Genomic DNA, 72089 nt, shown 5'->3' on the forward strand with positions numbered 1-72089 from the left:
GGGCTTATATAGTATCTTAACAAAGAACAACAAATTTGTAGAGAAGTGACAAGACAAACAGAAATAAGGTTAAGACTTTAAGGGGTGGCAAACTGTGGTAAAGCAAATATATGGGGGAAAACTAATGGAAGATAATGGTTATTTAGTAAAGTTTGTTATGTAGATTCCTCTCAGTACTGTCTTTGGACTGAGAAGAGTCTAGAGTTGACTCCGTGAATAAGAGTCTAAGAGTTGTCCTCCTCTTCCTGATATGAGAAAGGGAGGCACTTTATAAGTGGAATTTTATGTCTTACTTTTAGGCAAATGGAGGGGAGGGAAGAGAGTTTTTGTTTTTGTTTGGTTTGGTTTTTCCTCCTTTTTCTTCTTTTGTTTTGATCTGCTGATTCTCGATTTTCTTCAGCTCAAAATAATCCTTTTGCCAAAGTAGCATATTTTGAGATGGTATATTTGGTCACCTACAGTATAGCTCAAAACAAAAACAAAAATAAAAACTCATTCGAAAAACCTTTGGAAAATTAAAAAATTCCGGCAAAAGGCTCTCCTGGTTGCCATTTTTACCTACATAAAACCAGTCATCATATGTTTAATGAATTCATTTTCTATGATTTTATTGACTAGTCTGGCATAAGTCAGTGTATAGCTGGATCTATACCATGAGTCACAACAGGAGGTCATAAGGCAGTAAGAAGGACCAGACAAGGAGAAGCAAAGCCTTAGAAACTAGACTTTCAGACTGGGAGAGAACAGAAGTTTGGACCAGACCATGTTTAACTGTCTGAGGTGAAGTTCAGAGGGCTGGACCATGTCCAAGGAGCTATAGAACGTCTGGGAGACGCCAGACATTTAGCATCAGAAAGTGGAGAAAATAGCATGAAATGGGAGTGGATTGGGAATGGTGGGCCAGCAGACAAACTGGCAGTGAGTGCTAGAAAAGATTGGGTGATATTAAGAAGCCAGCAGGTGATAAGGAAGAGGTTTGCTAAAAAGAGCAGTTAAGACATCAGCTTAAGCTCACACTGCTTATGAATTAGGGGCAGAATTCTCTCGGAGCTTAGGTTCTGAGTCGGTAGCTCCGGCGGGGTTTATACAAGCAGGAACTACCCAGGAGCAAGATACCTGGGATCCAAAGTGTGGGATACCTGGGGTACCAAGGTAGAGAGTTGAGTGTAGGAACTGTAGCTATTAGAATCAGGGCCAGGTAAAAGCAAGATCAGAACGCAGGTTAGCCTGAGGTTGAATTAAATTCCCAACCAAATAACAGATGCTAAATTCCTTCCAAATAGGAAAAGAAATAATCACTGATCTTAACTCAGAATTTTTGAAGCTTGGCAACAGTGAGATTTAGAGCTGAATAGCTCTTTAATGTGTGGGGCTGCCTTGTGACATTATAGAATGTTTAGCAGTGTCCCTAGCCTTGACCCACTAGATGCCAATAATACCCTCTACCTTGCTCCCTGTCAAGTTATGACAGCCAAAAATGTCTCCAAATATTACCAAATGTCCCCTGGGCACAGAATCACCCCTGTTGAGAACCACTGCTCTAAAATGCAGCAAACCCCATGGAAGGCATTAAATGACTTCAGTTTTAGTAGAAAAATGTCTTGGGGAAGGAAACTGAGCTGGTTATTACATCCCAGAGAGGAAATCAAGGGAAATGATGTGCATAGGAAGGCAACATGGACACAGAGCTTCCTTTGTAAAGAGCCACTGAAAAGGCAGGTGTTAGAAAATTTTGGTCTTCAGTGGAGAGAGTCTGGGACCATAAGTTTCCTTGTTCCGTATAAATATATATGGTGGAAGTGGGTGTGTATTCACTGGTGTGTATTTACTGTTTTAATAGGTCAAATGAAATTGAATGATGCTTTAAACAATGTTTAGTGTATAAAGCCAAAAGGAATTAAAATTTTCTTTGTGTTTTCACACCCTGAAAGCCTTCCTAGCCTTAAAATGTCTTTGCCCAATGTGGGACATGATGATATTTTATTGAATAATGCCCTTTTTCACTCTGAATTTTTTTCAATAGAGTCTTATGAAGGCACTTTGTAAAGCTATTTTTATCCCAGAAAATAGTCATTTTAGGCATTTTGGTGGATTTGTTACCTCTTACATACAGTTCTATCCTAAATTTCTCTGATTTTCAGAGTGGTTTCGATGTTTGGGAATAAAATGGCAAAGAACAGTAACTTCCAAACTCTGCTACCAAAATCCATAGGAATTTCATAATTTCAAGCCATGTTGCACTATTACGTGGTGGTTGGCAGCTTCCAAAATGCCCTCATAATCCCTGCTTTCTGGTGGTCACACTCTATGTAGTCCTCTCCCCTTGAGTGAGGGAAAAACCTAGCGATTTGCTGTTGGCAAATAGAATTTGGTAGAAGTGATAGAATATCATTCTCCACTTAGATCAGTGGCATAATATTGTGTCGTCAAATGTGGCAACACATAGTTATGAAGACAAAACAGTTAAGCTTGAATTCCAGCTCTTGATGGGTAGAGAGGAGCCCTGAGGTAGGGGAACAGCAACTGACCATAAAGTACTGAATTTAATGCCGCTGAGAAACGAAAGGGAATCTACTTGTGGCACAGGCACAGAAAGTTCATCATTTCTAGCCACAAAACAAAAAGTCCCAAAATGTTCATCACCTGCCCAACAGGGATAAGCAGTGGAAACAGAAAACCAGAGTGGCGATCTGAGTATTAGGCGAAGTCTCCATTGCGCAGTGGGAAAGGCACACAGGAAAGAGAGACCCAGGCTTTAAGGAGCATCAAGGAGTCATAGAATACAATGGTGGTTGTGGTTTCAGGGAAAATGTGAAGCCTGTTAGAAATAGATTTCCCAAATATGATGTGTGATAAAAAGTTTAACATCCCTAACAACCACCACGACCATAGCACCCGCAAAAGAAGAAGCCACGGCTCCCAGCCCTATAGGGGAGTAAGCTATGGCTGGGTTTTCTGAACAATTTTATAGGCCCAACAGAGAAGAAAGAGTCTGAGCTGATGGATTAAGGGAGAGTCGGGGACGAGAGAGTCCATTATTTGGAAATGGGCAAAAAACTTAAAAACAATAATACCATTGATTGATCATGGTGCAAAACACTTTGTAAACAGTTTCTCTACACTTCGTATTTTGCAGGTGAGGAAACTAAGACCTCGTGACAAGATGTATAAATGATGGAGTCAGATAAAACCCAGGTCACTTTCAACTTTACACAGGGATAATATTCCGATGATTTAAATGTGCCATCCTGCAGACCCCTGCTGGGCCACGGGTGGCTGGCACAGTGACCCCGGGGAAGGGGAACACCGGTGTCCCTCAGGTCAGTGTTTCTTTCCTAATTGGCACTGAAGTTCCGCACCTCAATATTTAACCATCCAGTCAGATGCACGTGGGCTGAGTGACAACTTTGTTTCTGACTGTCTTCTCCCAGGCCTCCTTTCTGCGGGGTCCTGTCTCCACTTGTCAGATAAAACATGGAAATGTATTTCCAGTACAAACTAAAAGTGAAGGTGAAACCAGATTGTCTGCTCCCTCGAGCATTTGTAGACTGACAACTTTTAAATAGAAGCGCACACATGGGATTCTGAAAGCTGCGCCACAGGAACAGTGAGTTCTGGTCAGAGAGCCTTCTAGAAAGAGAAACTGAAGCTCCTTGTCTTGCCTCTTGAAAAGCGGGTGGCAGATGGGAGTGGGATTCGGCTGTTCAGGGAAAAGCTGGTCTCTTTGTTTCTGACGTAAACTTTAAACAGCTGTAGAGTGACCTTTGTCCAGCCTGGCTGCTTAATTTATGTTGAGTGCAGTTTTGAGGCAGAAAGCTGTATCTGTGGCCTTAGTTTGGGGGGTGGGAGGGGTGGGCGGGATGAGACTGGCCCCTAGCCATAGAAAATAAAACAGTGCTTCTCTACTCTAGAATTCTTCTCCCTGAGATCCTGATTCCTGGGCTGGGGTGTGGCCTGGCAATGAATGGGTCGGACGCTCCCCCAAGATACAACGTGCAGCCCAGGTGGGCATTACTGATCTACAGGGATGCACAGGCAGGGTGGAGTTCCGGTTCCGGTTTTGCCATTTACTGGTGGTGGTGTGTAAATGACCAGATTAACCCCATTCGTCTTCCCAGTAAGCTGCTAATGCACAGAGAGAATTGCAGTGTTTTCTTTGAGACTTGCTTCTCCGTATGGTTTCCCACTTGCATTTGAAGGCAGAGTTAACGATTAAACCTCTCTGGGCTTCAGTTTTATCACCCTGGAAATGAGAAGAGCGGCAGGCAGGCAGTCGGTGGTCAGCAGATATTATTTTCATTGCGGTTTCACAGGGCACATCGCTGATGAGCTCGCTGCGATGCTGCTGAAGCAGCAGTCAGTGGAGAAAACTTAAAGAAACCGGAAGTGTAGCAAGTGTGGGAACTGCTGTTGACTGTCTCATTCTCTCATGGCTGTGCTGGGCCCTGGACAGGAACCCACAGCCTTGGGCTAAGGAGCAGGGTTAGAGAGGCCCCGACCCTGTATGAACATAATTGTACTGTGACGGAGTAGAACCCTCCTGGTTATAATTGAGCTGGTATGTGTAAAAACACTTCAACCACTAAAGCATTATTCAAAGCAAGATGTAATTCCTTTAACAGTCTCCTGCGTTTTCACACATACCGTATTCCTACCCGTCTTTAACGTTGCTCGTTGCTTGACATTGGAATTTCCTGGGGCCATTTTCTAGGTAGTATAATACACCCTTTCTCACACTTTGATGTGTGTGCCAATCACCCCAGGACTCCTATGCAGATTCAGACTCAGTGGATCTGGGTGGGGCCTGAAATTCTGCTTTTTTACATTTTCAGCATCCTAGAAGATTCTGAAGCTTCTTCTATAAAGAAGACATTGTTCCATTTGCTCTGTCTTAAGGCACACATTATGGCCATCAAACATCGCCACCTTTCTGTGGTGTGTTGGCCTCCATTTCGGGTTGTCAGACGAAATATGTATGTGCCAAACATACTTAAGTAAAAATTATTCCATGTTTACCTGAAATTCAAATGTAACTGGGCTTCTGGCTCAATCAGGCCATTCTAGGGACCTCTTCCCACTTCTAATTTGCTGCCTCTAGTCTGTTGAGGAAGGAGCTGAAAACAGTTTGAAATTACAGAGCTGCCAAAAGTAAGAAGTCCTCAATTCTTTTCCACCTACACTTGCTTCCCCAAAGCTTTAAATACTATCTCCATTCTGACCAAATTCATTTCCCCAACTCCTCTCTCCTGAGTCTAAGACTCTGAGACCCTGTTGCCTCCTTGCCACCTCTGGGGGACTGTCTATCAGACCTCAAACTTAACATGCTCAAAGCAGGTCTCTTGATCCACGCCCCTCCCCTGACTCCCCTCTCTGTTCCATCAGTTTTCATTCTAATATCCTGGGTACCAGTACACAGCACTGAAGGCCAATAACCTAAGAGCCATTTGGGGTGCTGACCCTTTCCACACACCTCCTTTCTAGTTCATCAGCTCGTCTTGGTGGCTCTCTCCAAACACTTCTCCAATCCATCCTTCTCTCTCACTCCTACCACTAGAATCTCCGTCTAGACCCTATCCCCTCTTGCCTGGACTAGTGCCATGGATTTGACTGGTGTAGAATCTCTACTGTCTTCTTCCCCACTCCACACAGAGCTGCCGAGGGACCTACTCAGATCGTATCACTCTCCTCCCTCGTTGGTTCACAAATGCAAAGCCCTCCAGAGGTTTCTGAGCAGAACTATTGGCTAGCCGCTGGTAAGTCTGCACCAGAGGTTCTGAACTGAGGGTGAATTTTGCCCCCATGGGACATTGGTAATGTTTGCAGAATTTTTGGTTGTCGCCACTGGGGAGCATTACTGGCATCTAGTGGGTCGAGATCAGGGAGGCTGCTAAATATCTTGCAATGCACAGGACAGCCCATCTATACCAAAGACCATCCAGCCCCAATCGTCAATGATGCATAGGTTGAAAAACTGTGGGCTAAAGTAGGTGGTATTTCAGAGTTGAAGGTGATAGAGTCAGGGACGGTGCCCAACCCAAGCTGGAAAGTTCTTGTGCTGACCAGCCACCCCTCCACATTGAGGAATGCCTTCATTCAGCTGCCCCAAGGGATGCCCAACTGTTGCACTAGACAGATTGATATAGCATAGAAGAGCGTCCTGAGAGTCTTGCAAGCTGCTACCAAGCAAGCATGCATAACTAGGGTGCTTAGAGTTTACACGACCTCTGGCAAATCATACCCCTGGTAAAGAATAAGACAACTAAAAACCAAAGCCTTGCGCGCCAAAGGCTTGTCTTTCCCAAGGTTTCAGGGGACCATCGATGAAAGCCTTGAACCTCTGGACTGTACTTGGCCACACAGAGAATCTGCAGAGAACAGAGGCCTCTGATTTAAGCCCCCAAGCTGTTAGCTTTAAGTGAAACCAGAGTGAGAAAGTTCCCTTTGGTGTCTTGACAATTAAAGGATAATGTAGGCAATATGTTTTGATCGCTTACGAAAACTATAGAAATTTTTTTTTCTGTTGAAATATCTTTTCCAATGACATTTCAACAAATTAGCAAGGGCAACTTCAGAATGTGTGTTTTTTCCACCTTAAAAAAATGCAAAAACAAGTGTTCTTTTCCACTTCATTAAACTAAATAGATTTGATATAAGGCCGGCCTTTCCTGCTACTGAGGAATGCCATGTAATATGAACACAGCTGCCAAAGAACTAATAGTTGTTAATTATCTCCCTCAACTAGCTTTCCTGTTAACCATTTTTAACTCAGGTTTCCCCTGATGGGTGAGAAATACTGCGTGGGGCGGTTTACCAGTGAAGCCATCTCTAATCCTGTCACTTGATAGGCAAAGCCCAAACCTATCTTTGTCCGACAGGTTTCAGGAGCACCCCCGCCCCCCAACCCTCAGTGGGAAATTGACTAAGTAAAAAGGCAGGGTGCAGGAAGAAGATGGGGATGCAGTTTTGCCAGAAGACTTCATGAGAGATACAAAATGTACGCTTACAGGAGTCAGATGTTTGGGGGTGTGGGATGTCAGAGACAGCCTTCTCTTGCTACACTAGTACTTAGTTCTCAACTCTGGCTGCATATTAGAATCACTTCAACAACTCTTCAGAAGCACCCATGCCTGGCTGGGCCCCACTCTGAGGGTTTCTGATGGAGTAGGCCTGGGGAAGGCCGAGGACACTAGGATTTTTTAAGTTTCCCAAATGACTCTAATGGACATTGAACCTTGAGAACCAGTGCTCTGGACCAGAATTTCTTCCCCTCAGTGCTGGGGACATTTTAGGCTGAGTCATTCTTTGCTGGGGAGGGTTTTGGGGGGGGGGCGCTCTCTCTTATGCATTTTAGGATGTTGAGTGGGATCCCTGGGCTTTACCTACTAGATACCAGTAGCACTTTTCCCCAAGCTGTGACAACTAAAAGTGTCTCCAGATATTGCCCCCCCATACACACTCCACTGAGAGTCACTGTCATGGCCGCCATGTGCAGAATGCGGTTCACTGGTGAATACGAGATAGTGTGGTGGGTGGGTGAGTGGGGGTTGCGACGTTCAGCTCTCTGGAATACAAATTAAGAAATGGAAGAGCTGTTCGATGTCCTAGCCTCGGAAAAGAGGTGGGATCAGTCCTCTTCCACAGCTCTCCGCTGAAATACCTTGCCTCTCCATTACAGACATCCAGACTAAATCGGCCCTATGTTATCTATAGCCTGTATTTGAATATACACAAATCCAAGGTCAAAATTATGTATATGATGTTAAAAATCTATCTCCGAAAGAGAAGGGAGGTGAATTATTCCTATAGAGTCATTTTCCCCCCCCTCTGGGCAGCCTCCTCCCCTCCTGTCTGTATTCCTACCAGGATAGCGTTCTAGCTTTAGGCATTCCAACATAAACAAGTTAATTTAAATGAAATAAAAGTAAAAAATTCAGCTCCTCCTTCACACTACACACATTACTTGCTCAATAGTCATGTGTGCTCATGGCTACCATATTTTAATGAAGATGTACATTTTCACCATTGCAAAGTTCTATAGGACAGCATTGTTGAACCATAGAATTTATGGCGACACTAATGCTTAGAAACCTCTATTAGCACCCACTGACGCTAGGATCAGTTTCAACCACGTTAGTTTGGCATTTAAGATACTTTACCATCTAACTTCAGCCGTCTCTTCCAAACCCCTCTTTGTTCCTCAGTCTCCTTTATACAGTTCATTACTTTACTGGAGAGACCAACGTACGTCTTGACTTCCAAGCCTTTGCCTGTGTGGTTTTTTTGTTTTTCCTTTTGTTTTTCCCTTTCTCTAACTTCTTTACTCGGAAAACTCATACTTGACCTTCAGGTTCAGTTCAAACAGTCATCCAAATCCCCTTCCCACTCAAGCCCTCTGGGTCCCAAACAATCGCTCCATTCACTGTTGCCCTACGCAACTTGAATACTTGTCTATCACATATTTGTCACCTTTTCTCATAAGTAGTTGTTTCCATGTGTCTCCTGTGCCAACTCAGAGCTCCCCAAGACCAAGGAGTGGCTTTATTCCTCTTTGCATCACCAAAGACTAGCTAACACAATGTAGGCACTCACAATTTCAAGTGAAATAATCAACTGACTAATGAATGAAATGGCATGATTAGACAGACACATTCAGCACCACAGAATTCCAACAACCCACACCTCCGAGAAACTGATAGCATCTCTTTTGGGTAAGAACACCTGCCTTTTATTTCCTGAGCAGAATGAGCATATCTGGTGACTAGAGGGCTCTTTACAGGGATAGGAGATTAATTCTTTTAAAGGTTATATGTGATGCATTGATCAACACAGAGTAAGAAAGAAAATAAAGAGGAAATTTATTGTTCTCTTATATGGATTTCATCTCTTATATCAGTTAAATAGAAATGTCTCAAGAGAAAGAACATTTAAATGGAGAAAAAAACAGAAAGGACCAGCTTAGCGTTACAGCTACACAGTATTTCTTTCCTGAAATATTCTTGACCCTTTCTAAAAAGTACTTTCTCTGTGTTGTCAAACCCACAGTTGTAGCTTACATTTCTTTTCTCTTCCCCTTGACATGTAACACTCTGTCCCGCACATGGCTGGTGCTCCATTCAGTCACCCCCTTCAGGAAGCCTTCCTGGACTTTCCCCCTCCTTTGTGATGCTGGGATAACATAGTGTACTGTTTCATCATGTACTTACCACATCGTATCACATACTATCTCCTCAATATAACCGTGTTTTTCCCAAGGTCAAAAACTATATCTTGTTTTTCTTTATAGCCTATTAGAGTGTCTGGCGCCACAATAAAAATATAAAACTTGGGCAGCAAGCATTCTAGGTTTTAATGGAGAACAGCAGTATTTCTTTGCAACGGTTAACAGTATTAGTAGCAACTTTTAGAATTTGGAATGAAAAGTCAGGAAAAGTTTATGAGTATGAATTTCTTTGATGAAAAAAACCATTGGTGTTCTTGGCCTGAATAAAGACACAATAATCATTATAGAATTCTAGAAAGTAGAGACAATTTTAGAAAAAGAATTCTTACAAGATTCCTTTTAAACCTGTTGATTTCAGTCCAATTAATAAATATTGAAGACTTAATATAAGCAAATAACTGTGCCAAGAGAGAAAAGAAAATAATTCCACCAGTTAACATGTCATAATTCTATGACTTTATGATTTTAGACACCTACTTAAGGTATTTTTAAACCATGGCCATCACATTGAGTAGATTTATATGAAGAACCAGGCAGTAAGGCATCAGAACTGGAGTGGATTTCTTGCATCAGAGTTTCACTACAAGCCAATGCCGTTGGGTCATTTTCAGATTCAAGTCTTTGGGCTTCTCCCCAGAGTGCACTGGACAATCATGTGCCACTTGGCAGTTTTCAAGGTGCAGGTTCATCCTGTTTTATGCTCTATCCATTTGCTTGGCAGCCAGATGGTTAATTGCTCCTTTCTTAAGCACATGTAAGCTCACAGAAAAGGTGTAAGGAAGGACCCTGGAAAGAGGAGCCTCTCATAGCAGGCTGAGTCTCTGGATAGAAGTTGGGATTGTTGAAAGCCTTTTCAGCCACACAAAACCCTGGGGTTCTTCATTAGCATATCAGAGGTGGCTCAGTGGTGGGAAATGCTGCAGGCAACAAAGGACACAGCTCGGTGCCCTTGTCTCATTGGTGCTCACAGAAGCAGAAGAAATGGTAATCAGGCAAGAGCTGCTGTGATGGACAGATGTTGACATGTTTTCTTGGGTGACCAAAGTCTTCCTCCCAACCACTTGATCTGGACTCAAGACTGCACCCCCCCCCAAAGGCACAGTTCCTGGATACAGTATAAAAGCAGGGTACATCTCTCTAGCTAAGATGAAGACATAGTTTTAGCTTTCACTTCAATCGTCAATGGAAGGGTTTCCCTTTTTTTTTTTTTTTTTTTAGACTTGAAAGCCTTATTGGAAACATAATTTGGTGATAAATAGGAGAGTCAGTTGGCAGTTACTAATACCATCATAGAGACCGAATCACTGTTGATCTCACAGCACCTCTTCTCAAGAGTCGGCCATCTTATTATTTTACACCGAAAGGGAGAAAAGATATTTAATGAGAAAGTAACTTCACATTCTTATTGTCCTAAACCATTTCCCTTCTCTGAAGTTTGAGGCCGGTGTTATATACTGTACACCAGTGGTTCTCAACTGTGGGTGATTCTGCCCCCAGTGGACACTGGGCAGTGTCCAGATACATTTTTAGTTGTCACAACTGAAGGGCATGTGTGCTACTGGCATCTAGTGGGTTGAGGCCAGGGATGCTGCTAAACATTCTACAACACACAGGACAGTTGACACCACAGAGACTTAGTTGGCTCAAGGTGTCAATAGTGCTGAAGCTGAGGAACTCTGCTCTGTAACCTTCTTTGTGATTATAATTTACAAATTCTTATTGAGACAAATTGCTATTGATAAATGAGTACCACGGGGGACTTCGATCCCCATGCTTGCTATATTTAAAATATTGAACAGTTTTTGACAAAGAAACAGGACCTAAGTTATAATTTCTCATCTTTGGCTGTATCTTTGAAAGATTTGATCTATGCAGTGGGTGTAAAATTTTAGATAATTTTAAATTGAGCACAGAGGGGTGAAAATTTTCCTACATGCAATAATTTGACTTCCTTACAGCCAACAACATGTCTTTTACTTCACACTCAGCTGAGTCTTAAATATACTCCAAATGGTATAAAATTTGATTGAAGAATTCTTTCTCCTCACTTGGAAATATTTATAACCTCTTAGAAAGTGTTGCATTAGGATACAATATGCATTGTTCGAACACATACACACACACATATGTTTATACATAATCAAATTTATATTTAAAATCATATGTCATAGTAGGTTTGTTATTTAATATGTTTTAATCAAATTTTTTCAGTACAATATTTACAAATCAGAACATTTGTAATCCTATACATGCGCATACACATATGCATATTAAATATAGATGTATAGAAAAACATATTGTTTTCCTTAGATGCCTGTTGTTCTATCCTAGTAGCTATATGTTGAGCAAACTACTCCAAATCCCAAACACTAGGGCCTAGCATCACTGGTTATTACGGCCATCAGTATACAGTTTAAATAACTGTCTTCTTCATAGGGTGAAGTAGATTTTAGATGCCAGAAAAGAAAGTGCAGATGATCATACCAGATTTTATAAAGAGGAACATAAAATAGAAACCAAATCGAATTGCCTTAATTCATCTTCAATTATCTTATGATATAGTCTGTATAATATAGAGCTTTTTCCTTTTAAGTTCCCAATTGAAATTATTTTATTGTTTAGGAACCAACCAGACCTGAGACACTTACAAAATAAGAGTGATGCTCTCTGGTGAAGCTATTTCACTATTTGTAAAAATAGTTTCACTTCTTATAAAACACAGTATCATATATTCTAACACAGTGGTTCATATCACAATCAATTGTACCCTAAACACATACTCATTTCTTAGGCTCCAATCAGACTGGCCGAATCAGAATATCTGAGGATGGTATTAAAACAAAACCACATACACACACCCGGCAATTCTAATGTGCCTCCATGTTGGGAAGGCTCGCCCGAAAACCAGGTCTGAAGCACAGACTATCACAGGCAACTGAATTGGCAGGTAAATTGGGGGAATATTGTCCCATAGAGATAGTAAGGACATCTCTTTCTTAGCCTCGTGGGGGCCGGGAGTGTGAGTTGTCCAGGAGAATACATTGGGATGCAACAATTTAACAGTGATTCATTTTTTCAATCGCCATCCCGAATGACAACAGCATTCAGTATAATGCAGGTGATGTTCTAGTTCTGGCTCTTTCATCCACTAGCTGTGAGTGAGCTCTGTCAAGATACTTTGCTCTCCCTAGCCCTGGTTTACCCACCTATAAAATGAGAGAGGTTAGTTATACAATTTCTACTGTTTTGTTTAAGTTAGAGAGAAAAATAACTATAAGTGATCATTGTGAATTTAGAAAAAAATTGAGCAATTTAACATCTTCTGTTTCTCATAAACATATAAAGCACTGTATGGCAAAACAATATAGAATTTACAAAGGAATTTTTGGCAATTTGTGATTAAGACATACGTCTTATCATATCAGGAAAAGGGGCCCAGTGCTTTAGCTATAAGATACTTTTATAGCTAAATATATCTTAGACTGGTGGTCAGCAATTTTTTTCTGTAAAGGAGCAGATAGTAAATATTTTAGGCTTTGAGGAATAGGGTAGAGAAAAATCTGTGTTGTATAACCTTTTTTGAAAAACTGATTTAAAAACGTGAAAGCCTAAAAAATACAAATAAAATTAAAAATGTGAAAAACTGGTTATGGGCAGGATTCGCTGATCCCTGTCTTAAACAATTAAAATATATATTTGCATAACAACAAAAATGCCTACTTTTACATAACAAAAACAACAAAAAGCCTGCTAAAAGCTATTGCTACAAGTTGTTACATAGAGAGATTGACTCTGGGCAACAAAGAAGCCCCCTGAAGAATTTTTTAGTCAAGGCCTGCCAGGGGCAACCATCCATCTGCAGGGTGACCAGCTCGTCCTGGTTTGCCTGGAACTCGCCTGGTTTTAGCATTGAAGTCCTGGGTTCGAGGAACCCAGGATGGTTGGTCAGCATCTAAGACTCTTGGACAGGTTTCTTTCATGGGAACTCTAGGGTCAAATTAAAGGGTAAAAAGCTCAAAATGAAAATGCTTTCAGGAGCTTTAACACATCAACAATAGGTGAAGGCCCCAGCTGGAAAACTTAAAGGCAAATATTGCAAGAGAATATTTCGTATGCTCTTTTTGGATTAAACTTGATTGAGCCTAATTCTGCCTTCCCGATAACACCTCCAATCCAGCAGGCTGCGGATGAGGAAGACGCTTATTCACAGGTATGACAATTGTTTTGTAGTACACGTTTATACATCCTCTGGATATGATAAATGCTGGAGGTTATGATGAAACACAGCCCAACCTTATTACTCAGAAGTGACAGAGTTTATGATTACTTCCTGGATTTGTCTGATAAGGACACATGATGAGCCTAGCTGTGAATAAAAAAAATTACTAGTAGGGCTTGCTTCAGAAAATGGCCAGGAATAAAAGAGGGAATAATTTTCTCAACATGTTTTTCTTATGTACATTATTACCATTAATTTGGATCTTTCCAACAGCAAGTTCAAAGCTTACAATGCCATTTGCTCTTAAGAACTTGCCTTGAGATCAGGTACACCACCACCAGCACAGCTTTGTTATGACCACATGGTTTTCCATTAGTACTTCATAAAAATAGGAACCTTTGTTAAAACATAATTATTAAAAAGCAGATCTGATAGCTTGAAAGAGGACACCATTGAGTAAAACAAAACCAAGGATATATTTTAGAAGCTTTTGCAATATTCTTTCACTGTTATCAGTTTATTCCAACTCTAATCTTCGATTTGGAACTGAGGTTGTGCCTTTAATGATGCATCCTATTTGGGTCGTAACAGCATCTTTTCCGAGCTTCGAGTCAGCTTGACATCAGAGGCTCTCGCTTTCTCTGAGGCTGTGGCTCTGGGTAGTTCTCTTCAGAATCTATTTCAGCAGAATCAGTAATGCTGAAAAATAATCATACATTTCTCTAAATGAGTCTTCCTTCCATGGTGTCAAATCAAGAGGAAAGAGAGAAGACCCATTTACAGAGAGTGGCTTGATATCTTGATTCTACATGAAGGCCAGTAATGAGCATCTTCCCTAAGTGGAAACGAGCTTTCCTTTGCTGTAAGGGGAGTGGGGCAGGGCATTGGAACCTCATACGAGGGAGGTCCAGAATGGTTCAAGTGATCATAGATGAGGAAAAAAGGACCAGGAGCCACTCGGGTGCATTGGGCATGGCCACGGAGGATCCAAGCAGAGGAATTTTAAGGAAGTATTAAAGTATTGCTTCGCCAACTCTGTCCCAATGTATGTAAATGTATGTTACAATACAAATACAAGTGTAGTATTTGTGTCTATTAGTTCCTACTCACTGACCTCCATTTGCTCAAACTCAGAAGACAAGTGGTCATCAACTTCCTATTTCACCTAGTGATATATCAGGAAACTCCTAATCATTTTTCATTGTATTTTATTAACTAAATTCCAACACCATTGGATGTATGCAAGTTAAATTTTTCTAAATTATTTTCTGGGCTAAACCTAAATGCAGGAGCTTCTTTTTCTTAATGGCCGATGTAAATAGATGAGGACTTCCCCTGCAACCTTGCAAAATTTTCCACTGAACAATGGCTGAAATTGAGCCCCATCCAAACCCTACCTTGATGCCTGAGCCAAATGACTATACTGTCCCTGACCCCCTGTGCCTTCCCCTGCCCCCATGGGTCCAATTTCTGGCTTAAATATTTTTCACACGAGGGTATATTCCATGGCTTGCCGCCGCTCTGTGTTAGCAATGTCAATCCTGCTGCCTTTCTTCCTATGTTCACTCAGGACTACAGCCCCCTCTTTTGTGCATTGTCACATTAGCCTACTTGCTAAACCATAGCCGCTCAGCTCGGGCCCTGTTTTCTGCACTGTGCCCTCTGATGCCGGGACTGGAACTCTGCAAACCCCATCGCCCCTTTGCCACCTGTCTGCCTGTCAGGCTCTGCCAGTAAGGGGTGCTAGATGAGGACGGAGGCATGAAGGACACAGGACGGAATTTCTTCCCATTTGCTTGCTGGTCCTGTCAGTATCATCTCAGCCATGCTTCCTTGCCCTGGCAGCAGTTGTTTCCAGAAACAGCTTGTTCCAATTTCCAGTATTATTCTCCATCCCCTTAAGGGTACCAGCTCCAGCCAGCTAGTATCTGCCTCCTCAGAGGTGTGGGCGCCAGCTCTGCAGGCCTCATGCTCACAGATTTTAGGTTCTGATAACCCTAACTTCTTCCATTTGTTCCTACAGGCCTAGGAGTGGCCATTGCTTCCAGTAGCAGTGACTACCTCTGTGTTACGTCGTCTCCCCTTGTCTTCTCAGTCCTCTAATACCTATTTAACTGAGTCTATGAGAGTCTCTGTTAAAATAACTGGTATGTTTCCTCCTTTTTCAATTGCATCTTGACAGAACCTCTTCTCTGTAAGCTTCTAAGGTTCTGTCTGATTCCTGAAATATGCCACATATCAATAGAAGGGAACCCGGAAATACCCCTTCTGACTTACCCAGCATTCACTGTCCCCTAAAGATCTATGTGCTTATATAAAGGGGTCCCAAAAGTGGGCTCCATATTTTGGGACCCACCCATCCCCTGCACACACACATTCCTTTGGTAGCTTTGTGACCCCTTCACAGATTAGCCACACATTTCCATTTCCTTCCTTTACCAAGGGTTCTGCCCAATTGTTCCCTTTGCTCTTTGTACCCAATTATTCCCTTGATCTTTGATAAGAAGAACCAACTTACCTGCTATGGAACCACAACCAATAGCCTAGACTCCAGGATAGCCTTATCATTGATTCCATCCTAGCAAGATGACCTACCTGCTTTCCATTCTGACTATTTCAGAGAAAGTTGGCCCCTCCCCAGAGGCTGCATACTCGGTGACCGGAGGGCTTCTAGACAAGCCCTAAGATTCCTCATTGTAGCCCCATGGGCCACTTATTAGATACATTTACATCCTTAAAGATTATTATCTATTCCAACCTTTCCTTTTAAGGAGAATCTATACATTCTATATATTTTTAATAACAATTTGGACAAATAAAACAAAAAAAATTGGTCGAAAAGATAATTTACAGGATACTAGTATTCCTTCTCTCTGATACTGTAAAGCAGCCAAGGTAGTCAAAGAAATTTCTATAAAATACCTTTAGATTTTATTTTGATCTTTAACATGGATCTACATATCTTCGAGCCATAATAGGGATACAATCTCAAGAAATGCTAGATTTGGGAACATGTAAATTTTATGAAAGAGCACTGAAGCAATTTTTCTATAATAATCAGCAGCTGTCACTCCTGAAAACTGTAATTGCAGTAAAGTAGAATGTTCCAAAACCATGATGAGGGAAGACAATGTTCTGTGATCTGGAGCATGCAGTGCCAGCAAGGAATGTGGCATATAATCTGAATATCTCAGATATAAAATGAAAATACTGCCAGGGCATATGAGGCCACTTTTTTAATTATTGAAAATAGTTTACAATATTTTGGTCCCTTGAACATCAATGGTCATATCCTGATGTGATCCCTTTTAAGCCCCTTCATGTTCTAGTTTTGATATTTGATTGTTAATATTGATATTTGATTATTGTTTGTAGTGGTGACATTCTTAACACTATAAAAACAACCATGCTTGTGAACATTTAAAGAGCACTTTAAACAAGGAGCTCTTTCTTATTCCCATAAATGTAAAACAGCAGCCAGAATTTAAAAACAGGGATGGATCTCTATAGTCATGGTTAAGTGTCATCATTCCATCCAGCCCAGGAGATTGCAATTAAGCTCTTGACCAAGGCTGAAGTCATTTGAAAATTTGACAGTGGCTGGAGCATCAGCATGCAGACTCACCTATGTGCTTATTGGCATCTCTTACTTCCTAGTGGGCTGTTGGCCAGAGGCTTTGGGTCTTCCACAGGCCTACTCAGAACACAGCAGTTTGCTTCCCTTAGACCCTGCTTTCAATTCCTTTGGCTGTATACCCAGAAGAGGGATTACTGGATCATGTGATAATTCCATATTTAATTGTTTGAGGAATCATCATACTACTTTTCATAATGGTTGTACCATTTTATTATCTCATCAACCGTGTACAAGAGTTCCAATTATTCCATATCCTCACCAATACTTATCTCCTGGTTTTGTTTTTGTTTTTATATTAACCATCATAATGGGTATGAGGTAGTATCTCATTGTGGCTTTGCATTTCCCTAATGGTTAGTGACGCTGAGCATCTTTTCATATGCTCATTAGCTATTTGTATGTCTTCTTTGGAGAAATGTCTATTCAAGTCCTTTGGCTATTTTTCAATCATGTTATTTGTTTTGTATGTTGATTGTGCATCCTCCAATTTTGTTGAATCATTTATTTAGTTCTAACATTTTTAGGTGTAAAGTCTTTAGAGTTTTTTCATATAAGATTATGTCATCTGTAAACAGAGATAACTTTACTTCTTCCTTTACAATTTAGATTCCTTTTATTTCTTTTTCTTACCCAATTTCTTTGGCTGGGACTTCTAATACTATGTTGAATTAAAGAGGTAATGGTGGGTATACTTATCTTGTTCATGATCTTAGAGAAAAAGTTTTCAGTCTTTCACTGTGAGTATGATGTTACCTGTAGGATTTTCATACTTAGCCTTTATTATGTGGAGGTAGTTTCCTTCTATTCCTAAACGTGTTGACAGTTTTTATCATGAGAGTGTGCTGGATCTCATCAAATGTTTTTCTGAATCAATTGAGTTGATCATGTGGTTTTTGTCCTTCATTCTATTAATGTGTTACATTATACTGATGAAATTTCATATGTTGAGCCACTCATATTCTAGGAATAAGTCCCTCTGGGTCATGGTATATAATCCTTTCCATGTGCTATTGAATTGGGTTTGCTAGTATTTGTTGAAGATTTTTGGGTATGACCTCATCTTTACTAATTACATCTGCAATGACCCTATTTTTAAATAAGGTCACATTCTGAAGTACTACGCCGAGGACTTCAACATCTCACACTCCTGTCATTTCCACCCAAAGCGCCCACAAACTTTCCTTATGTTGAGTTGTGCAGTTCCAGAGAATTGCTTCTCAGTGTTTACAGAGTCTTTTGAATGCAAATCATTTGTACCATTCCCTTGGTTTCCCACCCGCGATGATGCTCGTGTGCATTTTACCTCACTCCTTCCTTGTGACCTAGAGATAATAAACCTTCAAATATCTGGCTTGAGGCTCAGTAAAAAGTTCGAATGTATTACATTCTCGATTAAATCTAATGTGAGTCTTTTGAGAATCTTTTTTTGACCTCACTAAACTACTTTGCTTTTTCTACACAGACATGAATTGTTTAAAAATGAACTTCAAATGGTTATTTAAGAGAATGTATTTTTTCTGCCAGCCAGATGATTACTGTTTTTTAGCATATTATTGAGACGTTCATATATAATCTCTCAAACATTCAAGGAATATATAGGGTCTTTGGTTGCTTTGTGGTACCCGTGCTTTTAGGAAGTCTTCCTGGTGCCCTGACCTCCCTCCCATAACACCCTAGAGCTCCGATCAGTTTCCTACAGTTTCAAGATCATTCTCATGTGGCTCACCAATTGAGAGCCTTCTTACTCAAAGCTTCAACAGGTTGAGAATACAATTTCCACTGTGGGAACACTTCCATACTTAAAATTAAAAATTGCAGCACAGCTCTGTGATTAGAAGAGTAGCATTTTAAATTAAGGTGACACCAAGTCACACACGGTACAGATGAATCACTTCGCGGTGTTTGCCATACTTGACAGACAGATCAAGATGCTGCTGAAAAATTAAGCATTGGCTTCTAGCATCTGTCCATGTAAATCTATTTCTTAAAAAATGTTCACATCCAACCTTCTTTTGGGAGATTAGGAAGTAACAGAATGACTTTTACCTAATCAAATACCAGATTTTCTTATGACTCAGGAAGAACGTTATAATGTTTATTTAAAAATAACTTATTTCTAGCATTTCGTCTAGTGGGGTATTGGAACCAACTCACAATCAGCCCATAAAAGCTGACTGTTAAAAACTCAGGAATTTTGTGAGCTGATTGATATCATGTGGGTAGCTTGCAGCCAGCCATGGTGGAAGTATTTACACCATGGGAATCATCAGCATATGCTATGGATCAGGGCTTTTCCCAGCATACCACCAATTTCATCCCTTCTTTATAAAACTCACAAGCAATCAACTTTATGCCTGAAATGCCTACCATGCCCTTTTTAAGTTGGTGGACCCTCCATGGGGGAAAAATGTCTTTACATTTTTATAACCTATTGGAGAAAAGAAAACGAACAGGAAACTTCAAGCAGAGGAGTATAACATTAACCATGAGGACAATAGGAATCCAAAGGAGCGAGAAAGGAGTGAGCAAACATGAGAGAAACTTCTTGAACATGTTGGACTTTGGGCTAGGCCTTGAAGGATAGGTAGGAAAGGAAAACGGGCAATCGAGTGGACACAAAGTCACAGAAACAGAGTTAGAGTATCTTCAACCCAAGCCTGAGAGATGAGGGCAATGGAGGCTCAGAGAATTTGTGTGACACAGCTGTAGGAGCCTGTGCTCAGGACAAAAAGAAAATTCTTTTATCTCTTGTTCAGCTTTCTTCTCACTGTACCACATTGACTCTGTTCAATTCCATTTTAAAGCATGTAACACAGAAAAGCAGCAATGAAAAAACTGTAAACAACTAATATATTTAACACATCCTGGTTTACTTTAAATGTGCAGATATGATGTTCTGGTAACTTGACATGACAGTAAAGTCTAACTTTTAAGCATAATCGCTTTCCAGAATTCAGATACATTTTCTCTGCAAGGCATCCAGCATTCCCAAGCCCACAGCTTTATTGTATTCAATCCAGCTCTTGACAGGAAACAGAATTATAACCAGAGTATTATTTCTAAGGAAAAGAAAACAGAACAAGTAAAAAATAGTGCTATCTAAACTACGAGGGCTGGATTCTTAGGTTTCCTGACAGTTAACTTTTCTAAAAGAAATATTTTTGTCCTCTCTATACCATACACTAACCCTCAAAAGAGACAAATGAGAATTACACTTTCGAGTTTAAAATTTTCCAGTAACCTGAATCTCAAAAACAGAGTGTTGAGCGAGAGAAGCCAGAAACAAATGCAGTACTTGATGATGTCTATAAAATATGAAAAACCAGGCAAAACGAATCTGTGTGTTTAGAAGTCAGTATCATGGTCACCCTTGTTAGGGTAGGGGACACAGTGACAGGCAGGGGTCACACGAAAGTTTCTGGGGTGTAGGTAATATTCGGTGTATCTGGGTGCCATTTACACAGGTATGTTTACTTTATAAAAATTCATCGAGCTTCCACATATAATTTGTACATTTTTCCTTATCTCTGTTACATGTTATACTTTAATAAAAAGATACTTAAATATTTCCTGCATCCTTATCAGGATAGAGCCAGGATTATAATACGTTAAGAGACAAAGAATGTTTGATGCTGGGAAAATGCTTGATGATAAGAGGGTGAAGTATGAGAAGTCTGGCTCCAGCAGATGCTGGGAGAGTAGTCTCAGGTGGTTTGATGGGAAGAGGGCCATGTAAACAGGAGCACTGGTACATTCCAGCCTTCTTGATGGGTGCCAGAGTGTAGCTGAAGGATACTCGAGAGGATTAGAGAAACAGTAAGAGGCCCGAGATGGCATATACTATTATAATAGGTAACATCAGGTTCTGGCCCATTCTGGGGCCATTTTTTCCATAATTCAGCTGATCGGTTACCCCATGAGATCTTAATTTAGAAGGAAATGATTTCAGATAAAGATGGTAAAGACCGTGCTCATATAGACACAGCAAAATGTTCAATTTTTAGACACTCAGTGAATAAATAGGACACAATTTAAAAAGCAGAGCAGAGGGCCCCTTGAATTTTGCTCACCGATTACTCTTCGTAACTTTAGTAGATATTCAGGATCCTGGGATTTTTGAGCTGAAAGAGGTTTGTAATTTAAGAGATGCTATCTTATCTCCCTTATAGCTTTTCTAAGCCTATACTTCCATCAAGTTAGATCATCAGAAATTTACGTACCATGTTAGTTAGGTTAGTCTCTTACATTCTTGGAGTAGGTGTCTGGCTTTTTTCTAAGCTATGAAGTGCTCTGGTGGTCTGGTAAAGCCCACAGGACCCTTCCCAGAGTAACTATTTAAATTCATAAAGAAAATGCATGAGTCTACAAAGAAAACCACTTATATTAAAATTCAGTTATATGCTTCTTAATTAAAGTGTTACAAATAAGAGCTGCCTGAGGTCTAAGAGTAATTGTACTTTCAGAGTAGCAATGAGAAGAAATGAAATTTTGAGCTATCTGCAACAACTCTACCATGATAAGAAAATATCTGTGGTTTCTATTGGCAGCAAAATTACAGAGATTGCTAAAACTCTGTGCAGGATCCATGCACAGTGAAAGAAAATGCTGACCAATTGTCAGTTAGAGGTTGATGAACATAAGAGTGTAATTCTCTTCCATCTGGGCCCATGGAGCCCATAAATTTCCATTTTATAGAGTCTGTTCTTGCCCTATATTCGGGTTTAATAGCTATTTGACTATAACGGTCTTGATTTTTTTGTAAAAATGGTTTAAATTATTGGTCTCCAGCACACTGGAATAGCCTTTGAAAAATATTCAGATAGCGACTAACATTTGGTATGCTGGAGTAACGCACATCTGCGTCTTGTCACTGAGGGCTCATCTCCAAACAATGGAGGCAGAATTTTCTCTCATGTTCTAATCTAACCCCACTCCTCCCACCCCCCGCGCCCCCCACCCATTTAAATATGATTTATTTTCTTGTGTTGATTTCAGTCTTAAAATTCTAGGCTTAGTGAGAAAAATTAGAAAAGTAAAATATTCATTATTTTTAAAGATGTTGAAGTGACAGAAAAAGTCTTATCATTCTGATTACTTTCATTGTCCTGCCTGCGTGATATATAACAAACCTGTTTGCTGGGCTGGGAGGGGCCTCACGTGGCAGCCAAACAGGAGAAATAGGTGAATTGCATGCTGTGGGTATGATTTCTTCACTATTCAGCTTGAGAGTGACTGTGCCAATGGATGTCTCCAATTTACATGCAAGGCCATCCTTAATTCTTCTCTCCGCTTTAAAGAGGAGCTGTATGCATCATTTATAATGTTTTTTGGGGGGAGAAGTAATCATCAAAGGCAGGTCCTAAAATCTTTCGGATCTGAATGTCCACCCTGGCCGGTCAGCAAAGGCACGGGCACTTTAAAATGGTCCTCCTTTGGGGCCAACGATTAAGAAACGTGTTAGTCTCCTGGAAAAGGTCATGACTCCGAGGTAAACATTTTAACAGTTTTGTCAAAGAATAGACCAGAAGTTTTCTCACTGCCACTTCCTGGACCTATTGTTATATTTAAGGCTTACTGGGTTAATGTCCTCTATTTTAGCCTACACTCTATGAGTCCCACAAATATCTGGGATCTCACGAAATTCCTATCCATATAATTGTCACATTTTCAACCAAGAGAATTTCACACAGATACAAACTCACTGTCCTGTCTTTTGTTTCTGTATGAGTGCTTGTAAAGGAGTTTCTCTCCTTGATCTGAGAGAGAAGCATGGTATAAAAGCACGCAGGGAATTTGATTAGCCAAATGATTTCCCCATATTCTCAGATCTCAACTTGCTCAAAATTCCTCACTAGCTCTCTACCGCCTATGAAGTCAACCTTAACCTTATTGGCCTGGACTAAACAGCATCTGTGATCTAGCTTCTGACTCATCTCCCCCACCCCCTTTCCCACTGCCTGTCACACCCCAACGATATTAATTAAGGGTAGCAGTCCCCCCCACCCCCGCCACTCCCCAGATGCCATGCTCTCTCCTGTCTTTAGTCCTTCACACATACCATTTCTCAAAAGTGACTTCCCCGATTTCTGTGCCTGGGAAAGTCCTATTCATCCTTCGAATCTTAGCTCAAACCCTTCACACCCCATTGCCCCCTGGTCAAAATAATCCTCCCCTCTCCTGTGCTCCAGCCACTTCTTGCATGTCCATTTGCAAAAGGTCTCAACCTGGGCTACACATCCTGGGCTCATTACAACAGAATCTCTGGTGGTGAGACCCAGGCATCAGCAGTTTTTAAGGCTCAATGAATGATTCCACTGCTTAAGGACCACCGTTTTTCCTCTCCAAACTGAAGACTTCAGACAAGCAATGACCATGCTTATACTCTCTTAGAGACTTAGTGCCTTATCCAAAATAAAGAAATATGTAGTCTACGGTCATGCCACCCGTAACAAGCTTGATCTCACTTGATCTTGGAAGCTAAACAGGATTGGACTTGGTTAGTACTTGGATGGGAGACCACCTAGGAAGACTGGGCACTGTGGGCATTAAAAAAAGAAGAAGTAATATGTAGAGCTTGGGCAATAACTTTCTTCAAAATGTTTTCCAGTCACTAACGAATTCTTTAGAAAGTATCTCCAGGAAGTAGCAAAAACTGCTCAATCAAAATCAATCTACTTTAATATTTTTATAGCAAGTTTATTTTTTCTGTTTTGACTATATCTGTCTTTTGCAAACTACCTGCTGTCACTTTTAGAGAAGAGGGTAGGCTATCCCTCCAAAATTGCTATTGTTTACTGTGGTTTAACATATCTTATTCGTTTAGCACCATCAGAAAAAAAAGGTTTTAAAAAGAAATACAATTAGCAAGTTAGTTTCTTTCAAAAACATTCCTCTGCAATGGGGATAACATGGGTAAGTGCCTAGCAGCGGACCTGGTCCAGGCTCTATGCTCCGTAATGGTGGTTCTTATCATTGCATGCTTCCTCTTTCAGGAAAGGCTCCCTTGTGAACTCACCTCACACAAAGGCATCTATCTGGAGATGACACTACAGGAAGAAATAAGACAACTTTCCAAATGCTTCCTTTCATTTACATACAGCCCATGAGATTCCCTGACCTCATTCATCATAAACAGAGAGCTGTTCGCAGCTTTACAAATTCAGTGGATATGCTACCCATGATACAGACAGAAAAGAAAACAGTTCCACTTTTCTCACTCCATTTGGCTACAGATATATAAGGCTTGTTTTTCTAGACTCTTCTTTTCTCACAAAACTCTGGCTCTACATTTACCTGAAATGCCTTCACGTCGACTGTTCTGGAACTAGCCAGCTACTTCTTAGGTTTCATCACACAACTCCACTCCTACACTGTCCCTTCTCTCCTCAGTCTTGTGACTCCCTACCCATCCCCTCTCCCGAGTCATTCAATCACAATCACATCTCATTGCCTCCACCTCAGTGACTTTTGAGAGGCAGGCTGCCTTTGTCAAGCATTAAGTGGCAACATTCATTTAATTATGCCATAGCATTTCTTAGTATCCACGGTACAAATCAACTCTTCTGATTTTTCAGCCATGAATTAAATTGCCAGCTCTCTCTGTTATGATGACAGCAGATTTGAATTGGCAGCAAATCTCAATAAACGAGTGTATTTTTATTTCATTTAATTATTGTCCAACTCAGTATGAACTTAAAACCTCAGTTTTTCAACCCTTGGTTTCATACTTTAGTAAGCACCACACGTTAGTTCCATAAGGTTTTCCTTTTGACAGTCTTTTGTAGTGCAGGTTTATGATTATAACCATAACATCTCACTTACGAGGCCTGTAGGAATTGATAAAGGAGACACAGAAAATCAAATCTTCTTGGCACAGACTGGCCAGCTGTTGATCAAATCCCTCTCCTCTTCCTCTTGAGCACCCACATTTTCCAGCTACCCTTGCAGTTAGGTGTGGTCATGTGACTGCATTCTGGTCATAAAATGCAGACAGAAGTAGATGAATTCCAGGCCTGGCCTGTTCAAGTCCTCCAAGCTACATCTTCCATACTCTTTCTTAATGCCCCATGACCCTAGATGCTATACGTTGAAAATGGCAGAGCCTGGGTGGAAGAGGGAAGAAGCCTGGGTGCCAGAATCATCACTTGGAAGAGTGCCACTGCCTATCAGAAATCCCCCTTTGGACCTTACATGAAAAAGAAATAAATTTTTATTTGTTTAAAGCCACCGAGATTTTGGATTTAATTGTTATAGCATAGTTTTACCTTAACTGGTAAGGATTTATATGGTAAGTCCTCACTTAACATCGTTGACAGGCTCTTCAAAACTGCAACTTTAAGTGAAATAAAGTAAAACGAAACCAGTTTGACCCTACGCTAATTGATATCAACAAGAGCTAAGTTTCTATAGCATAGTTCTGGTCACAAAAACATCACCAAACTTATAAATAAAGACATAAAGCACTTCTAGTATGAAACACTGAAATAAATGTGAGCTATACATACATTTATGGAAGTTGAATAAAGTAAGAGAATGATTTTCCATGCCCCTTATTCCACTTCAGGGACTCAGGTGACTGGAGCCCTTCTCAATAGCTCAGAGTCAGGGCGAACCCCGCCTGGATAGCGTGCCCTTCCATCGCAGGCACCCACATCCACACGCACTCAGACTGCGACAATATAGACACTGCAACTCACCTAACACACACATCTTTGGGACATGGCAGGAAACTGAAGTCCCCAGGAAAAACCCTCACAGACATGGGGAGAAGGCACGAACTCCATACAGACAGTGGCTCTGGCCAAGAATCAAGTTTTTTTTTTTCTCATCAATGTTAAACAAAATGACATTGAACAAAACATTATTTGAGGACCTACTATACTGTACTTTTAAAACTAAAGTGTTATTTGTCCCCCTAATAACGGTAATATATTTTCATTATTTAATATTCTGAAAATACTCTACGCTGGCATGTTAACGTCATTTGGAAAATGCTTTTAGAAATAAATCTCTGATACGAACTTTGTTAGTCATAACAACCTTTCTTTTTCCTGAACATGGAAGGTTAAAAAAAAAAAACCCTCCTCAATTAAGATCCATTTTTCTAATTAATGTTTTAGCAGTGACAGATTATTCTGATAATTAAATTAACTCAGACAGAGAATGAATCCATTTCGGTGCGAAGAGCAGCTGCAACAGTCGGGGAACAGCTCAGCGGCTCTGGAAACGACAACCTTGGGTCAGTTCCTTGCGCCTCTTCCCGCACATGCGCACACGTGGACTACACGCACGTCCTCTGGGCACCGCGAGACTGGCGTTTGCGGCCCACGTGACCTTCTTCCTGTGCGCCTGCGCAGATTGCTGGTTTGCCCGGATGTGATTGGAGGTAAACTGGCCGGGGTAACGGTTGTCAGAAGCAACGAAGAGTTCCATATCCAAGGAAACATGGTTAGTACTCCCGGCCCCGACTCAGTTCCACCTGGAGCCCCCAAAACTTTACCCCTCTCTCTGACTTGCACGCATTTTATTTGGTGAGCATTAGAAGCGGGGAAATAGCGGCTGATGGCATTAACTGCTCACTGGTGCTTTAGCTTTCACCAGAAGGTGAATCGTACTTTGAATTTGGAATATTCAAATTCAAAGTACAAACACGTTTACCCTGAGGCCTATGTAGTAGTAGTTTAAGAAAAACAGATAAGAGAGAAACTAAAGCTCCAAAATCTGAAAGAAAATTCCAGAATAAATGGAAGAGAAGCAATATTTGGAGAAGAGAATACAGTTTTCTTGAGTCGAAGAAAAGCGTTTCTTCAGATAAGAAGACCCTGGCAAAACTGACAAAAACAAAATTGACAAAAATTGTTCAATAAGTGCGTGTAAACAGCTAATGTTTTAAATTTCAAAGATAAAAAAATGCCATAGAGTTTCAGAAAAAAAAAGATTATCCACAAAGTACAAAAATAGGCTTCTCCTGCGTGTCACAGAGTAACAGGATACACAAGACAGTATATATAATATTTTGAAAGGAGAGGCTGTGTATGACTCAATACTTCTATATTGAGTCATGTGTGAAATTCACAGAAATAATTCTCATTTATATACAGGCTCTGAAGATCCCACCCTGTCTGAGAAAACTTGCTTACAGATGTACTCTAAATGACTGAAAGATTAATCAGAATGAAGACTTTTGAAGTAGAAGTATATGGCAGATGTCCTGATGGTGAGTGTAAAAATCAGTTAAATTGGAAACTAAGTATGAATAACTTGTAGATATGGTTTAAAAGCACTGTAGATGTTTTTAAAATTCAAATTTTAACCCATATTGTTTCTTTAAAAAATGTTTTAATGAAAATAATTTGGTTCAATTAAAAAATTATCGAGACTTGGGAAAATTTGAATTAGAACTACACACTAGGTAATAGTACTGTGTGTGTGTGTGTGTGTGTGTGTGTGTACATATTACTATTAAGTTTTCTAAATTTGAAAACCGCACTGTGATTACATTAGATAATGGCATTGTTTTTAGAAAATACTGACAAGTCCCTGGGAAAAGGGATGCATACACACGTGAGGGAAAGAGAGAGAAAAAGAAAGCAAATGGGGTTAAACATTAACTGGTCAGGCTGGGTAAAGGGTTTATGGGACTTCTTTGTGTTATTCTTGCACATTTTCTATAAATTGTTTAAAATAGTTTTTTTTTTTAAACATAGAATCAAGATATTTTTAATATTCTGGCTAGAGCTATTTCCATGCAGTGCTTGGAGAACAAAACAATTTGAATGGATTTATAGAGTGAGAGATGAAAAAGTGGAGAAAATGAGAGGAGACTCTTAGCCACGAAATGCATATGTTTTACCTGTTTGAGCATTGGGTTTTCGTATTTGGAGTTTTCATAGGCAGATCACATATGTAAACTCAGTGATTGATGTTCCCATATTTATTTATTCCATGGTATAATGTAAGAACACATAAATTCATCAAGGCTCTCATTGTTTTAAATAGGAAATTCCAATTAATTGCTAGACTAAAATTAGAATTCTAGCAGAGGTGTACAACCAGGTGAAGAAATTGAAGTAACAGCACCCTAAAGATGCTGAGGTTTGTTACCAGTGACCAGGATTCTGCATTATCAACAGCCCTTCCCTCCTTGCAAGTCAGAGCAGGTTTCTTGGGTAGAGACGAGATGATTGCTTTATTGGCTCTAGCCCTCAATGGCTACATAATTATAGTCTTTACTCATGAAATAGAACGGAAATGATTGTGTTAATACATTCCAAATCATTACTAAAACTCGCAACATGGCTACTTCTCAACTGGCAAAATATCTAAATTGCCCACTCTGCCAAGGAAGGTAGAAAACTGGACCCAAGAAAAAACATGGAAGAGATTAGCTACCAAGATAGGCATGTTTGTGGGAACTTTTATTTGTGATTAAAGTGCTTTTAAAATATATGAGAAACATTTAAAAATGCACACATAATTCCATATCTCAACAACATAATGATTTTCATTTGTTTGGAGTCCTTTCAAACTTTTCTCCATATGGACATATGGTTTCTAAGTTCATCAAACTATATATATTTCATACACATATAAACTTCATATATTATGCCACATTATTTTAGAAACATTTTCCCTTGATTTTCCATTTTTATCATAGATTTTTAATAACTGTTATATCCCATTGTATTTATACATAATATATATTTATTTAATCATTTCTTTATTTTTAGATGCAAACGATAGTTTTTTTTTAAATTATGAATAACTCTGCTATAAATGTCTTCATACATATGTATTTTTTTCCTTGTGAATTTTCAAATTGCCTCAATTCCAAGATACAGATTTTTCTTCTTCTAATATTGTCAAATGAGCCCCCAGCAATCGAGCTTGGCCTGTGGAGGAGGGTGGCATGTGGCTCTGCTTCCTGGGCTCTCAGAGCATGCCATTGCCCCAACCATGGGTTCTGTGTAGACCATGGGCTATGACATGTACAACACCTGTGATTACACCTCACACCTATAGAGAAAACCTTTGTGAAACCAAAATTGAGATAGCTCTTCTTTCTGGATACTGTAGAAGTGTAGCTCTATTTTCTGGTCTGGCTGCAAAACTCTTCATAGATGTAGGAGCTGGTGTCATAGTTGAAGATTATAGAGGAAATATTGGTGATGTACTGTTTAATTTTGGAAAAGAAAAGTTTGAAATCGAAAAGGGTTACCGACTTGTACAGCTCATTTATGAATGGATCTTTATCTAGAAATAGAGGAAATTCAAGCTTTAGATGACACAATGGAGTCCAGGAGGTTTTCTTTTCACTAGAATTAAAATTTATGCAAGAATAGAAAATGAGAAGATGTATTGTTTTTATTAAAAATAAAGAGTTTTTTCTTTTAAAAAGTATTGTCAAATGAATTCAAAGAGAGTCTGGAGGCTTTGCTAGAAATAAATGATATTTATTCAAAGATCTTGGAGTTTGCAGACTGGGAACACAGCTAGGCAAAAACCCAGAAGTGTTCCAAAGAAGAAAGAAAGTTAAAAGTTCTTATAAAAGTACATTCTTGACAACATCCAGTCCTGCATTCTCAGCCCTAGGATTGGCCCAGGACAGTGATCAGTCAGATGTCACATAGTCAAGGCTGATGGGTGCCAGGTGGTCCGGAAGATGAGTGCCAGGAGGTGTAGTCAGGTTGGTGGTCTGCATAATGGATGTCAGGTGGATGTACACATGAGTCCTTCAGAGCGTAATCAGAAAGTTACTAGAGCTCCAGATGTATATCCAGGCATTGACACAGGATTGAAGAGTTTAAAAAAGTTTAAGTTCCCAGGCTGTTAGAACATGAATGGAAGCTTTCTTCATGCCTTAACCTTCAAAACATTAATAATTTTAGCAGCTTGGTTAAAGTGACTCCATTTATATAGTCCCTATCTTCACTCTTTTCTCACTGGATTAGAGTAGTATCGATATGTTCTAGCAGAGTAACTTTTACTAAGTCATTTAACTTTTCCAAGGCTTATTTCTTTATAAAACTTGAGTCGTCAGAAACACCGTAGAAGGGTACTGATGGCTAAATGAATACAAAATGGAGGGGTTCTGTGTCATCTCTTTCTCCAATATATATCAGGGTACATTTTAGTACCAAGATGGATGTCAGTATTTGTTTGTTTTTTTCCTTTTAAAAAGTTATTATTAAATTAACGTTACATCTTAAAATCGATACTGCATCAGAATTGGAGAAATATGATAATTTTATAATATAAATTTAGAACGGGAGATTTACTATGTCAAAGCAGGTTTACGATACTTGATATGTGTATTAAAATTCCTTCTAAAAGGATTTTGCCGGTAACATCAGGAACATATGTGTGTTACTGTTTTCCTACAGCTTCGCCAGTATATGAGATTTGACTTTCGATCTTAAATAGTCTTAATAGTGCAGATTGTTTCTTCATTCTTATGTTAATTTCAACATATTTAGCTGTTTTACTCTTTATATATAAAGGAGCTATGGGTATAAAGAGAACAAAAGGCAAAATTTGAAGACATCTCAGAAGCCATTCAAAAGAAAAGGCCTTGATGCTTAGTAATTTAGAAGGATGAAACTAAGAGGTACCAGCTTGCATTTTGGCTCTTTCCTTTCTGTGTTGTTACAGCTGTTCTGCAGCCATATGTAATATTGGAAGAAGGCAGCAATTTATTTACAGAATCGTAGAATTTTGAAGCTAAATGGATCCTTAGGGATCATCTGGCGAGACCTCTGATTTTACGTATAATTAAATAAAAACCCAATGAAATTCGAATTGTTCAAGATTTTGCAGCTAGGAAACGGCAGGGCTGTAACTCCAGACCAAGGTTCTGGACTTTTCTGCCAGGCACACTGCCTCTGTGATGCAAATTCCATTTGCAGGCTAGTGACATAACTACTTCCCCTGGACATCAAGCTGGGCAGGACAAAATCTAGGCTAAGGATATTCCTAGTTCTTACTAAACAAATTAGTCAAGAAAGTGAATTCGTAACATCTCGGCTTTAAGATTATAGAATCAAACATGAAAAAAATCACCTATATCCGAATATGTTGCACAAAACTGGAAGCGCATATGATGCACTCCCTGTACTTGGCTTATGTAATGAATTTTGAGTAAGATGTCTTAGGTCTAGTCATTCAGATTTCTAGGTGATTAAGCCCTCTAGAGAACTGAATCACCGGGCTCGTGGATTTTTCCCCCTGTAGATTCGGTCTCATTGCTATTAAATATTGATGCTGTTTTCCTTTTCCAAACCAAATTAACACTCAAATTTTATATCTAAAGAATGGCATATTTTCATCCCATTATCTTTATCTGTGTTATTTCAAAACTTTCATGATTTTATAAAACATTCCAACAACGGCTCTCAGGCTTCATCACCCTATGACAACAATATTAAATCACACCTCTCTCTCAAACCCAAACGGCCATGTCATGAGCTCAAATCAGCAAAACTACTGGAACCTGACCCTCCTCAAATTGTTTCCCCAACTGTTTGTGAGGTCCTTGGGGTAATGCCTTATAAATGCCCAGGACTCATTACATCTTTTATCCCTGCATCTTTGTCTTTCTTCTGGACAATACTGTTGCTGGGCACCACCGTTCTCGCTTGGTGACCACTATTGATCCATCTCAGTTGTGGTCTCAAAGAAAGGTTAGTCCTTCTCCAGATTCCCCTACATAGACTGTGATGAAACTGTACTTTTAAAAAAACATGTCTTGAAGCCTCTGGGAAAAGGAAACTGAAAACATCCATGAAAAGTAGATATCTTTAGAGATGACAAGTCCAAACCCAAACCCTGAAATCCTGTCTAATTTCCAGCAGTCCCTCATGTGGCAAGGAGGCAGCTCAAAAGGAAACAAGCCATTCCAGGTTTTACCTTACCTTGGATTTCAGGTCCCGTTGGGCTCCGATTTAGAGAAAGAAGAAATCTAGATTCTCTTAAGCCCCAGCCTAGCTTATTTTCCTGCCCTGGAATTTTCTTCTCGTCAGAATAGCTGACTTGGGGAGTACCCATTCATTGGTAGGAAGAGGAGGCGGTAGAAATCCTATATTTGCTCTAAGGATTGAAATGGACTGCATTGTTTAAGCAAAATAATCATAATAATAGGCAGTCTGTTTCCCCAAATCTGACTTATACAGCCTTGAATTTACCACATTTTGGGGGTAAATTTGTGCTTCAGTGGACAACTGCATTTTCTAAAGTATAGAGTACCTCTGTTGATTATCCAGTTCTATGGGAGCTATTTTACAACTCTGTAAATTGTTAATAACTGATAGCAATGCAAAATGCCTGTTGTTTAGAGACATGAAATTGCGTCCTGTCTGGTAGAAGGGTAGTGGTTCAATCAACTTCTCTCTCCTAATGTGGAAGAAGCCAGTTTTGTCTCAATTTGTATATTCATTTCACCATTCCTCATCTATAACTGATATTCTGCACTGATTCTACTGCCGATCACAAACTAACAGTTCTGATTCTAATTCTGATATGTGCATGGTGGAGGGGTCCCTACACCACCAAGCAAATCTCTAACACCAGCTAGGTGGGTGTCTTACAATCCAACTCAATTCCGATACTCTCTACCCAGAGATAGCATCAGGTCCCACAGGTTAAGGGCTCAGTCCTGCAAGACTGCTCCTCCCCTTTCTGAGGCCAGCCACAAGTTCAGGTTTTCACCTGGGCTTTTGACCAACCAGCTATAGATCAAAGAACCCCCTCCTTGGGTTCAATTAATTTGCTAGAGTGGCTCACAGAACTCAGAAAAACATTTTACTTACTACATTACTGGTTTATTATAAAAGGATGTACTCAGAAACAGTCAGATGGAAGAGAAGCAGAGGGCAGGGTATGGGGAAAGACATAGGGCAGCCATGCTCTCTCCGGGCTCACCAGTCTCCCCAAATCTCCACTAACCCAGAAGCTCACTAAACCCCATCCTTTAGAGTTTTTATGGAGCTTTCATTACATAGACATGGCTGATTAAATCATTGGCCATTGGTGATTGATTCAACCTCCAACCTCTCTCCCCAACCTGGAAGCCAGGGGGTGGGGCTGAAAGTTCCAGCCCTGCAACACAATGGCCGGTTCCCCTGGCAACCAGCCCCATCCGTAGGTGCTTTTCAAAGGCCACTTCATTAACATAAACTTAGGTGCGATTGAAAGGGGTTCAGTTGTGAATATCAAGAAACCTTTATAGCTCCTATCACTTAGGAAATTCCAAGGGTTTTAGGATCTCTGAGCCAGAAACCTTTGAGGACCAAATAGATATTATTATAAATATCAGAATAACTTTATCTGTTTTTGGGATTCTTCTTTGAACTGGCTGTAGTACCTTAGTGTTTTCCTCATTAATGAGTTAAATAATATCTTTAAGACATATTCATTTTTATATCTGTGTAAGTCATGATTTTACCAGTAAAAAAATTACCTTTTAACACCATGTATGGGACCCTAAAGCACAGTTAGTTTTTGCTAAATCAAACGTTTAGTTCCTTGTTATATTTTTCCATCAGCATGAGGAATAGAGATCAAGTCTGTGGGTCCCCTCCCCCAATCCCGGCATAATATTCTCTCTCTCTCTCACACACACACACACACATACACACACACAAAACTCATAAACACACACAACTCCCCAAAATAAGCAATAATTTTTAGCCACAGAACAGTCTAAAATCTACATTCAGGAAGAAAATACTGTCTAATGCAGCGGAGTGGAGATGATTCACCAGGCAGAACATGAGCCGTCTCAGCTAGAAGGGAACATGTTTGGGTTATTTCCCCACCTCCAGAAATTCCTCAAGGATGTCGAGTACTTAGCTTTCAACTGTATCAGGGTTTGTCAGACGTGGTGCTATTGATGTTTGGACCCAGTAATTCTTTGGGGTGGAGGCACTGCAGGATGTGCTATCAACATCATGGCTTCTACCCATAGGTGCTGTAGTTAGTGCCTCACCTCCAGTCCCGACAACCCAAGATATCTCCAGACATTGCTGAATTTCACTGAGGAAGGCAAAATCCCCCCCAGTTGGGAATCACTCATCTATTTTCTTCAAAGTCTCCCAAAATGGTCCCTTCCAGAGTAAAGGGTCTGGTATCTCCCCAAAGATAAGCAGATGTACTCAACTAACATGTATCAGCGTGGATGGGTCTCAGTAATAGTGTTGAGCAAACACGAAGTTGCAGAGTGGTTTCTTTGCACAGTGTGATGTTGTAAGTCTTAAAATCACAAAACCTTATAATGTGTATTGCTTATAGAAACATGCATATGGAGCAAAAGTATAAACCGTGCATATGGAGAGTACACACCAATTTAATGAGTATGGTTGCCTCCGAGAAAAGGAGGGAGTTAGAACAGGCTAGGATTACAAGAGAAATATCTGTAATATTTTACCTATTTTTTAAAAAAGATCTAAAACAAATACCGCAAAATGTTATATATTTTTTTCATTCCATCTAGCGCATATATGAATATTGTCTTACTCTACAAACTTCACTGTATTTTTGAGAAAAATTCATAATATGAAAAATACAGCTTAAATTTCTCATAATGTTCTTTGAGGCATGTGTTATTAATTTTCCAATCATCCACTATTTATATTATCCGTACTGCTGCTTGCCTCCACCATTATAGGTAGCTGTGAGCTGGCAGTGTTTTATAGAGCAATTTCCTGGCTCAGACCCTAACGGCACGCATAATATTAATGCCCTCACCTCGTATTTGTGGAGCGCTTTATCTTTTCCCAGGACTCTCACATCCATCTTCTCATTTTATATTCACAACTTCTATCACCATCAATCTTAGTCTCAACTATATTCAGCATGGAAATGTATTAAAAAACGCTTCTATGAAAGCTCTTTCTTTAGCAACTATTTTAGTTCGGGTCACCCAGAAAGGAGCTCTGAGACAAGGATCCTATTTGGGAGGTGATCGCGGGAGGCGCACGCAGGGGAAGTGAGGCAGGGGTTAGGGTTGGGGAATACAGGGAAGGTGGTAAATGGCACATCATACAGCACGTAACAGTGGAGGGCAGCCGAGGCTAAAGCCTGCTGGAGACTTTGGGAAACAATTAGAGCCCGTCTCAGAGCTCTCCCTGCGGAGGAGCAAGCCATGCGGCTTATTGCGCTCCAGCTCCCGTCTATAACGTACAGAGGGCTGCTCCCAGAGATGTCAGCTTGCCATCACTTGTGACCTGCTCCACTCTGGGGTCAAGCGGAAGCCGTCAGAGGTAGAAGCATGGGTGCTTGCAAATGGATGCCATTGGCATGTACTAGGGTGCTGGAAGGACGTGGGAAGAGCCTGAAAAACATCTGCTACAACACCTCTCTACAGGTGTGTCCTGCATTTTCATGGATGTCTTACATTTACAGCTTACGTAGCATTTTCACAATTATCACTTTAAATCCTATGAGGACCGGCATATTCTCATTTGTAATTAGAAAGCTCAGCTGAATCAATTTACTTGCCAGAGGCTTGAAACTGTGTTTTTTGACTCTTTTAAGTTGCATGGCTGCCATCTCCCTATACCAGGGATTAGCAACCTGTGGCCTGTGAGGCAAATCTGACCTGTTGTCTGTTTTTTATAAGTAAAATTTCATTTGAACATGACCACACCCATTTGTTTATATGTTTTTGTTTGTAGGTCTTGTGCTATAACAGCAGAATTGATTGAATAGTCCGAACAGAGGCTTGCAAAACCAAATAAATTTACTCTGTGGCTCTTTACAGGAAAAGTTTGTCAACCCTGGCCCTATGCCTTAAAAGTAGGAGAAAGTTCCTATTTTCAATAGTTTTGAGAGCTTCCAGTATGAACAAGTTTATATGACGGAAATATTAATTATTCATAAAAATCCATTTTTATGAAGTGGATTATGAGCAAAGTAGTATTTTTAAAAACTGTTTCCATAACAAATATTGACCATTTGCCCTAAAAAAATATATTAAGATCCAAGGAGAAACTTGAAGTAGTTTCACCTCTACTGTGGAATAAACTGTAAATACCTAAGTTCTGATATAGAAAATCGTGATCATTTATTGTGTCTAAAACCAACTTATTAAAAATTGTGTTGATAGTGATCCAGTGAATTCGATGAAATGCTGTACTGACAAGCACAATTTGTTATAGAGGACACACGTAGAACAAGGTCGGGAGGGCCGTGGATCCACAGCTCCTAGGCCCTCCCCCCGTGGAGTCAGGGTGCGTCACCCTCACTGTACATTGACGTGCTCAACGACCAGGGTAAATGCTTTATTATGCCCCAGAGCCTTTAATATATTAATCATAGGTATTTTAAGTTCTTTATCTGACAATTCCAAAATCTGTGTCGTATCTGAGTCTAGTCTTGATGCTTACTTTGTCTCTTCAGAATGTCCTTTTTCTTGTCTTTTAGCACACCTCATAGCTTTTTGTCAAAAGCGATCATGATGTATTTGAGAGTAGGAACTGAGGTTATCAGCCTTTTGATGTGAAACTTTATGTACCCGGCTAGGACCTGGGCTGTGTTTAATGTTTACTGTGGCCATATATTCCAGAGGCTTTCTCTAGTTTCAGTTTTTTTCTGCTTCCGTGTTGTCTTTAGCTTTCCCTAAGAATACCTTCTTAAATAGAGTGTGTTCCTTACAGGTGTCTAGGCTGAAATCTACTGTTATTATCCTGGGTTTCTGTTGATGGAGAGGTAATATAGCTGAGTGGAAGAACTCTATTATCATATAAGTAAGTCTCTAGTGGGCCCGAGTTGTTGAGCTGTGACTCCTGGAAGCATTTCTTGCCCTTTTCCCCCTACTATTATGTGAGGCAGGATGGCTAGAGGGGACTGGAGTTGTCTAATTGCCCTTCCTCTTGGTCAGATAGGGCTCCAGTAAAATAATTTCCCTCGAGGGCAGCTCTTTCTTACAGAGAACAGAATGCTCTGCGCTTGTTTTAAAATGGTTACTTTTCCCCTGTCTCTACCCAAGCAGAGGAGATTTTTCTCTCATATTCACTCGTGGTAGTACTCCTGGAGATAAAACCCACAAAAGTGTGGGAGTTTTTAACAATCGAGTTAGTCTACACTCAGCCTTCAGTGATTCGTCAATTGCTATTTAAGCATCCCAACAAGTCTGGCTCCTGAAGTCTCTGCTCTCGGTCAGCTGTGATCCTCTGCATTTACATCTCTCTCCAGTTTTCAGGGTGGCAGTTTGCCCTGTGACTGCAGTTTTCCGATAGATGCAAGAAAAGTTCTTGATTTTCAGTTCAATCAACTTTTTTCTTGTTGTGAGCACAGAATTGATGACTTCTAAGCTCTTTACCTGTCAGAGCTAATCAGGAGGGAAGCTCAGGATACAGCTAGAGCTGGGCATGCTGAAATCCAGACAATTAGCCTGTAGCTCATGAGGACCAGGCATGTTGATTACTGTGAGCGGCCACTGACGCTTTCACAAAACCAACTTTTCAGCTCAAATTGCATTCTACAAACATAATATTTTGCTAAGTAATTGGTCAAATTAAGTGTAATTTCAAAGGAGAGATCTTTTAGTGATATTTGGTTTGATGGTTCGAACCAGACATCATTTCCACTGTGTCGAATCCCCATGACCTTTTCAGTGGCAGAATCGGTTTCTTACAGATTCTGTGGATTGCAGTTGTAAACTCTTAAGTAAAGTTGCTCCAGAATGTGCTTTCTCTGGTTTAAAAGGAAGTCTCCATTTTGCTGTATGACTTTCCAGCTCTTTTCCCTTGAATCTGAAACACATTGGTGGGTCCCAGCCCAAGAGATTTGCTGCTTGATAAGACGCTCTTCTTAGGATGACCAGGCAGTGAACTAAATACAAGAATTACAAATTTTTATTCAAGTGGCTAAATCCATAACTGTACTCTTCTAAATTAAGTCTGTTGTGTTATGCCTGTCTCTAGATTTCCATTAACACTACCATCAGTCAGATGGTTTATAGAAAATAAAAGAACATCATGCTTTTAATTTTTCTTCTTTCTGTAATCCAGTAGTTCTTGACTGGGGGCAATTTCATACCAAAGGGGACATTTGGCAATGTCTGGAGACATTTCTGGTTGTCACAGCTGAGGAGGTGGTTGCCACTGGTGTCTTGTGGGTAGAGGCCAAGGATACTGCTAAACACTCTACAATACACAGGAAAGTTTCTTACAACAAAGAATTCTCTGCAAAAATTATCTGGTCCAAAGTGTTGATAGTACTGAGGCAGAGAAACCTTGTCATAATTTGAGAAATTAGCCACCACAGCCTATGTCCTCAGCTAGACCAGAATCCTAATGATCTAATTATTCTTATCTCTTTATCGATTTTTATATTAAAAGTTACTTTGCAACTTATTTTTGCATGTGTAATACATTTTATGTTTTTTCTTCTCATTTTTCCAGCATTAATTTTTAAGAGACATTTGTCATTAATAGTTTTAGTCAAGAGTGAAAGTACAATAATATCGAAAACCTATATTATAAAGTTATATTAAGCTATTATAAAGATAAAGCAATTATCATCTGAAGGACTTTGAGGACTTCATCCCAATTTCACTTGTTCTGTTACAGAAACTGACGTCAGAGGCTGGAAATGAAAGGATATAACATAAGAGGTTATAACAGGACAGACTGGCGAAACATGGCAGAAGGAGCAAAAGCTAGTCAGAAATAGTTATGTTAGCGTTAGTATGTGTGGCGAGCATGTTTCTGAAGGGGCTCCCCGGAGATGCCCGAATGAATCACTCTAGGTCCCTAGTTAGTAAAAAGATCCTTTCCCCTATGGAGAATGAGCAGAGAGATTTCTCTGAGATCTCTGTCTTTCTTTTTAAAGGGTAAGCGTACCCTTAAGCCCTAAAAGGTATATCTTAGATTCAACCTCTCTCCCATCCAGCCTAACCACACATTCAAGTACCTGTGTGTATCTGCCACAAAGCCCTGCTAGGTTACAGAAGATGCATACAGCGAAGGTGGGGAATATAGGCCTAGACACAAAGAGTGTGCGGGTAAATGATAAACTGCAAATACCTTCTTGGTTAATTCACCTTTGTTAAAAAAAAAAAAAGGTCATAGTTTCTTCTGCCAGTGACAACGTATGCTTTCAGTGTAGTCTGTCTCAAGAAAGAATTGGTTCAGATAAGTTTTGGAAAAGGAAAAATACTTTCATCAACACCCATTCCACTGTGGAAAACGTACCAAGTTCTCTTCTATAGTTATAAGCAGAATCCAAAAACAGCAGAAAATCATTTCCAGTGATCAAATCTGCATCCTCAAACTGTCGAGCAACTGTTGGTGCAGCATCTACCGCCATCACATTATGTTCTCCATCATAATCATCTGAATCTTCATCCTCAGGATGCGGATGCAAAGCCTGGCGTTCACACATTGCAGTGAACGTCGCCTCCAGCACTGATATGTCACTAGGCACAAATCTAAATCCAACATCATCATCAGCGTCTTTTTTTCATCAGCAGCAACAGATTCCTTTATTTCTTTTTTTAATTTTTAATTTTTTAATTACAGTTGACATACATTTTGTTAATTTCAGATGTACAGCATAGTGATTAGATATTTTTAAAACTTAAGAAGTGATCACCCCAACAAATCTAGTACCCATCTGACACCACACATACAATATTATTACCATATTATTGTTATATACGTAGTTATTACAATATTGTTGACCATATTCCCTCTGCTAAACTTCACATTCCCATGACTACTTTGTAACTACCAATTTGTACTTCTTAATCTCGTCCTCTTTTTCACCCGCCCCTGAATCCCCTCCCATCTGTCAACCACCAAAATATTCTATCGATGAGTTTATTTCTGTTTTGTTTATTGATTTATTTATTTTAGATTCTAGATGTAAATGAAATTATATGGCTTTGTCTTTCTCTGTCTGACTTATTTCACTCGGCACAATACCCTCTAGGTTCATCCATGTTGTTGATTTTTTTTTATGGCTGAGTAGTATTCCACTGTATATATGTACCGCTTTTTCTTTGTCCATTCGTCTACTGATGGACCCTCACGTTGCCTCCATATCTAGCTATTGTAAATAATGCTGCAGTGGACATATGGATGCATATGTCTTTTCGAATTAATGTTTTGGATTTCTTCAGATAAATACCAAGAGGTGGAAAGCAGTGGATCCTTTTGATTCTTCTTCAAATTCGGCATTCACCATAACATACAAATGCTCTTATGGCTATGCATCTAGGCCCCTGGACACCCACCGCATGTAAACTAACAGTGGGGCATTCCAGTGAGAATCCTAATCCAGGGCCATCTAACGGAGACAGGCAGCTCTCAGTGATGTAAAAGATGGTGGTGCTGGTGCCCAGGCCCTTCCAGTTCAGCACAGCTGCGGAATCTGGCTGCTGCCTCCACAGCCCCCCAGCCCACCCAGGCAGAGGGAAACTTCTGAGGAAGCTATTGCAGCAGTGAGCAGAGACGCGGGCCGGACCAGGAGGGAACTGAAGCATAGCCCTCCAGTTCACTGCATTTCGCCCCTATAATGCATTTAAACGTAATTGAGTTTGTAATGTCTATATCCTGTATCTTTTCCTCTCCCTGTGATATTATTTCATGGGCATTTTTTTTTTTTAGGTCAGTAGGTGATTTCTAAAGTATGTTTTTAATGGTTGCATAATACTTCATCATGACTATTACATATGTTTAACCATTCCCTTTAATGTGTGGCAACATTTTTCGGAATAAAAGAAAAATAAAATCAGAAAAGAGAACAAAAGTGCCTGAATAGCACCAAATACCAAACTTCAACAAGAAAAGCAAGAAATACTGCCAGCAAAACAAAGATAACTCTTTGACTTTCTCTTATAGCTAATGATAAAATTAATTTGTGTACTAAGACTCAAAAAATGGGGGTCACCCCAGTGGCCTGGCCCATGTCACAAATCTAACCCTGAGCAATGCTGGGTTTTATAAATATCTGTTAAATGATATACAAATCTGTGTACACTGATGTTGATATTTTTCACTGTGCAATCAGAAAATCTGGCGTGTGCTTGTAAAAAAAAAAGAAGATAAGTAATCAGAATTCATAAGTAGAGTTTCATTCTTTAGATAAATAGTATGCTTAGATGTGGCAGCCTATGTGTGTGTGTGGGGAGGGTGAATCTTGATTTTTTTAAAAAGTATTGTAATATTGTGATTTATAAGAAATTTATATATTTGGTCTTCATCCATGGTTCCTAGCTGACAGCTGCAAAAACCTTGGAATTTCCTGAGGGATTAAAGCAATGGGAGCATCTTTTGTTATAATATTTGGTCTCCTGTCCTCGGTTCCTGAAATGCCTGCAGAGCCATAAAAGAGTAATGGGGGTCTTGTTATTCAAAACAAGGCCCTTTTCACCGGAGCTGGGCTTATGTTAATGAAGTGACTTGTGGAAAGCACCTAAGGATGGGGGCTGGTAGCCAGCGGAACCAACCTCGATTAGAGGGTTGGAACTTGCTGTCTCACTGTCTGATTTCCAGGGTGGGGAGAGGGGCTGCAGGCTGAATCAATAACTGTGGCCCTTGATTTAATCAGCCGTGTCTCTGTAATGAAGCCTCTATAAAAAACTCAAAAGGATGGGGATTGGAGAGCTTCTGGGTGCAGATTCGGGGCGAGTGGAGAGAATATGTAAGCTCCGTGCCCTCTCCCCGTATCTTGCCCTCTGCATCTCTTCCATCTGGCTGTTAATATTCTTTTATAATAAACCAGTAATCTAGTAAGTAAAATGTTTCTCTGAGTTCTGTCAGCTTCTCTAGCAAATTAATTGAACCCAAGGAGGGGTTTGTGGGAACCTCTGATTTATAGCCAGTCAGTCAGAAGCACAGTTTCAGCCTGGATTTGGGATTGGCATATGAAGGGGGGAGGGGAGTAAGTCTAATGGGACTGAGCCCTTAATTTGTGGAATCTGGCACTATCCCCAGGTAGATACTGTCAGAATTAAGTTAAATTTATGGGACACCCAGCTAGTGTCTGAAAATTGGTGGTGTGGGGACCCCTGCCCCTCCCCCCACACACATTGTAATTGGTCTTAGAACCCTTAAGTACAAGAGTTCTAAGCTTATTACATAAAATTGTTAGTATTTATACTAATATGTATGTAGAATATATATCATATAAACATCTCATAGGAGGACATGAGATATGTAAAATCCAGAATTAATTTTAGAAGTCATCTCAGCCATGGCCTGAGAGGGTGCAGGGCTGCTGAAGACAAGGGACCTTGCCGAGTCAGGATGTGCCCTGGCCGGAGGCCCAAGTGCCTGACTTTGCCCTCTGCTCAGCCTAACGCAAGGCCCGGCAGCCTCATTTGCAGATGAATGTAGATAAATACCAAGAGGTGAGCTCATCGCTTACTCTTTCACCTTGTGCTAATAGGTATGACCATCAAACATTGTCCCCCACTTAAATCAGAATATAAGGGGAAAGCCCACGCGAATCTGCCCCCTGGAGCTTTGAACATAAAAACCCAGCCGATAGCACATTACAGATTTAAATCACATTTAATTCCCTGCAAGGCAGGAAACGATTCCCTGCGAATTCAACCAGCACATATAGCATTACTAGCTAAGAACATAATCTTTTTCATTTTGAGAAAGAAAAGGGCGAAAGGGGTGAGAAGTGTTGGGGATGGAACGGTGTTCTCAGGGGTAGTTCATAGCCCTGTTAGTGCATTAATTGTGACACCGATATTGTTTCTCATGGCTGCTGGCTGACCTTGGTGAATGAGTAGAAATGGTAGTGGCTCAGAATAATCATTAAGAAATAGAACGTTTTCTTTCAAAAAGGAAAATTGCCTGGTGGTGTATCGGTTTTATATTTATAATCACTGTGGCCCATTAAACTTATCAGTATCCTATAGTGGAGCCTGTAGAGAATTTTAATGTGTTTATTTGAGCCAGACTGAGGACAATTACTGGGAAGCAAATTCTCAACAGATTAAGAAAACGCTCTGGAGAATGGCGGTTTTTGCAGCTTATTTTATACATTAGAATAAAAGAAGACTTAAGGAGGGTTGCATAAATCCTTTGGTGGTAGATTAAGGGGGTGGGAGAAAGCAAAGGAGGGGGTGGCAGGGAGGGGCAGAATCTCTGAGATTGCATAAAAAGCAAAATGGAGAGAGAGACATACTTTTACATTGGTGAGTACAAGATAGTCAATAACATTTATAGCACATAGAGATGGTATTGGGGGGATTAGATAACAATGAGGTTTCTGTGCTCTGCGCTGGTGTGGTCAGTCGTGACCTGAGGGGTGTGGAAAAAGGATTACTATGACATTCCAAGGATATATTATCTTAGATGCAAGAAGACAACAGATAGGTTTGCTTAGGTAAAGAGTGACCTTTGTCAAGAATGCTACAGGTCCAGGATGTGACTACCTGCCATACCCTGTTTTTAGTTAACATTTTTTATGTTCAGATCATCCTATGTGGTTAATTTCGGTCTCTGAGTTTGTACGGCTGCCATGCAGGCCTCCCCTGGGCTTGTCAGGTTTAGTACGTGGCCCCTTTTTCATCCAAACTATTATTGGGAAGGGTTGCAGAAAAGCGGGAGTATGAGGAGAAATGAAGTTTTAAACTTAAACCAACCTCAACATTTATTACATCCTGCTTCTGCTAGTCTCTGGGCAGTCTGAAGGGCACAGTCATCACAGAGCTTTTTTTTTTTTTTTCCCCAGAATACCGTTAAACTGGCTCCCACACTGTAAACCTAAAAAGAGGGGATGTGGGGTACCAGTTTTCTCTTTTGACATTTTACTTGGGTTTCAAAGGAATAGTGACTAAGAACCTCATGAAATCTAAATACGGTTACTGATAAAAATTCAGATTGTCGCAAAAGTACAATAAGAAATTTATATGTCAAGGAAAAACTTTATTCTGGTAAATAGGTGAGGGATGTTTGTGTGTGTGTGTGTGTGTGTGTGTGTTTGGCTAGGTCTAGAATATTTAATTATTGGGTTTTTTTTAGCAAATTCATAAACTTTGGGCACATCAAGATTATGTCAACCCATGGTCAGCATTAATATATTAGTTTGTAATAATAAGTGTTTATTTTTTCATTAAGTATAAAAATTTGAAAAAATATTATATTTTATGGCACATGTACAGCAAACTGACACATTCCTTCATCCACGAAAGTCATATCAGAGTCATGAAAAAGCAAGATTGCACTATTATATATATTATTATTGCACTATTGTTTATTTATTACTTTGTTCATCAGCACATCCTGGTAAATGCCTAAAAGAAAAGCCCTGATGTGCAGTATTTGGCCATGTCTGTGGTATGAGGACTCCCACCATGGCCAATCTCAAGGCTTCTGAGCACTGAGTTGCAAACAGATGCCAATAATCAGATCTCATATTTTGATGGTAAAGGCTGGTTCCAGCATTCTACTGCCTGTAACCAGGAGGGAAAGAATGTTCTGAGAAGTTCAATTGCTTAGAATGTTTACAGTATAAAGGATGAAAAGGGATGGCAGGGACTGAGGCTATTGAGACAAGCGAAGTCAAAGCATGAAGAGCCTTGAATGTCTGTTCAAGAGCTCCAATGACCATAGGATTTGGCAGATGTTTAGGTAAGAGATGACAGTGGCTCTCATCTTTGTAGTCAGCATAATATTTTGAAAGAATCCAGAGGAGAGGTGATGGTGTTCCTAACCACGGTAATGCCCAGGGGATTTTGTAGATACAGAGTAAAAAGATGATAGAGATCCTGACCATGGTAATGTCCATGGACTTTTCTAACTATCCAGGTAAGAAATGAGGATGTTCCTACTAGGTAATAAACATAGAATATTGAAGTTATACAGGTAAGAAATGATGATCAATCTAACCATGGAGCTACCATAGTATTTTGTAGATAATCCAGGTAAGAAATGATGGTTACCTTAACTACAGTACTAAAATTGGGATTTCACAGGTTAACAGGTAGAAGTGAATGGTGTACCTTACCACATTAGTGACATGTGGTATTTTGGGTATTTCAGGTATGATGGTGAACCTGACCAAAAAAACAACCAAGGGATTTTTCAGAGCCTTAGTAAAGAGATGGGGTTGCCGTTATCATGAAAGCGATGGTGGAATTTCCCAGTCAAGAGGTGGTGGTGATTCTAACCACAGGAGTGAAACAGGGGTGTCGAAAGTATCCAGGTAAGAAACGATGTGTATCTAACAGTGGTAGTCCCAAGATATTTCAGTTACCCAGGTTAGAAATGATGTGTCTCTAATAATTGCATTTATCTGAGTATTTTGTAGCCGTCCATGTAAGATCTGTTTTTCTGAACCTAGTAGATACCATAGGCTTGTATAGATATCTAGGAAAAGATGATTATAAACCATTATGGGGACCAAGATCTTTTGCAAATATCTAGTCAAAACTGATGGTAAACCTACAGTGAATATGTAAGTGTAAGGGTGTTGTAGCTTCTTGATTGAGACCTTCCTGTAATAAAAGACAAATTAATGTGAGAAAAACAGTTTTAATTATGTGTGCATATATGTATGTAAGGGAGCCCCACAAAAATATGGCATTCAAAAAGGCTGCCAGGTATAGAGGTTTATATATTATCCCCGAGCTAAAGAAAGGGAGAGAGGCCTGAGGCTTCAGTGGGGAGAAGGCAATTCACAGGAAGGTGAGAGGAGGAAATGGATGGTAAACAGAGTTTGCCTTGCCAGATGGAAGTCTCTCAGGTGGAAAAGTGACCTCTGGTAATGGCTCTCTTCCTGGCACAGGCCCCCTTTCTCATGCAAATGTCCCTTAAAAGGATAGCTTCTACTCTGCTTTCAGAGCTTCTCCTATACCTGCAGTTTCTCAAAATAATCAACTCGAAACTATCCTGACACCAAAAAGGCATATTTGAGGGTGGAATATTCTGCTGCCCTTTAGTATCCATTAAGTAATGATGGTGACTTAAACCATGGTAATGACCATGGGATTTTCAGGTGTCCTAGTAAGACATGATGTGTCTCTTAATTGCAATTGTCACCATGTTTTTTATAGGTTGCAGTAAAGAGATGAAGATGAGATTGCCATAATAGTAACTATGAGATTTGAAAGTTAACAAGAAAAACAATAACGTGGGCTTTAACCAAGTGGATATTATAGTATTTGGGAATTGTCCAGAGAAGTTATTGTGTCATTCACCACAGTACAGACCATGGGATTTTGCAGGTTCACATCAATAGATGATGGTGAACTTATTAATGGGAGTAAATGTGAGACTTTGAGAATATCAAGGTAAGAGATGATGTGGGCCTTAAACACATTGGAGACCATATTGTTTTCAGATATCGAGAAAAGTGATGATATTGTCCCAAACTCTTATCATAACCATGTCTTTTTGCAAGTATTCAGGTAAGAAATGAATGTCCCTAACAAAAGTAGTAACCGTGAGACTTTACTGTTTTCTAATTCAGAGGTGATTTGTCTTAAAACTTAGTAGTGAGAGAGATATTTGCAGGTATCCAGGTAATACATCATTATTACATCACAAAGTCCTCACTACCATGGTGACCATGTGATGTTTGAAGGTGTCCAGTGAATAGCCGATGGTGTCTGAAACTATAGTATTAACATTAGAGTTCTCCAAGTCTCCAGGTGGAGTTAGTGGTTGCCCTAATGGAGTGGACAGATGGAATTAGCAGAAGTCCAGATGGAAGAACATGTTTCCTTAACCAAGGTTGCCACCATGTGTTTTTTTCAGGTCCCAGTCAAGAACTGACAGTGTCTCTAACTACAATGTTGACCTTAGAACTAAAGAAAAGAATCCAGGTAGAGTTCACGGTTTCTCTAACAACAGTAGTGATCATGGGAATTTGTAAGGTCCATGTAGAAGATGTAGCCCTATTCATAGCTGCCATGATGTGTTTTTACAGGCTTCAGTCAAAAGATATTGGTGAAGATCATAGAATATAGGTAAGTGATGATGTGGGCATTAAACATAGTATAAATTGTCTGATCTTCAGATAGCCAGGTAAGTGTTAATGGTGTTCCTAACTTTGTTATCATAGTTTTTGTAGGTATTCAGTTGAAAATACATTGTCCTAACCAGTGCTACTAAGCATTAACCCTTATTATTTTAGAGTTTAGATACAATGTATGTTTAACCTTAGTAATGACTGAGGGGTACACATGTATCCAGGTAAGATGTCCTACTGTTTCTTACCACAATATTAATATGAGATTTTTAGAGGTGCTCAGTTGAGTGATGATGGTGTATCCAAGAATGTTGTTAATCTTGAAATTCTGCCAGGAACCAAGTAATAATGCTGATGGTTCCTAATGATGGAAGTGACCAAGATTACCTTCCGGTATCCTGATAGAACAAGTTATATCCTTAAACATGTGTTTTTTTAGGTTCCAGTCTAAGAGCCCATGAGATATGTAAGAGTGTTCATTAATGGAGCTTTCCAGGTATTCAGGTAAGTGATAATATAGGTCGTACAACACTACAGACCAACTAAAATTCAGATATCAGGATTTAGGATTGTGGCTCTAACACTTGTGTTCCTATGTTTATTTGCAGGTATCTCATTAAGGTCTTTGCTGGTGTACAAGTATGGGATAATGTTATATTTACTCTTTAAAGACCTTATTTTCAGAATCTAGATAATTAGTGATGTTGTCAAGATTCTTATGTTAAGGTTCTTTTTGGCACGTTTGCAGCTAAAAATTAATTTGTCCCTAACAGTACTAGTAAGCATGAGATTTTATTGTATTCTTGTTTAGGGATAACATGTATTTAACACTCTTAGTAATAGATGGATATGCAGGTATCCAGTTCGTTTTTTGTGTTATTCAATACTATGTTATTGATCATGGCATTTTTTTTCAGGTATCTTTCCATAAGTGGAAGATGTTCCTTACTAGGATTTGACCAAGGAATTCTGCAAGATCCAGGTAGACTTGACGTGCTCTATAATGATGGAATGACTGGTTATTTGCAGATGTTCTGGTAAAAAAATAATAATAATAAGTTATGTTTCATAACATACCATGATATATCTAATAGTGGTCATTTATTGGGGGAGGAGATTTCTGGTATCCAGGTAAATGATGATATGCACATCACTGATCAACCGATCTTCATATATGTGGGTAAATGATGTTGGAATGCCTCAACTTGTTTTACCACGTGAGTTCTTAGCAGGTATTGAGATAAGCAATAATAAGGTTTTGCCAAGTCTTGCAACCATGTTATCCTAGTGTTTTACATTTTACAGGAAAGTTATGTTTAACCATGTGAGTGTTGAATAATTTGCATTTATCCAGGTAATTATCCTGCAATTCTGTTTCACAGTTATAACCATAGGATTTTATGGATATGTAGTCAAGAGATGATGAAGCTGGATCTTGAATATTGCAAAAATCCAGTTAGGTGGATGGGTTCTACAATGATGGAAGTCAAGGAGCTTATTTGCAGGTGTCCACATGGAAAGTGTTTGTCCATAATTACATATTTCTCACAACGTGTTTTTCAGGGTCCAATCAGTGATCATGGTGACTTCATAATAGTTAGCAGGAACTTTGCTTATATCCAGGTAAGTAACAATTTGACCTTAAGTACCCTTTAAATATCTGCTCTTCAGATTTCTTAGTGAGAATAGTGTGTTTTACCTTTGTGTATTACGTCTTTCTAGAGAGATTCAGTAAGAAATGATATAGTTTCAACCAAATCTAGTAAGAATTAGCCCTTACAGTGTAATAATTTAAATATAATGTGTGTTTAACATAAGTAGTGATGGAGATATGTGCAGGTAAATTATCACACCACAGTATTGATCATGAGATTTTTACATGTGTCTTGTCAAGAGGTGATGGTGTCTCTAAGAACGTCATCAACCTTGGAGTACTGCCATAATGCAGGTAGTGTTGGTGGTTCCTTCAATGACGGAAGAGACCAAGATTATTTGCAGGTGTCATCATAGAACAAATTGTTGTCTTAAACATATTTGTTGCATGTATTTCTTCAGATTCTGGTGAAGAGATTATAGTGAATCTAATGGTAGTTATCAGGATATTGCTAGTAACTAGGAAAGTGGTAAAGTAGATCTGACCACAGTGCGAACTATCTGATCTTCAATATCTAAGTGAGTGAGGCTGTTGTCCTCAACACATGTGTTATCTTGTTTTTGTAGGTATCCTGTTAAGATCTTTGCTAGTAAAGAGGTATGATGTAAGAGGACATTAACTCATTAGAGACTTTTGTTATTTTCAAACATCTAGGTAATTAATGATCTGCTCAACTCTTAAACTTGTTCTTGGCATGTATACAGTTAAGAAATTAATTTGTCTTGAACAATTCTAGTAAGCATGAGAATGAACTGTGTTCTTGTTTAAAGGTGATGTGTTTTTTATAGTCATAATGATAACAGATATACAGATACGCAGGTGATTATCATATCGTCCATCATAACGATATTGAGCATGAAATTATTGCAGGTATCCCTTCAAGAAAGGAAGGTTTCTCTCAGTAGGGTTTGACCTCAGAGTTCTACAGTTATCCCGGTAAAACTGATGAGTTCCAAAATGCTCTAATAGACCAAGGGAATTTTGTGGGTGTATGGGTAGAATAGGATGTGTACTAATATTTTAAACAACGTGTTTTTCAGATTCATGCAAAGACATCACAGGAAGCCTATCAGTGGTAGTTAATGAGATACATAGCAGGTATTGAGGTAAGTGATGATTTGGGCCTATACCACAGCACAGATCAACTGATCTTCATATATCTAGGTAAGTGATGACGATGTCCCTAACATTTCTTGTTACCATGATTTTGTTGCAGTATTAAGATAAGATAGAGTCCTTACCAATTCTAGTAAACACAAGTTTACACTTTTTACATTTTAGAGTAATTTATGTTTAACCCTGTGCATAGTGAGGGATCAATCAATCCAGGTCATTTCTCATCATGGTAGTAATGATGGCATTTTTGCAGGTATTCGGTCAAGAAATGGTCTCTGGTTACAGTGTTGTTAACCTTCATTTAATGCAAGTAGTCAGGCAGAGATCATGTATCCAATAATAACGGAAGTGAACAGGGTGATGTTCCTGGTAGAACAAGTTGTGACCTTCAACACATTTGTACCATATATTTTTTCAAGTTCCTATGAAGAGCACACAGTGTAGCTAACAATAGTTGTTAATGTAATTTTGTTTTTAACCAGGTAAGTGAAAAGTGAGTCTGACCACAATGCAGACTATCTGATCTTCAATATCTAGGTAGGTGAGGATGGTGTTTCTAACACTTGTGTTACCATGTTTGTTGGCAGGAATCCTGCTAATGTCTTTGCGAGTCTACAGGTATGAGATGATGTGATATTAACTCATTAGAGACATTTTTATATTCAGATATCTACATAATTAATGTTTTCAAGTCTCTTATATTAACTTGGTTTTGGCATGTATGCAGTTCATAAATTAATATGTCCTTAAATGCTAATAAGAATGAGATTTTATTGTTTCTTGTTTAGATTTACTGTGTATTTAGCACTTTTAATGATAGAGAGATATGCAGGTATCCAAGTAATTTATCATATAGTGTGCCACTGCATTACCGACTATGGGATTTTTGCAAGTATTCCTTCAAGAGAGGAGGGTATCTCTTCCTAGGGTTTGACCTTGCGGTTCTACAAGTATCCAGGTAGTGTTGATGGGACCCAAAATGATACAGTTGACCAAGGGAATCTGCAGGTAGACATGTAGAATATGATGTGTATCAAACACATTCTCCTGAAATGTGTTTTCAGGTTCATGTCAGGACATTATGGTGAGCCTATCAATGGTAGTTAACAAGGGACATTGCTGGTATCAGGTAAATATGATGTGGGCATAAACCACAGCACAGACCACCTGATCTCCAGATATTTAGGTAAGAGACAATGATGTCCCAAACGCTTCTTATTTTTGCAAGCATTCAGGTAAGAAATGGTAGAGTCTTATCAATTCCGGAAAATATGAGTATTTACTTTATATACTTCAGAAAAAGTTATGTTTAATATTGCAAGTGTTAAGAGATATCACATATCCAGGTATTGATCATGATGATCCCCAACAAAGTACTACTCATAGATTTTTTTTTACAGGTGTTCAACTAAGAAACGCTGGTTTTATCTAACATTGGTCTTGATATTGGATTGCTACAAGTATCCAGGTAAAGTTGATATGTCTCATAATGACAGAGTGATCAAGATTATTTGTAGATGTCCTGGTAGAAGAAGTTGCATTTTTTAACACAGATTTCTTAATCCCTTGTCCAGGTTCCTGTCAAAAAGTCCCAATGAGCCTAGCACTGATGTTAATGGGGGCTGTTGCTGGTATGCAGGTAAGTGATTAAGTGGGCCTAAACTACAGTACAGGTCATCAGATCCTGGGAGAGCCAGGTAAGTGATAACAGTAGTCCTTACCAATTCTAATTGCCATGATTTTATACTTTTTTATATTTTAGAGATAACTTACATTTAACCCTGCGAGTGCTGTAGGTTGATCATATCCCAGTTATTGTCATAGAGTTTCTACCCCAATAGTAACCATAGGATTTTTATAGGTGTCCAGATAAGAGATGATGGTGTCTCCTGAAAAAGATCATGACCTGAATCAATGCAAGTATCAAGGTAGAGTTGATAAGGCTTACAGTAATGGAAGTGAAAAGGGTTATTAGCAGGTATTCTGGTAGAACAAGTTCTGTCTTTAAACATATTTGTCCCATGTGTTTCTTCAGGTTTTTTTCAAGAGAATGCAGTGGACCTAACAGTGGCCATTAAGGGAACCTTGCTCTTAACCAGGTAGGTGATAACGTGGCTTCTCCATATACAACCATCTGATGTTCAAGCTAAGTGAGCATGATGCTCCTAACACTTGTGTTACCATGGTTGTTGGCAGATATCCTATTAAGTTCTTTGCAAATGTACACATAGGAGATGATAATGACGTTAACCTATTAGAGACATTCTTATTTTCAGATATCTATGTAATTAATGTTCAGGACTCAAATTTATTTTGTTTGGGCCATGAATTCTGTGAAGAAATTAATGTGTCCCTAATAATCCTAGAAGGAATGAGATTATACTGTATTCTGGTTTAGAGAGACTGTGTATTTAACATGTGTATGCTATTAGGATATGGCCAATATCCAGGTTATTTATAATATAGTCTATCCTAGCATTATTAACTGAGGGATTTTTGCATGCTTCCCTTTAAGAGAGACAGGTATCTCTTCCTCAGCTTTGACCTCAGAGTTCTGAAATTACCCACGTAATGTTGAGGCGTCCTAAAATTATATAAGTGACCAAGGGAAATTGCAAGTGTACCAGTAGAATAATTCCTGCAGCAAACACATTTTCTACAGTTTGTTTTTCAGGTTCATTTCAGAACATTATGGCAAGCCTACTGTTGGTAGTTAATGTGGGACATTGCTGATGTCAAGGTCAGGGATGATGTGGGCCTAACCCACAGCACGGACCTTCTGACTTTCATACACATAAGTAACTTGTTATTGTCCTATCTGTTTTTGGTTGGCATTTGTTTTGTTTATTTTTTTTTATTAGGTATTTGGTTAAGACCGATAATATCTTCATTAATAATAGTAACCATGAGTTCTTACTGTTTTATATCAGAGAAAATTTTATGTTGTACCCTGTGAGTTTTGAGTGATCTACAGGTATCCATGTAATAGTTATAGAATTCCATGTCAAAATACTAACCATGTGTTATTTGCCAGTGAGCACTTCAGAGATAATGGTGTCTTTAATGGTGGTATAGACCTTGCAGTCCTGCAACTATCCAGGTAGAGAATGAAGTGTCTCATAAAGACGACAGTGACCAAGGTTATCTGCAGTTGTCCTGGTAGAAAACATGTGTCTGTAGACATATATGTCACCATGTGGTTTTCAGGTTCCTGTCAAGAGATCTTGATGAACACACATCGTAATGATCTTTATCAGGGGCATTGCTTATATCCCAGGGGCAATATGGGCCTTAAGCACCCATGGGCCTTCTGATCTCAGATTTCCAGATAAGTGATGAAGGTGTTCGTAGCATTTGTGTTACCACAGTTTTCTAGTAAGTAAGAAATAATATTGTCTCAAACAATACCAGTGAGCAATAGCCCTTATAGGGTTAGTGTTTATATACCGTGTGTGTTGAACATAAGCAGTGACTGAAATATATGCAGGGACATTATGCTACCGTTGTGCCGCAGAAATGACAATCATCTTTATAGGTGCTCAGAGAAGAGATGAAGTTTTCTCTAACAATAGTGGCGACCTTGTGTTCTGCCAAAATCCATGCAGTATTGATGTTTCCCTTAATGATAGAAATGACCAAGATTATTTCCAAGATTCTTTTTATTCAGGTAAAAGAAGTGTTGTCCTTCAACATACTTGCCTATGGGTTTTGTCAGTTTCCAACAGTCATGAGATCACAGGGAAACTAAGAGTGGTTATTAACAGGACCTTGCTAGTATCCAAGTAAGTGGGAAAGTGAGTCTTGCCTCAGTGCAGTAGTGGGACCTTCACATATCTCTGTGAGTACAGTTCCCCTAACACAGTGTTGCCTTCCTGTTTTGCAAGTATCCCGTTAAGTCTATTCATACTATATAGGTATTAGCTATTAAAGATGTTCAGGTATCCATGTAGTTATCCTGGAGCTAAGAGTAACGTTAATAACATTTCTGTTTCTGTTTCCCTCCATTTGAGTTGTCCAGTAGTGATTGTGTTTCTAACAATGGCGTAGATCTTAGAGGACCGCAGGGTTCCAGGTATTGACGGGAGCCCAGAGCGATGGTAGAGAACATGGCCATTTTCAGGGTCCAGGATGAGAAGGTGTGACGATAGACACTTGTCGCAATATGTTCTCCAGTTTCTGTGTAGATGCCGTTGTGAACGTCATAGTGGTTGTTACGGGGACATTGTTCATGTCCGGGTAAGCGATGACGTGGGCCTCGAGCAGCCTGCGAGACCATCTGATCTTCAGCTATTCAGGTAAATGAGTACGGTTTTCCCACACTTGTGTTGTAAGTGTCCCATTCAGTCCTTTTTTAGTGTATAGGTATGAAGTTATGTGGCATTAACTCAGGAGAGAGCATCTTATTTTCATGTATGTGACTAAAGGTGTTTTCAAGACTGTATGAACTATGTTTTTGGCTTGTGTGCAGTTCAGAATTACTTTGACCCAAACAATACTAGTAAGCCTGGGATATTACTGTCTCCCTGTGGAGAGATTGTGTGTTATACACTCCTACTGGTAGGTGGATAGACAGGCATCCAGGTCACTTGTCACCTGGTTCATTACCCCATTACTGATCATAGGATTTTTGCAGGTGTCCCTTCAGGAGAAGAAGGTGTCACTGATGAGGCTTAAACCTCAGAAATCTGCAGTTATCCAGGTAAGGCTGATGAGTCTCAGATTGATACAGTTACCAAGGAATTCACAGGTGTCCAGGTCGAGTAAGATGTGTACAAAACACATTTTCCAAAAGTTTTTTAGGGTCATGCGAAAACATCGCTGTGAGCCTATCAGTGGTCATGGATGAAGCACAGAGCAGGTACTAAGTGATGGTGTGGGCCTAATTCACTGCATAGACCATTTGATTTTTTATATATGTAGGTAAGTAATGGTGTTTACTAACATTTCTTGCTCTCCTAATTTTTTTTTTGCAGTTTCTCTGTTAAGAAATTATGGAGTTCTTACTAGTTCTAGCAACTGTCAGTTTACACTTTTGATATTTTAGAGAGAACTTATATTTAAACCTGTTAATGTTGGAGGTTCTTTATGTATGTAATTGTCAGAAAGTTTTCACTTTAGTTGTAACCATCGTATTTTTGCCAGAGTTTATTTAAGTTATTGTCATCTCTGCTGATATAGATTTTGACCTGAATTAATGTAAGTTTCTGGGTAGAGTTGGTATGTTTCATAGTAATGCAAGCAAAAGAGATTATAAGCAGGCTTTCTGGTAGAACAAGTTTTGTCCTTAAACACATTTGTGCCATGCATTTCTTCAGGTTGTTTTCAAGAGAATGCACTGGACCTAACAATGGCCATTAGCAGAACCTTGCCCTTAACCAAGGTGGGTGACATCGTGTGTCCGATCACAGTGCAGACCATCTGACCTTGAATGTGAGGTTCGGCTGAGGGCGATGTCTCTAACACTTTGGTTACCATGTAAAATTTATCTTGTTATCAGCATATCTGCAGTTAAGAAATTAATTTGACACTATTAATACCAATAAGAAATTTTCTTTGTATTCTTATTTAGAGATGATATGTAGCCCGGGTAATTTATCATCTTGCCATCATCATGTTATTAGCATGTGAATTTTTTCAGTATTTCCTCAAGAGAAGAAATCATCTCTGCCCAGGGTTACACCTTTGAGTTCTACAAGTATCCAGGTGGTGTCAGTGGGTCCAGAATTGGTACAAGTGACCAAAGGAATTTGCAGGTACATAAGTAGAATGATTCATGTAGCAAACATTTTTCAAGTATGTTTTTCAGGTTTATGTCAAGACATTATGGTGAGCTTGTCAATGGTCATTAAGATGGGACATTGCTGATATTGAGGTAAGTGATGATTTGAGCTTAAACCATAGCTCATTTCATCTGACCTTCATATATCTAGGTAAGTGATGGTGTGTGCCGCCACTTCCTGTTACCACGATTCTGTTGCAGGTATTCAGGTAAGAAATAAAGGAATCCTTACCCATTCTACTAACCACGAGTTTTAAAAATTTTTATATTTTAGAGTAGATTTATATTTAACACTACGAATGTTAAGGGACTGCAGACATACAGGTATTTATAATGTTTTTTTTTTTCCACTACAATACTAATCACTACGGTGTTCTTAAGCCAATGGAGTTTTCATGTTTATTTGCAAATATCCTTGTCAGTCGTGTTGACTAACCACCACAGTGATCGGGAGAACTTTGCAGATGTCCTGTCACACTATGAAAGTGTCTCTAACTGAGGTGTTTCCCTTGGAAAAATGTAGCTATCTAGGTAAGAGTTGATGTTCCTAATGAAGATAATGACCGTGGGATTCTGCAGCTATCCAGGTATGAGATGTTGTATCCTTACCGTGATCTTGATCTTGGCCCTTTCTAGGTATTCATTCCAGTAAGAGATGGTATTTGTTTGAGTACCTTACTTAGCAACCATGGGGGTTGGGGGCCGGGGTTGCTGGTATTCAGGCAGAAGATGATTGTGTCTCTGTCTACACTGCTGATCTTTGAATTCTGCATGTATACAGGTAAGAGTTGAGCTGTCCCTTGCCATGCTAGTGGCCTTGGGATGTTTTAGTTATCCAGATAAGGAGCAATATGTCCTTAACCATGTTAATTACCATGAGATTTTTTAGGTATCCAGGTAAGAGATTATGGTGGCCCTAACCATGGTACTGATCATGGATTTTGCAAGTATTCCAGTAAGAAATGATATACCCACAACTGTATTGTTTATCCTCAGATTTGTTTAGGTATTCTGGGAAGAGATGATGGTGTTGCTAACATTAATGACCATAACATTTTGCAAATACCCAGTCAAGAGATGATGGCATCTTTATCAACATCGATGTCCATGGCAATGAAAGAAAAATGGAATACTTTTTTTGGTTAGCTATATATTTTGTTAAAAGAATTTTAACATTTAATGGCTATTAAATGTTATTCACAATCACATTTTTTATATCCATTTCTTGGTGTGTTCAATTTCTCTATAATGACATTTATACCAGGAATCTTAAGCCCATGTTTATGAAGCCATCAATATAGACATGCTTCAATGTAAAATATAGTTATTCTTAATGAAAATTAGACCATAGATACAATTCCTAATTAAAAAGTTAGAGGGAACCAAGGAAGAGGAATATTAGTGTACATACTGTGGAGAAAAACATCACCCTCCTGATATGAATAGGCATTAAGAAAAATGTGTGAAATATGTTATAGATTAATGGGGATCTTGAATAGCTCTTATTAAGTTACTGAATTCTTATTTCGATTATAGCATTAAAACAGAAAATGAGGGCTGAAAAAGAACTTGGCGATCAACTTAAACCACTATTGTGAATGAGAAAGCCCTAAACACAGAGAGGTTAATCAAGGTCACACAATTGTCTAGTTACCAAGTATTTTTTCCACTAACCTGGCTTTTTTGGTTTAAAGCCTGAGACAGATTAAAAAGCAGTAAAGCAAGTGCTGTGGTGCTTGTTTGAATCACCGAATCTCAGGATATGCGCTTCTAATTGGCCAGACTCTCCATCACGCACTTTGCTCTTTTGCTCAAATATTTAATATAAAAGTCTCTTTAAGGAGGTTGTGGATTTCAGTCCTAACCCCCTAGCTACCAGCATGTCCAATGAAAGGAAGCAGCCTAGTCTGAATTTCAATTCAGCCATGTGGGATCCCTGTGAATGTTCAGGTCCCAAGGCTATGTCCATAGTAGGCACTCAGTAAATCTTTGTTGAACTAAATGAATGCTTCTTAATAGTTTGGTTGGTTATGGATTGACTCATTCAACCACCGTTATTTCTTCTAGAGTGTGAAGGCAAGAAAGCTAAAAACTCCATCTCCTAGACTCCTTACAGCACGGATACAAGTGTGATTTAGGTTCCACCATCAAATGTGATAGTATGTGACTTTTATTGTAACTGAGTCGTGGGCAGAAAGGCAGGGAGAGGACATTCATTTTCCTGGACAACTGTGTTCGAGGAGCTGGGAATTCATAAAACAAGCAAACTGAAGCTGGAGATGTTGCTTGGAGTCAAATATACTATTTAAAAAAATATTCTTTTTACATTTTTTTTTTTTACTTTTACTTTTTGAAAATTTAGCAGGTAATATTGTAACAATGATAAAAGTTTGAAAAAGTCAACCATTGTACCAACACTAAAAAATATGAATACTTTCAGCTTTCCTGTTCCTTATTAGTCATTCTCCATATTAATACCTATTACATAGGTACCATAAGATTGATGTAACTCTGTACTCTGATTTCTTTCCCTTAGAATTATATTGTAAATATATATACACATATCTTAATTTATGAAAAAATGCAAAAAGTTATGAGGAAAAAACATAAATCTATGCATGTGTAAACCCTTCAGTTGACAATAGTGCCTACCAGTGATAGGTACGGTCCCATGCTCTAGGGATCAATGGCGAGGAAGCTAGACAAGGTCCATGCCTTAAGAGAGATTACATCCTCTAGCGGGTTACTACTCCAGTGATCCATACAGCCTGGTGTCCCTATCATTTTATTATTTCATCATCCCAGCATAATTATTAACAGCTCAGTTTGGATGATACATTAATGGTCACCCTGTATATAATAGATAACATACAAGTGAGGACATACATTAATAGAGTAATAGGTGCTATAAAAATATTGTAAGGTAAGGAGATAGTGAGCAATTGGGGAAGGGGACTTCTTCAGTTGGAGTGGTCAGGAAGTTGTCTCTGAGGAAAGCTAAGACTGAATGACAAGAAGGAGCCAAGTGGATGGAGATCGAAGGGATACGCATTCTGGGACTAGCAAGTGTAAGTGGATGTGTCTGGAAGGCAATGAAAGGCAGTGTTGATGGAGCACGGTGTGTGAGGGCAACAGGGTCCCAAGAGTAGGCAAGGGCTAGACTTTATGAGGCCTTTCCTGTCATGGGCAAGAGCTTGGCTTTCATTCAAAATACAATGGGCAGCCTTTGAAGGTGAACAAAGTAACCTCATTTGTGTGTCTTTGCTCAATTTACACAAATCCATAGGACAGCAAATCAGTATCTGGTGAGGCACTCTCATATTTAAAATACAATGGCCCCTATAGTAAAGCCACAGATATACCATGATCTATGGAAAAATCGGATCCATTTATTACCAATACTAGAATGAATGGTAAATTGATATGACTTCAAACTTAATACCAAGCTTAAATGAAATTTCTGAGAAGCATACATATTTACAAGTCCCCCCCCCCCCAATATATTAAAGAATAAAGTGTAAATTTTAGAACTTTAGAATGGACTTGCAAACAAATGCACATTTTTACAGGTTAATCAAGCTCCTCCCTCTCATTATTAATGCCATTAGTTAGGGATTATGCAATTTGAAGGTAGTGGGTCAAGTCTCCAGACACAAGGGAGTGGCAATTTGGGACCGATTTGCTCCCATAGATGAAATTAGTTTGGAGAGGGAGGGAGGAGCAAAGCGCTGGAAGTCTGGGGGAAGCCCTTGGCAGTGGGTGATCCAGCAGCTTCCAAGTTTTTTTCTGAAGCATTTTTAAATGGTACAGCATAGAGGTGCAACTCCACACAGCTATGCTTCGTCTCCCAAGGCCCAGCGTTTGGCCACATAGGTTGTGTCCAACACAAGAATGCCAAGCTGCAAAAGCTGGAGTGAGGGCCAATTCTGGGTCACACACACTGCACCTTCAATCTCTGTCAGCTCAGAGGAAGGGACACCTCAATTCAGCTTTGATTTGTCTTCTGGTTTTATGAATTACAAGCTCCTCAAATACATGGCACCCTTGCCACAGTCCATGTCAGTAAAATGGATGTCTGCTCCCTGCCTTTCTACAACCATGGCTCAGGAAAGGGCCACGCCCAGAAGGGTTGTCACAAAGGGCTGCATCTGTGCCTAGGAACTCTGTGTTTTGGACATTCCTGGGGCTCAGTGGCCTCTGACCAGTCTCTTACTGTCTGAATCCCTCAGCAGATGCACCCTTAGCAGCTGGCTAATTCTGTCTCTTGGTTCTCACTCTGAATTTGAGACTGTGTTGATTTCTTGTTTCAGCAACATCCGGGGCATAAAACAAATAGAAGAATTTCCATCTTTCACCCAGAGAAATAATTAGTTGCTTGAGGCTGCTCTGGAGAGCAGGATTATATACAGCACGCCACTACCAAATCTATCATTATCTCAAGTGCCACCTTCCCTGGCGCCAGGAGCCCTGTCAGGACCTCCATCATCTCCTGTCACCCTTTGGTACTTCTAGTCTTTTCTCTTTCCCTCAGGACTAATTAAGACAGATGCTAATGTGTTGGTGAGGTTTTGAAAATAACACTTTTCATAGCAGCGGTTGGAGCCAATGGTGTTTTTCATTTCAAAAATGTTTTACAAACATTAATTAAGCTGCTAGCTCCCTGGTGGGCTTCAGCCAAGGCAGTACACAAGGAGAGAGTTTCTGCTTTTTTCTCAAGCCACAGAAAGTCCTCAAGGAAACAGAAGGTTTGGGGGCTTCTGCCTAACAGCCCTTTTCTTGAAGAAGGTTTTAACATACCTTAAGAACTTTTGTGGTGCTTCATAAAATGAAACCCCTTGGAATTCTTTGTTAAATGAAGTCCACCTAGTATAAACCATCTGTCAGAAAGAATTTTTTTTAAATCAATTGTTATGGAAAAACATCCATCTGTTGATTTAGTGCAGCAGAGAAATTAGAATAAGCCGCAAACCTAAAACAATTCAATAAGACTTATTTCTCAGTAGGAAGAGGAAAAAAAACACCCTAGCAGGTGTGAGTAAGAAGAGGAAGGATATGAGAGAATAGGAGATTCTTAACAGCATTCTTTCCATTTCCTCATTCTGATGCAGAATTCCAAACAGAAACGCTTCAGAAGAAACACCTGGAAAAACAGTCTCTCCATATTCAAAATACAGAAACACAGGCATAATGCGGTAGTGAAATACACTCATGGCCATTTTCATCTAAATCAGTGATTCTCAATCAGGTGAGATTTTGCCCCCCAGGGGACATTTGACAATACCTGAAAATGAGACATTTTTAGTAGTCATGACTACGGGGAAAAGTGGAGTAATACTGGCATCTAGTATATTGAGGTATAAACATCCTGCAATGCACGTGACAGCTCCCATCACAGAGAATGATCCAGCCCCAAATAGCCACAGTGCCAAGGTTGAGGAGTCCTGCTCTAAGTCATTACCTTGTCAGAGAGGTGTCTGCAAATCCAGTTGGAGTTGATAAAATGCAATTGATTGATTTCAAAGCCTCCCTCCCCCTCTCCGCCCCAAGTCCAAACAGGCCCAACATAGTGATCTTTCTCACTACTTGCTCTAGGATACCTTCATTAGGCCTGCAAACCCAATCTGTGCAGAGTTTAAACTCTGCCACATTCCTAGCTGCTGCACTGTTCATTTTCTCAGAAGGCATTGGCCATGCTTTTATTTTGAAGTGATCCAGGCTCTGTTTAATTGAGAAGACATGCACATTTCTACTCAAATATATTGGCCAGTTCATTTCATTAAGTAGGAACAAAGTCAGGTGGCAGATCAAGGAAAGAACTCTGCTGAAACCCCTACAGCACCTGGTGTCAACTTGTTCGTGATGACTAATTTTGAGAAAGGGGAGGCTCTGTATTCTTTTGTTCCTTTGTCACAGACTCATTTGGTGACCTACTTCTGGCATTCCGCGTAAATACTCATGTGCTGAAGTCCAGAGACAATGCAGAGAGGGGGCCACAAAAGGGAAAGATAAAAGAGATATAACTTAAACTGCATGACCTCAGAGCCTCTTTTTATTTACAAATTTTACTATGAAGCAAAAATACTGAAAGTTGGTGATTTCGACCAAAAGTAGACTCAAGTTGAAAAAGATCTGGGCATCATCTCTGTTTCTATTTCTCATTTCATTACAGTCATGATTTGTACACTATCTAAAATACAAAGACAACTAGAACAAAAGTCCAGTCTTTGAGTTCAGCTAAGCATGGAGATAGGTGATCAAACAGCTGTCTGACACACAAAGTGCAAGAGCGCTTGCCAGGGACGAGGGGAGAGGACGTGGGAAGATCCTTCACGGTCACAGAGTCTCTGTCTCAGGTGATGAACGTGTTTTGGACACAGATAATGGTGATGGCTGCAGTGCCGGACTGAGAACGTTCAGGCCAGATGAATGACAAGTGTTCGATCCTGTCTCCCATCAGACGAGTCTCTTAACCTCCAACAATGGTCCTGAATGAGTTTCTCTGCTGTGCTTCCTTGTTGGCTGCCTGAGGCCTAGGGGAGGCATCAGCTCGGTGCAAACACAGTGGGGGATCCAGAGGGCAGCAGACCATGCTGTGAAACTTCTGTTCTCAGCAGCAGGTTCTCCAGAAGGAGCTCTGGCTGCTGTACCTCTGTGGTCACTACACGCCTGTCACATTGAAAGCTCATAACCCCTCTTCCAGGCATTTTATTATCTCCAGTTAACAAAAGGGGAAATTAGGCTTAAGTAAATTTCCCCAAAGTACATGGCTCTTAAATGGTCAAGCCAGCTTCCAAAGCCAGTTTTGAAAGACCCCAAAACCAGTGTTTTGTATCCTGTAATATGGCAGATTAAATGATCACTCAGCAAATATTTAGTCTCCCTCCCCCACCGATCTCCAAGGAAGGGATCATTCTCTGTCCCATTGACATGAATTTGGTGTGACTTGTTTGAGCCATGGAATGTGGGTGTAAAGAACTGTGGGCCAGTTCCGAGCCTCAGCTTTGAGATGCATCACATAATTGTACTCGTGTCTTCCAGGAGAAAGCCACGTCAGGAGAAGATTATAGGCCAAGAATGAGAGCAGCCCAGTCAACCCCCAGGCTGAAGCAGAGCACCATACCCTCCACTCAGCCAACCTGCAGACCCAAAAGTACGAGACAAAGGCTTGTAGTTGTAAGTCATTGAGGTTTGTGGTGATTTGTTATGCAGCATTACTTTGGCAAGAGTTGACTGATACATACCATGTTGCCTTTACAGAAAGAGTAGTTGGTCCTGCCTCAGGGAGATAGCAAGGACTTCATGGGAGAAGTAATATTTAAGCAGATTATTCTTAAAAATAATAAAATAATTCCTAATTACATTTAAAAAATGCTTTATCTCTTTTCACTGTCAAAAATTTGGAAATTGTGGAAAGTATTAAAAGGAAAGTCAAAGATAATAAATCTGTTGAATGTTTTGTGTATTAGAAGCCTTCTCCGTGCACACTATGCCTGTATACATTCTGGGACTTTGCCTTCTTTGCCTAACATATTATCATCAATCTGTGTTCTCACATATGATTGAGTATTCTTTGAAAACATCATTTGTAATGGTTGCATAATATTCATTGCAGCAATAACTTGAGCTTCAAGGACAAGTTGAAGCATACCATTCATTTGTTTAAAAATTACTTAGTAAGTACTTACTATGTGCCAGGAACTGTTCAAAGTACCAGGAAAGCAACTGTTAAAAAGTAGACAAAGTCCCAACATCTATCAGAAGGTAATTAATAAATATATGGTGGTATATCCATACAATGGAATACTACTCAGCAATAAAAAAGAACTAATGACACATAGTGCGATATGGATGACCCTTAAAAACTTTATGCTGAGTGAGAGAAGACAGGTACCAAAGGCTATATATTATGATTCCATTTTTATAAAAGTCTAGACAATTCAAACAAACATGTAGTGACAGGAAGCAAACTAGCAGTTGTGGCAGAAGGGGAGGTAGGGGCATGAGCAACCTTTTGGGAGTGATGGATATGCTCATTATCTTGATTGTGGTGATATGTCCATGTGTACATGTGTCAAAACTTTAAATATATGCAGTTTATTGCATGTCAATTATACCTCAACAAAGCTGTTTAAAAAGTCATAGAAGTGAGACCGACAAAGTGGAGAATAGGAGGCGTGTGAGCAGAAGCAAAAGCACGTACGAAGACATAGAGGCATTTTAATTAATCAGCACATAGGACTTACCATCTAGTACTAGGCAATGTTCCAAAAGTTTTATAAACAAGAATTCTTTTTATCCTCACAGCATCCCTATGAGGTAAGTACTATTAATGTCATCCCCACCTTCCACATAGAGAAATTAAGGCACGAAGATATTAAGTAACTTGTCCAAAGTAACAAGTAACTACTCATAACCGGGCTTGGATCAGCAAGCCTACATCTCATTCGTGGTTTTACATACGATGACATGCTGCCTCCACATATCTAAGAACACATTTGGTAGTATTTGCAGATATACTTGAAAAGCCACACGACTGTAGCCAAAATTGAAGGGAGAAGAGAGGAAGGAGAAGACCTTGGAAATGTAAGTTAAGGAAAATTCATTTAAGTATGGAAAGGCCAGTCATACAACACGAAGATACAGTGGAAGGCTTCTTCTGCAAGGCATCTTTATTTTGCATGGACTAATTTTCCTTATTGAATACTAATGATATTCTCAATGGAACTCATCTGAAAGCAACTTTTCCACCACTCTAAAGGACTTAGCCCCAAACGTACAAATTGATCAGATAGTATATTATGCTCCCCAAGTAGCTTAAGAATCAGGTGACATTGCTCAGAAAGAGTCATGTTCCCTTTCACAGTGGGCATGCGCATTCGCAGGCTTTCCTTTACACTCGCTTGGGGAGATGCAAATAGGAGAAGAAAAGCAAAAGCACAGAGCCTCCCCATTAGCAATTACAGACTGCTATTGATTTTCTCTGGCTTTGACACAAATCACTTACAAAATCTCCTTTGCTTGCTAGAACCCTAAGAGGGACATGGCTGGAAATTGGGCTGTTAAAGGCTATTAACCAAAAAAGCAGGCTGCCAAGGTTCTTAAAGTGTGTACCAGTTCTAGAATATACCGTCAGCAGCAGATGTGTTAGGGACAAGAGCCTTAATGTTGTATGTCTTCTTGAACCCAGGAGGTCAGTGCTGCTCATTTTCACAGGCCTCATGTCATTTCACCTGGGATCCCAGCCTTCATGTAGAAGACTCCTCCTAATTCTTCTTCTCTCCTTTTCGTTTCCTGCCGAAACATATTTCTGGATTCTGAAGAGGTGAACATGCCATTAGTGTGGTTGTCTCGGGTCGCTCAGTGGCTCATCTGTCACAGGGGCCTAGAAATTGTACTGAGCTCCCTGTGTTCATCTGCTCTGGCTCCTGTAATGCAGCACCATGGACTGGCTGGCTTCAACGATAGAAATTCCTTTTCTCTCAGTTCTGGAAGCTGGAAGTCCAAGGTCAAGGTGCCAGCATGGTCACATTCTGGTGAGAGTGCTCTTCTTGGTTTGTAGATGCCTCCTTCTCTGTCCTCACATGGCCTTGCTTTGGCATGTGAACATGGAGAGAGATCTTCGTCTCCCTATAAGGCCACCAATCCTATTGGATTAGGACTATGCTCTTACGACTTAATTTAACTTTAATTACCCCGTCTCCAAACACAGCCACCTTGGAGATTCGGGCTTCAGCATGTGAATTCATGGTGACACAGTTCAGCCCATAGTACTCCCTCTCCTCCAGATTCTGCGCTGCATGCATTTTATAGCGTAGACCCCAACATCCGTGCCTCTCCCCATAGGAAAACCACTTTCCCCAATCCATGGATTTGAGATTGTTAACTTGAGACCCATTCAGCTTTCACATAAATTTGGTTTAGCCCAGTTTTAAAACAAATTTCCATGAGTTATCAACATTTAAAATTTAGAATATAGCAAATCCTCATTTATATGCCCAGATTTTTAAAAATTCATTTATAATTGTGACATCGATAAACAAAATCTAATAAGTTTCAAGTGTACAGTTCAACAGTAAGTCATATCTATATAGCATTACGTATTCACCGCCCAGAGTTAGATTTCTTTCCGTCACCGCATATTTGACTCCTTTTACTCCATCTACCTCTCCCCTCCCCCGCTTCCCTCTGGTAACCACTAGTCAACTCACTGTTTATGTCCATGAGTCTCTGTCATGTTTGTTGCTTTTAGATTTATATCCCACATATAAGTGATATTACATGCTTTTCAATTTTTTCTGTCTGGGTTATTTTGCTTAGCATGATTATCTTAAGGTCCATCCATGTTGCCGCAAATGGCAGTATTTCATCTCCTCTATGGCTGAGCAATATTCCATTGTCTATATGTACCATATCATGTTTAGCCAATTATCTATTGTAGGACACTTCGATTGCTTCCATGTCCTGGCCATCATAAATGATGCTGCTATGAACATCAGTATGCATATGTCTTTTTGGATACATGTTTTCAAGTATTTGTGGGTAAATACCTAGTAAAGGGATTGTCGGATCGTATGATAGATCAATTAGTTTCTTGAGGAAACTCCATACTGTTTTCCATAGTCACTGTACCAATTTGCAGTCCCATCAGCAGTGTATGAAGGTTCTTTTTTCTCTGCATCCTCTCCAGCACTAGTTATTACTTGTCCTGTTGGTTATAGCTATTCTAACAGGTGTGAGATGGTATCTCATTGTGGTTTTGATTTGCATTTCCCTAATAGCTAGTAAAGTTGAGCATCCTTTCAGATATTTGTTGGCCATTTGTATGTCTTCTTGGAAGAAGTATCTGTCCAGGTCCTCTGCCCATTTCTTAATTGGATTATTTGGTTTTTCGTTGTTGTTATTGGGTTGTATGAATCTTTGTATATTTTATACATTAGGCCCTTACCGGAGGCATTGCTTACAAATATATTTTCCCATTCAGATGGTTGTCTCTTTGCCTTGGTGATATTTTCTTTTACTGCACAGAAGCTTTGTAGTTTAATGTAGTTCCATTCATTTATTTTAGCTTTTACTTCCCTTGCTTTTGAAATCAAATTCATAAAATCCTCTTTAAGTCCAAGGTTCCTGAATTTAGTTCCTATGTTTTCTTCTATGGAATTTATTGTTTCAGGTCTTATATTCAGGTCCTTAATCCATTTTGAGTTCATTTCGGTGTGTGGTGATAAACAACAGTCTAGTTTCATTCTTTTGTAAGTGGTTTTCCAGTTTTCCCAGCACCATTTATTGAAGAGGCTTTCCTTCCTCCACTGGATGTTTTTGGCTCCTTTGTTGAAAATTATTTGCCCATATAAACGGCGGTTTATTTCTAGACTCTCATTCCTGTTTCACCGGCCTGTGTGTCTGTTTTGCTGCCAGTACCATGCCATTTTGATTACTGTTGCTTTGTAGTATGATTTGAAGTCAAGCAGAGTGATGCCTCCAGACTTGTTCTTTTTTCTCAGGATGTCTTTGGCAATTTGGGGTCTTTTGTGCTTCCACAGAAATCTGAGGAATTTTTTTGTTCTATACCAATGGGATTCTGACAGGGATTGTATTAAATCTGTAAAATGCTTTAGATAATAAGGTCATTTTGACTGTTGATTCTTCTAATTCAAGGACATGGAATATCTTTCCATTTCTTTGTGTCTTCTTCAATTTCTTTTAATAGAGTCTCAAGTGTTCATTATATAGGTCCTTCACATATTTCACTAGGTTTATTCCTAGATATTTTATTTTTTGTTGCAATTGCAAAAGGAATTTTTTTTTTCATTTCTTTTCTTACAGTCCATTATTAGAGTATAGGAATGCCATGGATTTTTTAACATCGATTTGGTATCCTGAAACTTTACTGTATTTATTTATAATTTTATTCCCAGATTTTCTCGAAGGAAATCTATAATGGACTGTGTTTTACTCTTTGTATTGGCCTTGAGAGCTCAGAGTCAAGCTTGTATCCAATGGCTAAACAAGCAGGGCAGGACTTATGGAATCTATTAGGGGGACCGAATTGCTTCCGGGCTTCTTTCAGTCCTTCCACCCCTAATTTTTTCTCCCCCTTTCATCAAATTATTTATCTTTTATCTTGTCGCATCTTGTGGATAATTATAATCCACTTCAAATTTAGGGGGAGATAAAATCAGGTCATATATATATATGTGTGTATATATATTTTTAAATTCATTGCCGTGACAACGAATGAATGATCGAAAATGTGCTTGTGTGTGCATGCATCTGTATTTTCAAATTTATTGAATTCAAAAATAAATAGAGCATTTGAAAGGCAACTTAATATTTAACAAAATCTTGCAAAGAACTAATATATAATAAGGGGGGGGACATATTATTAATTAATTCGTGTGGCACTTCACAGTTTACAAAGCACTTTCCTATATATTATCTCGTATATGGTTTATATCTGCGAACCATCTGGGAGAGGAGGGCTCAGTGCTTACAGACCAGCTGTAAAGACCCCTGTTCTGACAGGACTGGACATGGGCTCATGGCGGTGCAAAGAGAGGAGTCAGGACACTGACAAAGACAGCTCTCTAAATGTTTGCTCAAGGCTGCTTCCTTGCATATATAAAACCTGTGTCATTCAAGGTGTCTTCACGTTAATGGTCTCATTAAGGGCTCATAGGCTAATATCGTTTACATTTAACAATTGTAGGAATTAAAATAGAATTATGAATGATGTGCCAAGTTCACACTGCTCTTTGGTGAAAGAGGTAGAACTAAAACCCTAGAGACCTGGCCCCAAGCCCAGTTTCACTGCAGCAACTTTGCCCAAAGTACAGTCAGGGAACAGTACTGGGATGCCAATTGGTGGTATGCAGAATGAAGTTATGAAAAAATTAAAAGCTCCATGGCGAAATAGATTTGGACAGTTTGGGACTTACAAAAGTCCAACAGTTTGTAGGCCTTCTCGGACTTGAGCATAAAGCATCTACTGCCAAATTAAAATGGAGAATTTAGTATATAGCGTTTTCCCAAATCATAAGACCGTGCAAGCCGTTCTTTAGGGATGTTTCATACAACTAGTGTCAGAGAAACATTTCCCTACATCAGTCATGGGTTATATCCAGCCATGAGTGACAACGCAGCCCTGTGAACTGTTGTTCATTCTCAAGGCAGAGTGCTCTTGGGTTTAGGGACACAGAATTAGAACAGAAAATTTACTTGAAATATGGGAAATCTTCTGCGTTCATAGTCATTAGCACTCCCTAGGGAAGGGTCACCTTCCCCACCCCATTAGTGTCAGGCTTGGCCATATAACTTGCTTTGGTCAATGAAACGAGAGTGGATCCAACCCGTGTGACTTCCAGGCAGAAGTTTTAGCATCGGCATATGGCTTTCTATGCACATTTCCCTCTGCCATGATGACAAGCCATGATTCAGATAGAGGTAGCTCCATCAGCCTGGGGCCCAGAGTAAGGACAACTTAGAGCAGACGTGTTGCTGACCCAACCGTTCCCAATGATAAGAACTAATCCTTTGATGCTATAAGCTACTGAGATTTGGGGGCAGTAGAATCTATCCCATCCTGACCATTACAACTTCTAAAACATTTAGGACCACATAATTAAGTATTAATATGGCATTTCTTCCACGAACACTTACTCATATGTAATATTTGAAGAGTCATTAGGACTCAGCAGAAAATTCAGGAGATATGTTTTCATTTGCCCTTGATAATGTCACTAAACTCCCTTGAACTTCTACTTTTAAAAAATCCATACACAGCCAATCTAGCATGGTTGAGGCAATCATATGTATGGCAATACTTTAAAAACTATAAAGCACTAAACAAATGTGAGACCTATAAATCAATGTGGATTTCAGAGCTCCCGCCTTGTCAGTGAAAGACTGAATGGAGTGACCTCCAGGTGGGAAGCAGGAAGTCAGATGTTCTTGACTCATATCTATGGTTCTTTATCATTGTATTTTATGAATTTATGTGAGAGTTCAAAATGAATCAATAGTAAAGTTTCTCCATCTCCTATTAGGATGCTTTGGGCCCTAAGCAAAACAAACTCTGGTTCACACAAACTTAAACAATAAGAGAATATTTTATCTGACAAAACGCCACGTCCACAGGTCAGGGCACTTGATAGGTAATTGCTAGCTCAATAATGTTAAAGACTCAGGCTCTCTCTCACTCTCCTTTCCACTGTCTTCAGCACCAGCTTCTTCCTGAAGCTGAGGTTTCCTCCTGGTCACTAGATGGCTGCTGGAAGAAATCACATCTAGCATCTTCTTTGGTTACATCCAGCAAGAGAGAGAGAGAGGAGATACACGTCACTCACCTGAGCGTTGTAAGTCCTTCAGTTTACCAAGAACACATACCAAAGGCTTACTGGACCAATGATGAAGGAGTCAGCTCGGAACTCAGATCTGAGAGGTATCAGAACAAAATCAAGGTTTGTTAGAAAGGAGGAAAGGAGAAACAGACAAGAAACATATTTCTCAAGGCAGCTCACCAGGAGGAAATCTAGCACCTCGTGCATTTCCACAGACCTGTGAACTGTTTAATGTTCAGATTTGCAAACCTGATAATTGGGCATAAGTAAAATCTCCTAACACTTAGCTCTACCATCTGTTGCTGACATAACAATTTTACATAATATGAAAAATGCCAGATGGAAGCTACGCATTAACCACGTCCAAGATGTTTTATGCTCACAACATACACGGAATAGAAGAAATAGCTTTGTTCCATATACTGTTGAGCTCATCATTCTCCAGTTATCACTGATGGAGAAGAACTGCTCAAGAGCTTCCTAATCGTTATGTTCCCTTGGTGGTTGGAAAGCTGTATGCTCTGGTGACCCTGGAATTTCTATCCAGGATAGAGTTAAAAGCTACAATTTAGAGTTTAGGGCTACGAAGGGGAAGGCACACATATTGAAACTGTGTTTGCAAGGCCAATTCACAGTTTTTAGCTTAGAATTCATATTATGATAAATAAGAGTAGTAAAGTTTTCTAAAGATGTTTTTATTTTTACTATATGTAAGACTGAGAAAATATCAGTTATTCATATCACCGAATAAGAAGTCAACAAATAGCTGTTATTTTGAAGCAAATGTAATGGAAAATGTTCTAGGGGATATATTTCTACCATAAACTTTCCACCAGCTGAAAGAACTTTGTAAAGTACAAGCAACAAATTTTCCATTTTTATTATAAAATACTTCACACATATGTTAATATAGAAAGTGATAGAACAGACATCTATCTACATGCTCAAAACTCAGATGTAAACATTTTGATGTTCTTCATCTACTCCTGATTTATCCCTTTCCTTTTGCTGTAGAGATTACCTATCAGTCCTCTGCATATTTTATACTATTACCATATATACATTATTCATAAGGCCATAGTTTTGAAAATGGCATATGAGGTGTCATTCAGCAGCTTGCCTTTTCATTCATTGTTTTGATGCATTTTACCCTTTTTGCTTTAGTTCCCTCTTTTGAACTGTTATATAATATTCCATTATTGAATATAGTACAATCTACTTACCTGTCCTCTGCTGATGAATATTTAGGCTATTTCCATTTGTCACCAGCACAACAATGCTGCAGAGAATAATCTGATGTGTCATTCCTTGTGTACAGCTCAGAGAACTTCTCTAGGTTACAGAGCCACAAAGGTGAAGTGAGAAATTCCACTCCATCATGATTTATCAAGTAATATCTATACCTGCAATGTATGAAAGTTCCTTTTTCTTCATTTGCCAATCTATAAGCTATGAGATGGCATTTTCCTGGTAACTAGAGAAATAGAGCAACTTTTCATTTATTTGACATTCAGGTTTCCTCTTCTGTGAATTCGCTTCTTGATATATTTTGCCCATTTTGGGGTATTTGTCTTTTTCTTGCTGAATTGTGAAAATTTTTTCAATATTTTAAATACTAACACTTGTTGATTGTATGTATTGCAAATATCTTCTTCCTGTATATGACTTGCCTTTATTATGTTTAAGGTGTTTCGTTGTTGTATTTAGGTTTATAACTTTAGTGTAGTTACATTTGTCTACCTTTTCCTTACGGGGTTTATTTTATTGTGCTTGTCTATAGACTCCTCCAAAGATTGAAAATTATAAAAGATTTTCCTTTATTTTCTTCCAGAAGTTTTCATAGTTTCTTTTGACATTTAGATATTTAGTCTATCTGGAATTTATCTTTGTGAAGTATAAGATAGTGACTTACTTTACTTTCCAGAAGGATAACTAATTTTCTCAGACTCGTTTGTTGACTAGTTTATACTTTCCACACTGATTTATAGGGTCTTCTCTGTCTTGCATCAAATCTCCATATGTGCTGGGTCTGTTTTGTCCAATTCAAATAGTGTGCTGTCTGTATTACTATATCTTTTTAATAAGTCATGAGATCTGGTAGAGCAAGCTCTCTTGCTATGTTTTAACTATTGTGATGGTTAATTTTATGTGTCAACTTGGCTGGGCAACACAGTGCCCAGATTAAACATTATTTCCA

General features: G+C 39.4%; 1 protein-coding gene across 1 annotated transcript; it reads right to left on the bottom strand.

The window, feature by feature from the left end:
- Positions 1–29161: 29161 nt before the first annotated feature.
- Positions 29162–40558, bottom strand: LOC107497625 (methylosome subunit pICln-like). Its single transcript, XM_036227253.1, is given in 4 exon segments — positions 29162–29328; positions 39267–39536; positions 40209–40275; positions 40277–40558. Coding segments are annotated over 4 exon segments (786 nt in total).
- Positions 40559–72089: the final 31531 nt, after the last annotated feature.

The sequence above is a fragment of the Rousettus aegyptiacus genome, unplaced genomic scaffold (genome assembly GCF_014176215.1).
Source record: "Rousettus aegyptiacus isolate mRouAeg1 unplaced genomic scaffold, mRouAeg1.p scaffold_m13_p_9, whole genome shotgun sequence".
Classification (NCBI taxonomy): Eukaryota; Metazoa; Chordata; class Mammalia; order Chiroptera; family Pteropodidae; genus Rousettus; species Rousettus aegyptiacus.